At 41.1% G+C, this 71,907-nt stretch overlaps 3 protein-coding genes across 9 annotated transcripts in view; 2 read left to right on the forward strand and 1 right to left on the reverse strand.

The window, feature by feature from the left end:
• The first annotated feature begins 7,831 nt into the window (after positions 1–7,831).
• On the forward strand, positions 7,832–56,976 carry RBM39 (RNA binding motif protein 39). Of its 7 annotated transcripts, XM_075072336.1 has the most exons (19): positions 7,893–8,116; positions 14,546–14,662; positions 17,278–17,340; positions 17,565–17,637; positions 19,139–19,188; positions 28,383–28,577; positions 29,966–30,031; positions 30,138–30,191; positions 31,850–31,967; positions 32,677–32,829; positions 33,621–33,758; positions 36,772–36,837; positions 38,068–38,272; positions 38,432–38,509; positions 41,795–41,827; positions 43,761–43,836; positions 43,974–44,079; positions 55,805–55,883; positions 55,964–56,976. In XM_075072336.1, the coding sequence occupies exons 9-19, from the start codon at positions 31,905–31,907 to the stop codon at positions 56,062–56,064; spliced, it is 1,098 nt and encodes a 365-aa protein (XP_074928437.1). In that variant the 5' UTR covers positions 7,893–8,116; positions 14,546–14,662; positions 17,278–17,340; positions 17,565–17,637; positions 19,139–19,188; positions 28,383–28,577; positions 29,966–30,031; positions 30,138–30,191; positions 31,850–31,904; the 3' UTR covers positions 56,065–56,976. The 7 variants fall into 7 exon arrangements, with proteins under 7 accessions (XP_074928436.1, XP_032622420.1, XP_074928437.1 ...); XM_075072335.1 differs by lacking the exon at positions 14,546–14,662 and having other exon boundaries at positions 7,832–8,116; XM_075072338.1 differs by lacking the exon at positions 14,546–14,662 and having other exon boundaries at positions 17,565–17,678.
• Positions 56,977–59,974: 2,998 nt separating this feature from the next.
• The window catches only part of NFS1 (NFS1 cysteine desulfurase), a 45,864-nt gene continuing 33,931 nt past the window's right edge, over positions 59,975–71,907 (forward strand). The window contains exon 1 of the mRNA XM_075072341.1: positions 59,975–59,981. The gene's annotated coding sequence lies outside the window, so the exon portion shown is untranslated. The remainder of the gene's footprint in view (positions 59,982–71,907) is intronic.
• Positions 64,429–71,907, reverse strand: part of ROMO1 (reactive oxygen species modulator 1) — an 8,693-nt gene continuing 1,214 nt past the window's right edge. Inside the window, exons 2-3 of the mRNA XM_032766534.2 lie at positions 66,007–66,137; positions 64,429–64,629 (exon numbers count right to left, since the gene is read on the reverse strand). Of these exons, the coding sequence (XP_032622425.1) occupies positions 64,521–64,629; positions 66,007–66,137 (240 nt within the window). The 3' untranslated portion in view covers positions 64,429–64,520. The remainder of the gene's footprint in view (positions 64,630–66,006; positions 66,138–71,907) is intronic.

Below are 71,907 nucleotides of genomic sequence, written 5' to 3' on the forward strand. Positions count from 1 at the left end.
GAGGTTCTATTGTAGTACCACACACCATTCTAATGCTTAAAAAGAAGCACTATACAAAAATCAAAGTAGTACATATTAAAAGGATTAGAAACTAGCTGATAGATCTTAAAAATTAGTTATCAACAATTGGGGATCAACATCAACCGGGGACATTTCTAGTGAAATTCCGCAGGAAGTTGTTCTTGGTCCAAGGCTATTCAATTTTTTTAAAGCTCTGACCGGAAGAAAATGTTTAAAAGAGATGCTGGTAAGGATTGCAGATGAGCCAGGGAAGGTGGAATGATAAATTATGATAAGAAGAGGTCAGTTTGGCTCACTGAACCAAGCATTTTCATATAGCCAATTTCAAAATCATACATACATCTAGGAATGAAGACTGTAGGTCTTTATAAGATGGGGGGGGGGGCTGCATTTTGAAAGCAGTGCCTCAGAAAGGATGTAAGAGATTTTGATGTATAACTCGCTGAACAAGAGCTCCCAGTGCAATGCTGTGGCTAAGAGAGCAAGTGTGATCCTGGGATGTTGAGCAGGAGTAGGGTGGGGCCTAATGCAGATAGCCCCAACTGACGATGAGCTGAGTGAGGCTAGGCTACATTGGTAGCAACATGTCCAGTGGAGACCTGAGAGCTATATTGCTGAAATGATTACGGACGGAAGGTTACCAAGGGTGAAACCAAAGATGCGGTACATGAACTGGATATCAGCAGATGCTAGAGAGACCAATTCACATGACAGCCTGGAGTACAATCATGAATTATGGCAACTTTTATAGCCTTCTTCCAACTCCGAATAGGTAAGTGGTAATAAAGAGCAGCATAGGGAGGTATTACAACCACCACATATGGCATTAGTCTATCCAGTATGGTGACTACTTAGGGACCCATCATGAATACATTCGATTTGCCCAAACAAAAGACCATCCCAACCAGCAGTATATATAGTTGGGGCTTTAAAAGGGCTAACTTGCTAAAGCTGAGTGAAATTGACTGGGAGGAAGAATTTAGAGGAAAATGTGAGTGAAAAACCAGAAGTTCTTTAAGATGAGTTCTCAGATGCTCAAAAAGCCATAATTCCACAATTTACCAAAAAAGACAACTTTGGCTAAAACCAATCGTGGGTCAGTGGTAAAGTGCAGGCAGCAATTAGAAATTAAGAAGCAACATATGAGGGGAAGGGGAAACAAATAAATCAACATAAATAAGCTATGAAGTTTAGAAAATTTGATAAGGGAAACTAAAGACATCAGGGGAAAATCTCTAAATGTCAGGGGCTAAACACAATATAAGGGAGTTTTTAAAGTAAATTAGGAAAAAAAAGAAATCCTAGCAAAGGTACAGGCCCATTAGTAGATGGTAAAATTGTTAATGATGCAGAAAAGGCAGACATGTTCAATAATTCATGTTTTGTATTTGGAAAGAAGCAGTATAATTCCAGAAGACTGTAAAATTGCTAATGTGCTGACACTGGACAAATTCAGACTAGATATAACATGTAATTATTTTCTTTGAATAGAGAGGGTGTCATAGCTTTCCTACTCAGATCTGAACCTTAGCATTCATAAACTGAGAAGCTAGCATGAACCCTCTAAGCTTAATTACCAGCTTAGATTTGATATTGCTGCCACCAGACAGGAATCAGTGCCTGTCTCACTCTGGTCTCCCCAAAACCTTCCCTGGGGAACCCCCAAGACTTAGATACCCGAGTCTCACAACAAAGGGAATATAACCCACTTCCCTTCCTGCTCTTTACTTCCTCCCAGATTTTTCCACCCTGGGTATACTAGGAGATTTCCCTGCTTCATCCTTGAAACACAAAACTGAGGAGGACAATTACTTCCCCCTCGCTTCCTTTTCCCCCCTCCCAGTCTTTCCCTGAGAGAGACAGTAATCCTGGCACAGAGATTCCTATCCCTTGCCATAACTAGAAAAAGAAAAGTCAACAAGTTTTAAAAAAAGAAAGCTTTAATATAAAAAGAAAGAAAAGACAAAAAAATAATCTCTGTATCAAAGTGACAATACAGGATGAATTGCTTAAAAGAAAATATGAAAAACAGCTGTATTCAAAAGAAATACAATTTAAAACATTCCAGCAACTACACACATGTAAATACAAAAACCACAATAACAGCCTATTGTTTCTTCTACCTTTGTACTCACAACTTTGAAACTGAAGATTAGAAGCTTGAAGATAGAAGACCCCTCTCATAGCTGAGAGCCAGACAAAAGACACAGATCCAAACATTCTGTCCCTGAGCTTTTAAAAATCTGGTTTTCTGATTGGTCCTCTGGTCAGGTGTTTGGTTCCCTTTGTTAACCCTTTACAGGTGAAAGAAACATTAACCCTTAGCTATCTATTTATGACAGAGGGTTATTGTCTATTGGAACAACTTACCAAAGAAGTAGTGGATTCTTTGTACCTTGCAATCTTTAAATCTGTATTGGATGTCTTTCTAAATGAGAAGCTCTACTTCAACCACAAGCCGTAGGGCTTGATGCAGGAACCACTGGGAAACTCTACCCTGTGCTATATAGGAGATCAGGCTAGATGGCCTTAAAATTTATGAAAATGTGTTTTCTTGTGCATTACCTACTTTCTTTCTAGATCAGTGGCTCTCAAACTTTTGTACTGGTGACCCCTTTCACATAGCAAGTCTGAGTGTGACCCCCCCCCTTATAAATTAAAAACACTTTTTTATATTAAATACCATTTATAAATGCTGGAGGCACATTGAGGTTTGGGGTGGAGGTTGACAGCTCGTGACCCCAACCATGTAATAACCTCACAACCCCCTGAGGGGTCCTGACCCCCAGTTTGAGAACTCCTGTTCTAGATGCTTAATTTGCCAATCCTCAAAATACTGAGGAACTAGAATGCGTTTTAATATGCCTTGTCTATGAAAATATCTAAGTTTTAATTTTTCCTCAGTGGCTTCCTGCTATGGGTAAAATTACAAACTTATCTCCTGTTTTTTTTTTCAATAAATTTACATTTTTTTTACCCATATGACATAAGACACTTAATAATTTATTGTAAAAATGTCATTGTCGGAGCTCACTAATGTTCTGAGCACATTCCAGAGCATATAGATTTTGGCAAATTGTCTATAAAAATTTGATCCAAAAGAGGTTAACCTATCAATGGAATTATTGTTTCACAGAAATATCAGACATATCTGAACCTTGGGGACTTGTTTTTTTGCCCTTCTTGTCCAGAACAAGAAGTTATGCATGCATATGTGTCTTCAGGATTGTGACCATAACTTCTTATTTCACTGAAACTACTCATTCACTGAAATTTAAAACATATGTTGTTTGTAGGATCTGTATTTAATGTTCTTACAGTGTCATAGATTACAAACTCTGACTTGGCTCAGAATATTTGTACTACAGTGATCCTGGCTTTCTGATCAATTGTATGCGTATTTTAACAGAAGATATGTTAAACACTTTACATAGTATTCTGGGTCAGGTAAAACTAGCTGCTTTGGCCTGGTCTATACTTGAAAGCTTGGGCAGCAAACTTTTAATTCCGTCAGCACAGCTTACATGCATCCACGCTCAAAACTAAACTTCTGACAAACTCTGAACATTTACTGGCAAAACTGAACCATTTCCATGAGTGATGTAAGTCCTCTAGTAGGACAGTGTTGCTGACAAAATGCCTGTATGGAACACAGAAGTACCTGTACCAGCAAACAGTCTTCCAGCAACAAGCGCACAGTGCAACTGTCACTGCAGCAGGGACCATTGGTTAAATTTTTGAACCCTGCAGATAAGAAGCCTCATCTCTGGAAGTCCACTCCTTACTTAAAATCCTCAGTGTGTCCTGGAAACACTTGTCTCCTCATGAAGTGCATCTGTACAAGCACAGTTCCAGCTGAGCAGTGCCGGCAAAGCTGTGGAATTCCTGCAGGAACAAAGATGTATACACCGATATTGCAAAGGAGATGCAGAAGCCTGGATACAGCAAGGATGAGGGCCAAACCCAGGCAAATGGAAGGAACTGCGGCAGGTTTAGCAGAAGACAAACAAGGAGGGTAACAAAGTCTGGTGCTTCCCCCAAGGGCTGCTGTTATGTGCAGTGTGATGCCAAACTGAGCAGGGATCCCCTCACCAACTGACAGTGGCCAGACTTGCAAGCTCTGGAGGAGGGCACTCAGGACCTGTGGATTGGGGTGAGGGACATGGATTATGTCTGGCTGCTCAAAAGCCAGGACTTCTTGGAGGCTCAGCTAGACGTGGAGAATGAAGGGATTAGCGATTAGGGACTAAGGTACGTTGTAACTTCTTGCCCATTAATGCACGCCTTTATTTTACATTCTCCAGGGCCCTTTCCCCTTTCGAAATAACAGCTGACTGTGAATGGACAATGAACAAAGAAATTCTGTTTTTTAAAGTAGCCAATTTATTTTAAGAGCACGAACTGGCACCACTAGCCAAAATCAACAGAAAGAAAATAGGAAAAAGCAGCCAACAAGTATTCCCAAATGCATATGTTTGCCAATACTTTGCAAACAAGCATTCAAAGTACATACTTTTGCACGCCATGACTACCCTGTAACCAAACAAAATTCAATATTCTGCAAATAGTGCAAGTGCTTTTTTCTAACTGTAAGCTACACACAGAGCAGTGAGTATTCAACATGCATTTTCTGCAAATGCAATGTAAACTGACTGGATGCAGGCTTTCAAGTCCAAAACACATTACTTGCATGCTGTGGTTTGATTCAGGAAAGAGGCAGAAACAATGTGTGGTCAGCTTGCACAGGCAGTCACTTCTGCCAATAGTGCAGAAGAGCGTTTTATCTTGGCCCACACAGCTTTCCAGTCTTCTGGCATTTCACTGAACTTTTCAAGCAAATACTGTTTGATCTTTGCCTGGACATTTCTAGGCAAACCAGCCTTGTTTCTCCCACCAGGGTAGGGCACTGTCTTATTCCATTCTACAAGGACCTCTCAGGGTATCATTGCTGCAAAGAGGCCAGTACCATTCAGTCCTGGCTGAACAAAGGCTCTTGAGCAGTTGCAGTCTGCCATCATAAGTGATGTCTCCTAAGATCACTATTGCCTGTAATAAGTTTTGCAGTCTTTTTATTACACTATTCTTGAAGTTCCTCTGCCACTCACTGGGTTTGAAGAAGTACCCCTTGTGACGGGTTTGGTCACAGACTCCGTCAAGACTGTCACTAGATGTGCTGGGATACTACTGAGAACAAAGCCCCCTGCCAGAGAAGGCTTCCCTCCCCTTTCGTCTTGCTGAGTTAGACACTCCAGTAAGCTACAGCACAGCCCAAGAGGTTGGGCCATGCTCCACTGTAGTTCACAGAAACTAAAATTCACTTGGCCCAGGGGCTTCTCAGTTAACAGGGACTTTCCCAGCACCCAATAGTCAGTCTTTCTGGGAGCCTAAACCCCAAATGAATCCATTTTACTCTTATAAAGCTTACACAGGGTGGACAATTTATGAGTTTACCCTGTATAACACTGATAGGGGCTCTTCTGTTGTTGTAGTAAATCCACCTCTCCAAGAGACAATATTCTTCTGTTGATAAGCAGTGTCTACAATGGAACTCAGGTTAGCTTAATTATGTTGTACAGGGTGGAAAATTTTTCACAGCCCTGAGCAATGTAGTTAAGCCAACCTAACTCAGTAATGTAGACCAGCCCTTAAAAATCTAGCAATTGCACTCTGTCTGGGTGTATTCATCAGTGGCCTTGGCTGCAATAGCCTTAAGGATCATCCCTTCCACACATGCTGAGAAACTCACCTTTCAGAACTGGTCATTTCTTTTTCCTCCTCATTGAAGTATCTTCTCTTGCTTAAGACTGATAACCTAGAACCTGAGACCCAGGAACGGTAAGACCCCATACTGGATGAGACAGAAGAATTGAGAGGTGCACCAAGCCATCATACATCTCCTTACACAACAAACACATATGCTCAAACACTTTATGGAGCAAAGCATCCAGCAGCCACTACTCTCAGTAAACAAGTCCTTCTTTCTGCCCTCCCCACCCTTTTTCCAGACAGCAGCATTCCATGCAACTGTATTCCTTTCACTCAACTCTGTAATGAGAACTGCTTTGATTATACCTACCCTGAGCTGTGATGTAGCATAGAGGAGCCAGCACCATGCATTTTCTTTTTTAGTAGTGTCTTGTGCACTAATAACAAAGTTCTAGTTTGTGGAAAAACAATTTCTTTTCTTTGTCTTACAGACATACAACTGCTGAAGCAACAGCCTCCCTTGCAGCTACCAAACAATTCATAAACCAGCTCATTACACTACGTACAATCACATACCATAACACACTGGCTATGGCAAATTATCAAAGTGTGCCCTAGAAAACTTCCCTGAGCTGCACAGCACCTTGAGGGGCTCTAGTAACAGTCGGGCTATGTAAAGCCAGCCAGCTACCCACATCCTTCACCCTGGCAGTAGCATGTCCTCCTTGACCTCACAAATATTATGCAAAACACAACATGCAGCAATAATAAGAATATGTGGTTCACTGAGATGAAGCCCAGTCATAGACATCTTCATCTGTCCTTCAGTCTTCTAGCAGCATGCTGCCTGGTCATCCTGCATCTGCACAGGTGATATTAAATTTTTCCTTGCTGTTGTCCAGATGTATGGCTTCATGAGCCAAAAAAAGTAAAGGGTTGGCTTGGTCCCAGTGAATCACAATTGGCAGTGCAACCACAATAGGGGAATATGTCCCTGCTTCCAGCTTGTCAAAAAATTCCTTAAGTCCTAAAGATGCATCATGAACCATCTCTGACCAGCCAACGTTAATGTCATAAAACATCCACATTGATGCACCAACACTTACATAACCATGGAGAACTATCCCTTTCTGTTTAGGTACTCAAAGGCAAAGGGGGGGGGATGTTATAGTTGTCCTTTCTCTCTCTCCCTTCTGCCCTAACCCTCAAGGAAGTCATTCATTGCTTTGTCCTTAAAATAGGAAAGACAGTTCTGAGGGATGCTGCATAGATTCTGTCTCTGGTATCCCCCAAGAGGTAGTGAGGTGGAGATTCCCATATCCAAACTCCCTGCCAGAGCCTGCACCCCATACTCCTATGCCCAAACCCTGCCCCAGCCCTGAGCCCCCTCCTGCACTCCAAACTCATCTCCAGCCTCCTAATCCAAACCCAAGCCCTCTCCTGCACCCTAAACCCCTCATTTCTGGCCCCATCTAGAGTCCACACCCCCAGCCCAGAGCGCATTACCCTCTCCCCCACACCCTAATCCCTACCCCAGCCTGGTGAAAGTGAGTGACAGTGGGGGACAGCAGGTAATGGAGCAAGTGGCAGGGAGGCTTAGAGAACAGGGGTGTTTGGGTTTTGTGCTACTAAGAAAGTTGGCAACCCTTTACGCCAGTGCCATAGCAGAAAACGTTCCAGTGTAAACAAGGCCTTTATTAGAGCTGGGCAGAGAGAAGTGGGCATGACTGAGCGACAATCATGGCACTGGGGTGGGGACCTCCCAGCCCTGTGCTCCAGGAGGGAATGGGGATCCTTCTAGTCAGAACTGATTTCCCCCCTGCCCAGCACTCTCAGGGGTGTGAGGACCCCTCTGCCCCAGCACTGAAAACCCCTCTTCCTCCCCAACCTAGAGCTACTGGGGAGCAGAGCAGGGTAAGACATTTTACTTCTAGTTTAAATATCCAAATTTAACCTTTGATCTCTCTATTGCGGTTGCTGCTGACCCGAATCTCGCGAGACTTTGTGCATACGGGAAGGGAGCGTACTTTGGCGGGGCCTAGTCCTTATTCTCGCGATTGTTCTAGCTGCTTCCGGGTGTGGTGTCTCGCGAGATTATTGTGTCAAGGACGCTGCTCAGCCTTGTTTGTTTTGTCTCAGTGTCGCGAGAGCCCGTGCAATAGGCTCTGGGCGACCCCGTGCGTGAGTGCGCGGAGCTCCCGAGTAGCTAGACGCGGCGGGCGCCATTTCAGGGAGCAGTCGCTGCCGCCACCAGAGCTGGCCCGAAGCGGCCTTTAGTATCCGAGCCGCCCCCTTTTCTGAGGGACTTGCCGCCGCTGGGCCTATCCCCGTCCCTAGCGCCACCGGATCCCGGGCACCTGAGCCAGAAGCGTAACCCACAGCAGCGCAGGTAACCGCGCGGCCCCCGCCTGCTCATGGCCGTCCCGTTCTGCGGCCGTGTTCGGCCCAGGGGCCTTTCCCGCCGCCGCATGAGGGGGGCAGCGGGCAGAGCCTCCCCTTCTGGCCGGGCCCTTTTACCCAGTGTTCTCCGGGAGGCTTCTCGGCCGTCTTCCTAGCCGGGCCCGCCTTCCCGGGGAGGCCCTTGGCCCGAAATCCCGGGGGCATTGGGGCCTTACCGGTTGTTACCCCCCGCATTGGAGGTGGCGCTGGGGAGGCCGCAGCGGTTGGCCTGGCTGGCGGCCTGGCTGTTCCTATGGCCATGTAGTTGGCGAGTTGGGCCTCGGTCCAGACTGTCCCGGGTGCAGCTACTGCTGCCGCCAAGGCTGGGAGCGCACGGGGCACCCCCGCCTGACCGCTCCGCGCCTCCCGGTGGGGAGAAGCTGCGCGAAGGATCCTCCGGAAAGTTGTTTCTGTCCGATTGGGATTTTAAATCCGGGTCTGTGGGCTGGCGGCGGGAGGGCGAGTGCCGTGGGCGCCAAACCGGGCTAAGTTAGATGCTGGACAGTCTGAAATTAAATTGTTTTGTTACTACCTATTGAACTTAAGTAGCAACGTGTTGGGGAAAGGCAGGTTTGGCCTGGCCTTGGCCAGGAACTCGAGCACGAAGTGTGGTTGTATCCATTGTTAACTAATATTGCTAACACAAGGTACGTAAGGCAAGTGGGGCTTTGATCCCTTGAGGTAAACCCTGCACTCAACCCTAGTGGCTTTCTTGACATAGTAACGTGTGAAAACTAAAAACTGTTTTGCTTTGACTAGTGTCTTACCATGTTGACTAAACACATGGTAAGAAAATACATTTATTTCTTGGGGAATTTGGTGAAGGTATTGCAGCTCACAGTAAACACCCCAGAGACCTCCCAGAGGACTTCCAGCAAAACTGGGAAGGACTAGAGTTAATATTTCTGAAATTGCTTAAGTGAAAAGTGAAGGTAGGGAACATCATTTAGGCCTCCTTTGTACATCATGAAGAAGCAAAAAAAGGGTAGGAGGACAATACAGAAATTACTTTGAAGTTTATAATTAAAGATTATACTAACAGTATAAGCAGGGTTTGCACCCATTGCTGCGTTGTGATTAGGTGCCCTGAAAAGGTTTTAGGTTTTTTTGTGTATAGGAATATCAGTGGTTAAGAGTCTTTGTTCCCCTGTTTGGACATTTTGAGTTTCTGCAATTGAAGAGTGTGAGAATGTTGAGTCCTTACTATTCTTATCCCAGCATTAAATTAATAGGTGCCATTTAACATGGTTTATGGGAAAGAGGTATTGTGAAATAATGCTATTTTTCATGAGATTACAAATTTGGTAAAGGTAACTTTATAATTCTGTAATGCTTGACTTGGTACTGTATGTTGTATGCAGTGTTGTTGTTGCCATGTTGGTCCCAGGATATCGGAGATTCAAGATGGGTTAAGTAATAATTTTTATTGGACCAACTCCTGTTGATGAGAGAGATAAGCATTTGAGCTTACTCCGAGCTCATCTTCAGGTCTGTGAAACTGTTCCCCACCAATGGTCCATCTAGCCTAATATCCTATCTTCTGGCATTCACAAATGACAGGTGCTTCAGAGGGAATGAACAGAACAGGCAATCATCAAGTGATCCGTCCCGTCGTACACATCCAGCTTCTCGGGAACAGAGGCTAGAGATATGCAGATCATGGTGGTGTATCCCTGCCAGTCCTGGCTAATAGCCATTGCTGGATCTGTCGTCTAGGAACTTACTTAGTTCTTTTTTTAACCCTGTTATAGTTTTGGCCTTCACAACATCCCCTGGCAAAGAGTTCCACAGGTTGACCATGTGTTGTGTGAAGTACTTCTTTTTATTTGTTTTAAACCCGCTGTCTTAATTTCATTAGGTGACCCCTATTTCTTGTGTTATGAAAGGGAGTAAATAACATTTCCTTACTCACTTTCTTCACACCAGTCCAGATTTTATAGACCTCTGTCATATCCGCCCTTAATTGTCTCTCTTCCATGCTGAAGAGTCCCAGTCTCTTAATCTCTCCTCATATGGAAGCTATTCCATACCCTTCATCATTTGTTGTTGCCCTTTTCTGTACCTTTTCCAATTCCAGTATATCTTCTTTGAGATGGGGTGACCAGATCTGCATACAGTGTTCAAGGTGTGGGCGAACCATGGATTTATATACAGGCATTATGGTATTTTCTGTTCTATCTATCTCTTTCCTTTTCTCTTACTTTTTTTTGACTACCGCTGCACATTGAGCAGACCTCAGAGAACTATTCACAATGACTCCAAGATCTTTCTTGAGTGGTAACCGCTAATTTATATCCCATCACTTTGTATGTGTAGCTGGGATTATGTTTTCCAATGTGCATTACTTTGCATTTATCACCACTGAATTTCATCTGTTATTTTGTTGCTCAGTCATCCAGTTCGTGAACCCCCTTGGTAACTCTTCGCAGTCTGCTTTGGGCTTACCTATCTTGAGTAATTGCAAATTTTGTCATCTACTGTTTTTCTAGATCATTTATGTTGAACAGCACTGGTCTCCTGGGGGACACCACTATTTACCTCTCTCCATTCTGAAAGATGACCATTTATTCCTACCCTTTGCTTCCTGTCTTTTTAACCATTTCAGCCAACCATGGAATGACCTTCTCTTTCTGAAAATCTAAATACACTATCCATTGGATCATCCTTGTCCACATTTCATTGGGAATCATCATTGAAAGGAAGTGTTTCTAGTGGGGTCCCACGAGAATCTGCTCTTGGCTAAGTGCTAGTCAATTTCTTTGTCAATGACCTGGTTGAAAATATGAAATCATTGCAGATAAACTTTGCAGATAATACCAAAGATTGGTGAAGTGGAAATAAGGATAGGTTGCACTGACAGATTTGAATCTGTTGGGAAGTTGGATTTAAACAAATTTCTCTTAATACTGGTAAAAACACATAGGCCATATTTACAGGAGCGGGGACTGAAAAAGATAGACGGAATCATGGTGGATAACCAACTGAATATGAGCGGTTGAGGAAATGCTGTAGTTGGGAGCGAATGCTATCCTTGGCTGTACAAACAGAAGAATATGGCATAGGAATGGGGAGATAACTTTACTTCTGTATATGATGAGACTGCGATTGGTATACTATGTCCAGGTCTGATATCCTCACTTCAAAAAAGATATTGGAAAAATTGAGGAGGCTTCAGGGAAGACAGGAAGTATGAGGACTGGAACACTTGTGTTGCAGTGAGTAATTTAAGAAATTCAATTTATTTTAGCTTGCAGAAGAGCAAGTTTTTTAAGAGACAACTTGATCAGTTTAAAAGTATCGGGTGCTAAGGGCTCTTCAAGCTAACAAAAGCATAACAAGACCCAAGTGCTTGAAATTGAAAATCTAGACGACATTCAAACTGGAAATAAGGCACATGTTTTTTTTAACAGTGAGGGTAATTATCACTGAACAGCTTCTGAAGGGATGAAGTGAATTCTTCATCACTTGAAATCTGTATATCAAGATTGGATGTCTTTCAAAGAGAAACTCTAGATCATCTGCAAATTATTGGGCTTGATTCAGGAAACACATGGACACATTGTCTGGCTGTGCTATGCGTAATGGCACTTTCTGGCCTTGGAATCTATGAAACTTGAACATTTGCAAAAATCCAAGTTTTAAGTAGTTTGCCTACGTGTCCCTTCTCTGTTGCTTAGGTCTTGCTTCTTTTGGTAATGTGTATCAAACCTTTCTTCAGTTTGGTGTAAGACCTGAATTTCTAATAAATAAGGATATTTGGGTGTAGAGAGAATCTTTCTGATACTCGTTGTCATAAAGAAGTAGATGGCACACAGTTCTTTTCTTTGAACTTTTTTCCATTCATAGCCATGACTTAGCTGGTGCTTATATTGCATTCTGTACGGTCAGCATGCAGGTTGCATTCCCACTGCAAGCTCCTTCCTGATTCTTCTCCATATGTTTCTCACTCAGAATCATTTTAACAAGGTCCTTATTAGTATGTAGAGTTGGTCAGTTGACTGGTCCAAAAATAATTGGTCAAATATTTTAAAGTGCTAACTTATTAGAACGGTAGTAAGACTACGGTTTCCAGTAGGCTTAGCCTTTGATACATATACCTAATTACAAGAAACAGGTTATTTAATAATTATCTTAACTTGGAAAATGTGAAACAATGAAATGAAGTTCTTAAAAAATGAAATAATCATTGCTACTTTTTAAAGCAATGTTACCTTCATATTTAAATATGAAAAAGACTGAACAATTACAAAAGAAAATGAAATTAAACAGGAAACACACACATAACAACATGATGGATTGAATTTAAATCAAATTGATTTAAATCATGATTTCAATCACTAGTTAGGAAGACCTGTTTTAATCATGGGTTTCCACATAAAAGTGCATTATTGTTGGCTGTTATAACCTTAATACATATTCTTCACAACTCAGATGGATGTAGGTTTCATTTTTAGAAGGTACACACTATACCTTTTTAAATTGATTTTTTTGGAAAACATTTCAGATTAGTTTTACAGCTATATCAGAAAATGAATGACTATTTGAAGCGGATAGTTCACCTCCCAATGACTTCATAAATATCTCCTATTCAATATTTGGAGGATTTTCTTGCCATGCTGTATTAGGAGGAGAACATCACCAGACAGATATTTAAATTTTTATTTAATTAAAACGACGTTATATATTCTGGATTTTTTCCTTCAGCAGCAAGCATATAATTTAACACAAGCATATGAGTTTTTGAATTTAGTTACACGTTTTTTTAAAATCAGTTTTGTTTTTGTTAAAATTGTGTTAACTAAAATAGTTAAATGAAATATATATATATATTTAAAAAAAACTCACAAAAATTAAATCGACCATGTCAGCCAGGTCAACATGAGAAACTTGGTCATCTTCACCTTCATTTTCCTGTTTGTTTATAATCTGGAAAAGAAAAACAAGCTTTCCTGCTTTTTCAGGTTCCAAACAGTTTCTCAATTTGGAGTGAATTGGTCCAAAAGAAGAAAATATTCTTTCTACACCAACAGAAGAAGATACTGCTGTTAAAAGTGAGATTATCAGTTCAACAGTATTTTTGAATCCAAGTGCTTCAGTGACTTCCACCAGTTCACTGGGGTGACTTTCTTTAAAACATCTTCAGCAAACATATATTTCTTGAATGGTTCACCCTTAGCGCTGAAGTTTATTATAGTTGGTATTATGGCGGGGTGATTGCTGGATGTCCATGTCATAGCCAACTCCTCTTCTTCAGCAGTTAAAGTTTGACCCTGGTACTGAGTATTGAGAATATTTTGCAAGCAAAATGAGCTGCGAGACGTGCTTTCTCCAATTCATTTTTTTAATGGCTTGTAATTTAACTCTGTGATTGGCATATTTCCTTTTTAAGAATCTCACTTCGAAGTTTTTCCAAATTTCAGCAGAGTCAGCAATAAAATGGCTATAGCCCTGCATTTGCTCAAGGCCTACAAAAAATAGGCTTCAATGGTAACTCAGCATGCTGGTCAACATTTCTCTTAAGTCCAATGTTGAGAAAGCTTCGGGTGATAGTGCCATCTATTTTTTTTGACAATTTTGTTTCACAAACTGTCACTCAGATTAGGCCAGTTTCTTGATATAGTGCTCAATAAACAGTTCACTACGAGTTCCATCGCACGTCTCGTGGGAGAGTTAGCTTAGGTTCCTCCCACTTTTTTCAAAGAGCAAGCTGCTGCAAAGTGGTTGTTAGCGCAAGGTATTTTGCCCAAATTTCAACAAACACTAGCCTTTATTTCTGGTACATGACAGTATTTGCCTAAGAGATGCCATCAATGAAGCATTGCAACTGTATGTTATTAGCTCGAGACTCTTCTAAATACCTTCTTCTCATCTTGGATACATTTGCAGCATTATCTGTGACCAGGCTGCCTACTAGACATTTGAATTTTTTTTCACAGTTTGTTATAGCTTTTACTGCTGCTGCTTGTAAGTATTCTGCTGTGTGTGCATTTCCTGGTGTGTCAATTGTTTCTGTAAGGAAGACATTCCCTTCTTCTGTTGTCACACAGGCATATTGTGAACATTGCTCTACCCATCAAGACTCAGGTTAACAATTTCACCCTCTAGACCTTTTGCACACTGCTCAGTTTCTCTTTCATACATTGTATGCAGCAATTTGCCTGCGACATCTACTCTTTTGGGTGGACTGTATCCTGATCTTAATGACTGAACCATGTTAATGAAATGTGGGTTCTCAGTCATAAGGAAAGGAGCGTTTGTTGCATAAACAAACCGGGCAATGTTTTCATCAATTACCTCTTTTTGTAATCTGCTGGTTCTTATCACAAATTTATCTGTGGTTGTTTCTGGATGATGGAGATTTTTTTTCTTTTTGCTACAGGTGATATACTGTGGCTGTGTGACATACATGATGTGACTGAAACACTATAATTGGCAGAGAACTCTGAAATTATAGAAAATGATGGTGATCTTGAAGGTGGATAGTCTTCAGAATCCTGTATGTTGAGGATGGATTCTCCTAAACAAAATAAGTCAATGCAGTTATTTAATTATTACCCTACTGCTCATTTAGTATTACTCATTGCATTCACTGACACTCACTGCTACTTTAAAGGTGAAATTGTAAAAGGAAGATCTGCCTATTTCAGCTATTTATTTTTATCACAACTGCATCTAAAATGAAAGTACCATAGAGTAACAACTATATTTTTTGCTCAAACATGAGAATTCAAGAATAGTGCAGAAGGAAGACAGGCAGTCCTTAAGAAAGAAGTATGAAATAAAAGTTAACCAACCTGAAGATCCTGCATGTTCAGACATGTTCCTTTCATCATCTTCAGCGCAGCTTCCTCCTGAGAAGGAACACTTCTCATGACGTTGTTTCATTCGGGCAACCAGGCCTTGCATTTCTTTGTTACACTGTTTACATTTTGCATGCATGCCTGTCTTACCCACAAGTAGAGGAACTTCATTTAAAATATTCTCAAACTGAGTCTCTTATGGCCAGCTGCCATTGTAGGTTTTCCCTTCTAGTGAGAGAATGATATAATCTCAAATCTATGAAAGCTACACTCAGAAAGACCTCCAGACTTCTGGAATATGCTGCTAAAGAAGTTTCACATTTGTTTCTGCTCCCTGTCTCTGCCTTCTCACATTTATCTCCAGATGACCTCTCCTTATCCAGATCTATTCTGCCCCAACAATCTTCTATTAATTGAACTTTTTGAAACTTTGCACTTTTAGAGAGAGGTAAGGGATTGATTGGGTACACAAATCTGCAGAGGGACAATAGAGTTGAGGTCTGTTGTTTCTCACCTCTATATATTTCTTTATTTAAAAACATTTTTACTGTTAACAAACATGTTATCTCTGGAGATGCAAATCCAGTTTGAGAACTGCAAACCTAAGCATCTCTGATGGCGCCTTCTAGACTGAGCACTGAGTCCCATTGGGTAGATGGAAAGATTAGGAACTGCTGATTTAGGTTAAACTTTAACAACCTGTGAACCCCTTTTGCTAAAATGTCAAGTCTCAAGAATCCCCTCCTAAAAATGAATATTTCCGGGGGTTTTCTCCTTTACCTGAGTATAAATTGTAAAAGCAGTGATCTTGGAAATATAAAATTTGTTTTTATGACATGCTTATTACACACTATTATTTATCATTACAGTATTTTTATTATATTATGAAAATGGCAACACTCTTCCAAGATCTCATTTTCATAGCTTGTATCATTTTGAATAAGCCTCTTTATAAGACAAGAGACCTATATTTCATCACATATTGGATGTGAAACAGCATGAAGATATTTAAGAAGCCAACTCAAAAAGTTCCTCCTACACAAACCTTTAAGGTCTTGAGCAGTCCAGGCAAACAATGCACGTTACAATAGAGCTTAAACTTGTTCTTCATAATAATTTTACAAACAATACTAGCCGCCTATTTAATTTTGAAAAATGTATACTTTCGGTTTCTTATAAGAAGTCTTGAAGTTTAAATCTCAGTGTGATAGAGATCCTTGCTTTGATCTGCTTAACTCTTGGAAGTCCAAGGACTGCGGGTTGCTGGCCCTGTGCTGCCTACGGTCTCTAAGGACAGCTCTGTCCACCATTAGGGAGTTTTTCCCTGACAACCCCCCTGTAACATTTCACAAAACCATTTGGGAACCACTGACCTAAATAATTTATACAGAAGGCCCTGGAACTGCATAAGATTGGGTCCTTAATCCATGAGCTGTTGGAACTCATTTACAAAACTTTTCTTAAACATTACATGAATATGTTCTCATACTATAGAATTTATAATCCCTATTCCACGATGAGATATCTTTGAGCTCTAATGTATCTTAATTAAAACTATCTTTAGATAGGTTTTTTTCTCAAAGCATTTTATCAGAAAAATGCAATTTAAATCAAAACCTGATTTTTTTTTTATTAAAAAAAAAAATCATTGGTTTTCATCCACCCAGTATAGCAATTATAAAAGAAAAATTTTAAATGCACTTATGTTAGGTAGGCAGCTCAGTGGCAGTACGCCTTTTCTCTTTGCATTTGGAGAGGAGGTTTAAATATTGTGAGCCCTTCTCTACCTTTTTTCCTTTTGGTTAATTTCTGTATTTGTCTAGTCAGTTTAGCTTGTATGCCCTTTTAACTTGTTTAATGTGCTTTGTAAACTGCCATATGCAGTGATGGCCTTGCAGACAAATAAAGATAGTCATTCCTATGTATGCACAATGTTTGTTCTAGAAGATTCCAGCCAATCAAGATATTCAGCTTTCAGTTCACCTTTTTCCCCAATATGTGGCATTAGCATGTAGTAAAGTGATCAAAGACATTGATATAGGCTTGCTAACAGATAACAGACATCATGATGTAGTCAAAAAGGTTGTCCTCAGGGCATTCTTGATGGAATATTTAGCAGTATTTGACAGCAGTCAGTTGACCAGCTTGCTAAGCCTATTAGTATGTATTGTAACTAAAAATCATTTTGTGAATTTGGCATCTTCCCAACATTGGCCTTGTCACCAACAGTACAAGCACCTTAGGAGCTATTAGAGATTGATATAGTTTATGAGCTCTTTTCCTGTCTGATGGATTTTGCTCTTCCTTTCAGGTGTCCTGAAAAATGGCTGACGATATTGATATTGAAGCAATGCTTGAGGCTCCTTACAAGAAGGTGAGAAAAATGTGCCAGTGAGGTGTTGTACTTACCTTAATTTAGCCTTATTCATGAAACTACTGCTGAACTGTAAACTAACATCCCTGGAGCCCTCATGATTTATCTTATTGGAGATGCATTACATGTAACTTGCAAATAAATATATACTGTTAATGTAATTATATTGTGCAGTAGTTTCACTTCAGCGTGATGAATAAATGCCCATCTATCTCTCTTTGTAGACTTGCCTAACGATATCTCACCTCTACTCCCATGAATTCACCTTTGATTCCAGTGTGAACTGTCAATCATAAGGTAGTAATTGAGTGACGTATCGCTGTACCGTGGTCCCCTAGGTAAAAAAACAAACAAACAAAAAAAAACAATTACTCGCCTAAAATTGCCAGCTCCAGTTTGGTATAGCAACAAGGTGAATGCAGTGTTTGGGAAAATAGCAGGGTTCCAAGAATAACCTTTTCACCAGTCCATGGCAAGTAAATCTTTAAATAGTCTGCTCAGTGCAAGAGGCGTGTGACCATTATTTTTAACATAGAAGACTGGTGATGGTTAATCTTTTAACAGGGCAGAAGGAAATGAATTGCTGAGTGAAAGAACTTTCCAAAATTCTTGGATCCCTGAATAGTAACATTCTTAGCAAGTAAAAGACAGTATCACAGTCTGCAGTGTCATTCTAAAAATAGCCGTTGTACTCTTCTGTTTTAGTTGTTCAATTAGGAACTACCAATTTTGACACAAAATTCTGTTAACTTCTGAATGACTAGAATAGGGATGTACTTAGTCTTCTTAACAGGCAGCAAATGTATACTGTCTTTTTTTCGTTTTTTCACCAATTGGTGGTGAAAGTGTTAACATTTTGCATGCATTAGCACTGGTTTCACAAGAAATATGTATAAACGTGAAATAGTTTAGCAGTTGTACTCATGGTGTAGCTGGAGTGATTAAACTATAGAATAAATATAACAGCTACTGTTAGTTTATTTTGGAGTGTTTAGCACAACCATGTGGTATCAGTTTTGGATGAGCATTTGTAAGCTTTAAACACTGTATATTTAGTTTTATGTAATATTTAGCAGTTACGTAAAATCATGAAGAGATAGTCATAATTTATAATGTTAAGATTCTTGTGTCCTAGTTTAACATGGATATTTTCCATGTAAACAGGTATGGAAATAGGGAATGTTTAGGCTGGACTGGTGGATTTTTGATGACTTTCTTGGGAGTCGACGTTACTAAAGCAGTGTGAATCCCTGTTTGCTTCAGGGCGAGATGTGTGACAGAGGTGGCATCAAGCTCTTACAACCCTCCAACGAAAATGAGCGAAGATCTCAGGAATGGCATCGGTCACAAGAAATCGATAGTGGCTGGCTGCTAGCATGGCCACTTGGGGCTTAGGCAGAGATATAGCCTTGGTACTGATCAAAGGGATCATAGCACATGAAAAATGCTTAAACCTGAAACTTCCTCTTACATTTTGTAGAAATAACATTTAACCACTTGAGTGCTGAAATCTACAGGATAATTTACTATCTAAATCATGTAAGGAAGTATCTACAATTTAATATATTTTTAAAAACTGTAATTCTTGTATTTTATAATTGTATGTCTTAAATGTAAACAGCAAAGTGGTTAAACATGCCTACTTAAATTTTTATAGCTTTCCATATTAAACTATAAACACGTAATTTAGTATTAAAATTTTTGTTTTGTATTTTCTTATTCCTATTCCCATTACCCTTTGACCACTTGAAATGTTACCACTTCGTCCTCACGATGTTCTTCTATCAACCCTGCTTAGGATGAGAACAAATTGAGCAGTGCCAATGGCCATGAAGAGCGCAGCAAGAAGTAAGTGTACATCTGTATATTGACGCTTCTAGGGAACTCTTGTCAAGTAGTCTTTATTTTTACTTTTTAGTGTATGTAGTACTGTCCAAGACAATAAAATGGAAATCCTTCTGTGTTTGTCTTTTGCTGTTTATGCCATTCCAAACAAATATGACTACCTCTTACGCAGTTGATATCGGTGGTATAAATTTTCAATTAATTAGTGTCCTTTAAAAAAAAAAAAAAAGTAAACTAGAACAGTTTTGAGGGCTTAAAGATAATGACACTGTCCATATAAGACACTGTGCTATCTGTGAGTTTTTTATATATTTTAGGTTAATTTTTGAAATAATTGTAATTACATTTGTGCACTAATTATATGAATTTGAAAGACTTCTGGTTCAGAGAAATTCAGTGGCCTCAAGTTCTAACTGGGAAAGCTCATAGAAATGTGGTTGTGTGTGTTGGCCAGTGTCAGGCTAATACAGTTTTAACTCCTTTCAACACTTTATTCCTTGAATTAGTATTGTGTGTGTGTGTAAAAAAAAAAAAAGCTATTGTTTGAATGAATTTTCTCTCTTCTCCCTAATCCAAAATAACTAACAAACCTTGTTTAAAGTATAACAAATCTGGAGAGAATTAATTGTATTTATCTCCTCCAGGAGAGACTTACCAATGTGTTTTGTTTTATAATGTCTGCCTGGTCAGTATCCTGATTGATACTGTGATTTTTTTTTTTTTTTTCCTTTTTTTGAACCAGTTACTGTTGACCTGTGTAGGCAAGGACCATGCACTCTACAATGAGAGAAACCCAAAGAAAGCATCCCCTACAAAACAGTCAAGCATTTGGAGTTGAACAGAAAATACTTAAAAATTCAAATATGTAAAATAAGGTTACTTAAATTACACATATTTTGATTAAAATATTTGATATTTGCTGTACGAGAGAACTGAAGTCTGGCTCTATTCTGAAGAGAAATTTGGACATACATTTAAATATTTCTTTTAAAGGCTTCATTGGGTTCCATCTTTGTGTGTCAGACTCTGAGGTCAAATGTCCATAGGTCACAAGTGTAAAGATGGGTTTTCTAACTTCCAGCTGAGCCTGCGATCTGAAAGTTAAGCAACATTTTTTTTGTATTGCACATCTTTATTGCTAAAATATACATTGGTTTAAATCCAGCTACCTGTGTAACAGCAGAAATTGGCCTTGCATTAGAAATTTAATTGTGTGAGCTGGAACGGTCTCCAGCTTGCTGTCCCATAACTGCTGTGGCTAAGTCAAAGTGCCATTTTTACATAGATGCTCTTCGGACTAAGCCACACTTTAAGGGGTTCCAGTATAGCCCAAATTGACAGTGAACAGTATTTTGGGGCTTTGTACAGCCAGGCTTGAATCCCCAAGTGGTATGGGCATTTCTCAACTAGATATTTCTGGTGTGAGTCCAGGTCCTTTGGTGCTGAAGACTGAGATAAGGTAGAGAAATAAGAGGGGACTCAGAACCTGCCCCAGTACAACATGTGCAATCAGCAGGATGCTGATAACTGAGGAGTCTTATTATTCTGACTTGTGGCAAGGCTAGAGCAGGTTTAGGCCAATAGTCCTTTACGGTGATTGAATGTCCAACTTCCAGATGAACAAGCCTTCACTATCACTATCTGGAGCTTGGGCCAAAACTACAGTAATGATTTCCTTGTAAGCTAGGTGCCATTCTGTGGACAAAATATTTGTTATACTTATTGAAGGCTAGCTGCAAATATTGCTCAATGGTTCACATGTTTGGTGTGGACAAGTGTAACAGTCCTTTGGAAGCATAACAGTATTAATATACCACGGAGCTAAGGATTTGACATGAATGGAGCTTTGCCAACTGATTTAGCCGTAGGTGAAACATGTTTGTCTGATCTACCCACAATCTGCTGCCACTAACTGGTAAAATCACAGGTGTGAGTGAACTTCTGTGATTTGAGGCCACAGTGTGTTTGCTGATCAATGTTGCCTCATTGGACAGAGTAAGAGACTTCTCAACGTTCATTTTGTACATAAGATAGCATAACAGCAATTTGTCCATCCCTCTTTCTCAGTAGAGAAATTAAGGGACACTCAACTCAATCCAATTGATTTTTAAACAACTTCAGGTACAAAACTTGTCCCTGAGGCCCTCTGTCTATTTTGTGAGTATTACTGTCAGGTTTTTCTGTCTTAGAATGTTTCTGTTTCTTGTTGCAGTGTGAAAGACTCACCTGGACAAAAGAATAAAATCACTGATGGGATAGACTAATTTTCTCAGAACTGAAATCATGCCTTCTCTATCTGGAAAGTGCCATATGGATGTAGGCACTACTGCAAAAAAACAAACCCAACTATTAGAGCCTGGCAAATCTGCAGATATCCGCTTGATATCCGCATCCATGGGCTATGTTTGCTGATCACGGATCTGGTGCGGATATGAATTTTGTATCTGCACATGTTTCTACCAGCTATCACTCCACAATAGTGTTTATACCACAGTATTGTTAAATGCACAAAGTATATGGAAACATTTTTTTAGTCTGTTCTTGATTGTAACAATTTTGGGTATTTAAGTGATAAGTTTTTTAAAAAAATTGGAAAATAGTGTTAAGTTTTTCTGCTCCTGATGATATTCTCAATGAGCAAGCCTGTGGTCTTTATTTATTTATATATTTTTTTGGATTACTGAAACCAATTCCTCCTTTTTTAACAGAGAGATTGCTTTAATTATTGCCTCAGCAGTAGCTGGGTGGTGATGGAATGTGCTGCTTCTTTGTATTATGGTAGTGCCAAGAGGCCCATACTTAAAGCGGGGCCTCATTGCATTGTATCATAGCCAAATCATAGTAAGACATCCCTGCCCAATAAGAGCTTACAGTCATTCTAAATAGACAAGACTGTCAAAAGATGGGATGAGAAACATCACTGCAGAGAAGTAAAGTGACTAATGCTAAATGGATGGGATTTTCTGAAGTGCAGTAACATGGAGATATACCTATCTCGTAGAACTGATAGGGTCCCTGAAAGGTCAAGTCCAGCCCCCTTCCTTCACTAGCAGGACCAAGTACTGATTTTGCCCCAGATCCCTAAATGGCCCCTGCAAGGATTGAACTCACAACCCTGGGTTTAGCAGGCCAATGCTCAAACCACTGAGCTATCCCTTCTCCCAATGTTCTTGCTGTGTGCCATGTTCTACACACTTTTGAAGGACAGTATGGAGTTTCCCTACTGAGAGCTTTGGAAATAAACTCTTATACTATTTAACAGTCAAAAGCTGCTGTTGAGAGTGAAACACTGCAGTAGCTACTAGGAATGATAGCCATATTTTGTTAGTTGCAGAAAGATGAAGATGCTGCTTGATCATATGTGCTGAAAACAATGCCTAATGTGAGGCAATGTATTTGAGAGGAAGGGAAAGAGAGGATAGAAGTGATGGATGCATGGCCACTCAGTGTTCAGTACTATTCCTTGAGTAGTAGCATTTTCATCTGGGGGAAGAGGGAGGAAGGGGGGAGATTTGTTACATAGCTTTCTTATTGGTTTATTCTTAGCTTGAAAATTAAACAGGGAAATTTATTACTGTTTCATAGGGATTCTGTCTGAGTCAGAGTAATATGTTGAGCCAGAAAATGTAGGTAAAGGTGCTGATAGAGGAGAGGATGAAACAGTTGAGACAGTTTTGTAATTTCATACATTTTTGGATATGTTGCTAGTGGTTAGCAGTTCTGTTGCTGTGGTTGGTGACCACTTCTGACAGCAGCAGATGAGCTGTCCATACTTTGCAGTCTCTCCTGCTTCATGTTTGCACTTTTGATCCTGCTGCTATATACTATTTGAGAAAATTCCTCTTTTGCCTCCAACAGCTCCTGTGGGTTTTGCTCCTCTGAGGAATTCTTCTTGGTCCCTTTAACAAAGCACTTTCGAGTAAAGTTTTTACAACAATTTTTCACTCGATTTGATTAATTTAAAATAGACCATTATGGCTGATGTACCCTTCTGTTGAGCCTATAGCATTTCTGTTAAAGTAAAAAGAAACGGCTAGTTTCACCTAATAACATGAAAGAATGGAATGAGTAGTCAAGTTTCTTGATTAAATCCAAGATAGTGTCCTTTTAGTACAAATAACTATCAGCTTTAAAATAATCACACTTCCCTCTGATTTTATTTATAACACCTGAGATTACTGTAAATTAAAGATTAAAGCTGCTCTTCTTTCATTTTTCTTTGTGCATTTGGCAGTGTTTTGCATATAGCTAGCGTCACTGTTTCCTGGGGGTGTGGGAATGCATGGGTTAGTTGGTGTTTGTCTTTTTGGGGAAGGGTTAGTTGCTCTGTTGCTCCGTAGTTAAGATAGAAGTTAATTCACTGACCTTATTGGTAAAATATTTTGAGATCTACTGATGAAAAGTGGTAATTGAGAGGTGGGTATTATTCTAATCCACCTTTGTCTCTTTCTTTCTGTGTAAAATCATTTTATAGATAACTAGGTATGTCTGGTTGGCATTATTGAGAGAGTCCTTCTGTTTTGGAGTAGATTTGTTGCTTGGGAAGTGAAGGGAGGAAAAGGAAGGTAGGCGGGGAGGGGAGTTTTAATAAAGCGTGGTGTTCATGGTATAAATGTTTGTAAAAACAATCTGGTCTTTTTCTGAATCCTGTGCTGTGGTGGGTTCTAAGGATGCGGGGCTGGGGAGAGGACAGTGGTGAGAAACAAGTCTAGGAAGTTTTTAAAGATAATCTAGATGTAATAGGCATTGCAGAAACTTGGTGGAATGAGGACAATCAGTGGGACAGTAATACCAGGGTACAAAATAGTTAAGAAGGACAGAACAGGTTATGCTCGTTGGGGGAGTGGCACTATATGTTAATTAAAGTGTAGCATCAAATCTTAAATGAACCAAACTGTAGCCAATACTCTCAATGGGTAGTATTTCCATGCTCTAATAATAAGAATATAGCAGTAGGGAGATATTACCGACCACCTGATCAGGATGGTGTTTGTTGCAGCAGTCATGACTGTGAATCACAGTAGTTGAATCTTTGTGCAAATGGGGTTAATTTTCTGGCTGTAAATAGATAGACAGGACTGTTTTCAGGATGATTACTACTTAGCCATTCATTAGAACTGGAAGTAAGACACCCAAGCTCACGTAAGTATCTGAGGATGTGTGAACGTGATAGAGGAGGATGTTATAAGGGTGGAGTTCTTCAAAGTGCTTCCCTCTGACTGCCATCCTCACCTCAGTGTTGCCTGCATTCAGCTTTCGCCAGTTGGTCTTCATCCAGTTGCTGATTTTTGGCAAAGCGTGGAAAAAGATGGGAGACTACTTTTTGTCTGATGTAGAGCTGGCCGTTGTTACTTCAGCTGTGTTTTCTCATAGCTGTCAGTGGTTTCATGAAGATATTGGAGAGTGTGGATTGCAGGACAGTGTAATGACTGAGGTATAACTTAAGAGTAGTTTTAAAAGGACACAATGAACTTAAAATCTAGACAGTTCAAAAAAAATGTTCGTTTTGGATCTTGCTGTGAAATCGCTGCTCTTGGTTTTATTATTGTCCTGTCTCCCAATGGCTTTTCTCCTCTTTGTTGCTGCATGAAAGGTCTACAAAAGAGGAAAGGTTGAAACAGACTGCAATGTTTTGAAATGCTCAAACAGAAAGTAGGGCTGTCAAGGGATAAACAATCATGATTAATTGCACTGTTAATAGAATACCATTTATTTAAATATTTTTAGTTTTCTATATTTTCAAATATATGGATTTCAGTTATAACACAGAATACAAAGTGTACCGTGCTCACTTTATATTTATTTTTATTACAAGTATTTGCTCTGTAACAAAATAAAAATAAAAAATAGTATTTTAATTCACCTAATACAGGTACTGTAGTGCAATCTCTTCATCATGAAAGTTGAACTTACAAATGTAGAATTATATATCAAAAAAACTTCATTCAAAAATAAAACAGTGTAAAACTTTAGAGCCTACAAGTCCACTCACTCCTACTTCTTGTTCAGCCAATCATTCAGACAAACAAGTTTGCAGGATATAATGCTCCCCGCTTCTTGTTTACAATGTTACCTGAAAGTGAGAACAGGCATTCTCATGGCACTTTTGTAGCTGGCGATGCAAGATATTTACATGCCAGATGCTCTAAAGATTCATATGTCCCTTCATGCTTCAACCACCATTCCAGGGGACATGTGTCCAGGCTGATGATGGGTTCTGCTCGATAACAATCCAGAGCAGTGTGGACTGACGCATGTTCATTTTCATTATATGAGTCAGGTGCCACCAGCAGAGGGTTGATTTTCTTTTTTGGTGGTTCGGGTTTTGTAGTTTCCACATCGGAATGTTGCTCTGTTAAGACTTCTGAAAGCATGCACCACACCCTGTCTCGCTCAGATTTTGGACAGCACTTCAGATTCTTAAGCGTAGAATTGAGTGCTGTAGCTATTTTTAGAAATCTCACATCGGTACCTTCTTTGCGTTTTGTGAAATCTGCAGTGAAAGTGTTCTTAAAATGAACGCACATGCTGGGTCATCATCCAAGACTCCTATAACATGAAATATATGGCAAAATGTGGGTAAAACAGCAGGGACATACAGTTCTCCCTCAAGGAGTTCAGTCACAAAATTAACGCATTATTTTTTTTAAACAAATGTAATCTGCGTGGAAGCATGTCCTCTGGAATGATGGCCAAAGCATGAAGGAGCATATGAATGATCAGCATATCTGGCACGTAAATACCTTGCAATGCCAAGTATAAAAGTGCGATTCAAATGCCTGTTCTCACTTTCTGTAAATGTAAACAAACTTGTTTGGCTGAACAAGAAGTAGGACTAAGTGGACTTGTAGGCTCTGAAGTTTTACATTGCTTTACTTTTGAGTGCAGTTATGTAATAAAAAAAAAATCTGTTTGTAAATGTTACTTTCACGGCAGATTGCACTACAGTACTTGTATGAGGTGAATTGAAAAATACTGTTTTTTTCAGTGCAGATATTTGTAATAAAAATGACAGTTTGATTTTTGATTTCAGTTACAATACAGAATACAATATATATGAAAAGGAAGAAAAACATCCAAAATATTTACAATATATATTCGTTCATAAGCAGCAGAGAAGGGGGTCAGCTTATGAAGGGGTATAGAGAGGGAGAGTGGGACACAGCCCCTCCCCCCAACAGAGCCAGAAGGGAAGAGGTAGGGCCAAAGTACCCATCCCACCCCAGCCTCCGAAGCAGCTGCAGCTCCGGGGCTGGCAGGTTGTGGCCGTGCTGCCCGATCTGGCCCACCAGAGCAGACTGCGACCGTGCTGCTCGGTCTGACCCACTGGAGCAGGCTGTGGCCAGGCCAGAGACATCCTCCCCTGACCCGCCCCAGATAAGGTGGGAAGGAATGGGATGGGGAGAAAGTGGGGGTCCCGGGCTAGGGGTGGGGTCATCTGGGGGATGGTCATAGGGGTTACTCTCCTGATGCTCAGCTTCTCCCTCCCCCCCCCACAAATTTCCCTACCGGTTGCTGTCCTGGCCCATCAGGGTAAACAGCTGGCGGGACGGGACACTTAAACCATCTTGGGACGCTAGCAGCTTATCCTGATGGGCCTGGAGCCAAAGTTTGCTGACCCCTGAATTATAGGGTCGGCTTATGAACGGGTCATAAAAAATTTCCATTTTTATCCATCTTGGGGGGTTAGGCTTATAAACGAACTGGCTTGTGATGGAATATGTACAGTAATAAATTTCAATTGGTATTTCTTGTTAAACTGTGTGATTAAAACTGCGATTAATCACAATTAACTTTTTTGAGTTAACTGCGATTAATTAACAGCCCTAACAGAAAGCTCTTCAAAAATATTCTTTGTTATGGAAGTCTGATGTTACTTTTACTTTTACAAATTTAAAAAAAAAATAAAGCCAACGTTTGAGGTTTTTTTTGTTAAAGTTGATTGGTGTCCCTTAATTTACAGTGTTGTAGCTGTGTCGATCCCAGGTTGTTAAAGAGACAGGGTAGATGAGGTAATATCTTTTATTGGACCAACTTCTGTTGTTGAGTGAGAGAAGTTTACATAGATCTCTTTTTCATGCCAGGGAACCATAATCATAGTGTCATAGCTAAACACAAGGTGGGACAGATTGTTTTAGCGTCAGTAGTTAACCCATTTCAAGGGACCATTCACTGTGAAGCAGCCCATTAATCCCCGTTCAGTCTTAAGGGGAGGTTGTTAGTGGGTTATAGATTGTTGTAATAAGCCATAAATCCAGTGCGTCTATTCAGTCTGATTTTTTTATTGTCTAGCAAAGTTATGAATTTAACCTCCCACGCTCATCTCTGCAGGTTTCCTCTGAAGATGAGGACTGATAGGTCAGATATATAGAGTGAGCACTTTGTGAAGTGTTCTGTTTGTTGTGGAGACAGTAGGACAGTCTTCAGCTCCTGATGCCTCTTAAGTTTTTGTCTTTTGTGGGGGGGATCAAATTGTGTGGCGGACTTATTGTTTTGCTCCTTTCGGTCCAGCAGTATTTGTTTGGGGCTCTGTGTACAGTGATCGTCTTTTAGAAGAGTAACTACTATTTTAGTGTATAAGCAATGAACAGTTTTCTCCTTGTGAAATTTAAACAGTTCTTCTGGAATTCTGTAGCTAATAGGAACTGAAGACAGTTTGCATATTACTGCTGTTACAGTAATGCTGCAAAATTCCAAGATGTCTGTCAGGATTAATAAAAAAAATAAGTAATTGTCCTTTGTCTTTTACTGTGAAAAGTCAGCCCCAATTGACTCTCTTCATCTTAGCAGATGTTGAAAGCTTGGATGCTCATTGAAAATACTTTTACAACGTAGTAATTGACGTGTTGAATTTGATATGTACTATTTTACATTCAGCCCCACTACCATGCTTGGAGGCGTAGTATTTTTTAATATTTACAAAGCCAAAAGATGAGAGCGCTTGAAACCAGGGAGCATTCATGCTCAAATTTTAAGAGTTCTAATTGATCTTTTTTGCTAATGGCTGATCAAGCATATAAAAACTGATAATGTTATTGTTCCTATGTTAGTGTCTGTGGCATTACAGATTGTGGAAGTAAAATTAGTACATTGTTAGGGAGAAGACTGACCAGTTAGATGAGGAAAGTTAATGCATGATGACAGAAGCCAACATTGAAGTTTCTTTACATCTGTTACATAAGTTGTATTTTTTTTAGGAGAAAAAAGAGCAAGAGCAGAAGTCGCAGTCATGAGAGGAAGAGGAGCAAAAGTAAAGAGCGCAAACGAAGCCGTGATCGTGAGAGGAAAAAGAGCAAAAGTCGGGAAAGGAAACGCAGCAGAAGCAAAGAACGCAGACGTAGCCGCTCTAGAAGTAGAGAACGTAGATTCAGAGGCCGCTATAGAAGTCCATAGTAGGTTATTTTAGTGTACAATTGAGCATGTTTCACATCAATATGGTAGAGGTTTAAACTGAACTATGTACTTTCTAAACTAGTCCGTTTACTTTTTACTTTGAACACTTGTTCAAAGTAATGTTGCAATTTACAAGGCAGTAAGGAGAACAATGGAAATAATGCAATATGTTTCATCTACTACTTCAGTAGTTTTGTTTTTAATCCTTAACTACAAGCAAATAACCTATACTTTGATTAAATTGAACTAAAAATTGATGGAAAAACAAATAGCATAAAGTCAGAATATAAATTTAGTTAGGATTAGGATGAAAGGAAATTGTCTATTAAGATGCTTAGTAGTAGTTAAACCGGTCAAGTTGAAGGTTTAACACTTAAAAGACTGAAAGATAGTTTCCAGTAGGGTGTAGGTTCTTAAGTCTATTGCTATTGCTTCTAAAAAACTTCTATGGGACCCATAAAAAAAAAATGAACTACCCTCTTCCTGCTGGGCTTGCATCAGGCATTAACTAACAAACTTGCATCAGGCGTTAACTAACAAACTGTATTCCCAGAGCTTTGCTGACATCGCTGATGCTGGTGCACAAAGCAGGAAGTAAACAGAGGTATGTAGAAAAAAAATAGACAAAACTGTTCCAGAAGGAAGTTATCTAGTTGGTAGCTAAGGACTACTTGTTACATGAAAAAGCTGTTTGCAAGCAATGGAGGATATTTTTTTCAAAGTTTGTTTCTAATCAGTTTTTGAGTTTAGCTGTGATCTCTGTGAATGATGGCATTCTGCCTGAGCTGCATCATTGCCGCTTGGTGGCAAGGTGTAGCTAATGGTAGATGAAACGATCTTTAGTTAACAAGAGATGTTCATTAAAGAGGTTGACTCACAGTTGTGCTTAATGTGTGTTAAAGCCTCTGATTACATATATGTACAGGTCTGTCGCATCTTACGCGCATTTAACATATAAATTTCAGCTTTATGCGGTCGGCAAAAAAAAAAAAATCCCAAAAAAGAGATACAATTTTCATACTGTAACTGTAGTGTGGGCGATTCCGCCTGCCATTCAGCTCAATGTAATTTTGACTATACGCGGTTTTCGCTTTACGTGCTAACTGCAGAACGGAACCCCCGCGTAAGATGGGACTCGCCTGTATATGCAGAAATAGTATTAAAATAAGTATAAGAAAATAGAGGATCCCTGGAATGAACAAATAACCTTCTTATAATTTGTGTCAAACTAATATTCTTCAGGCAGCACTACTTGTCTTTGACTGTATTTTTGCCCATATAACAGTTAAAAATCAGGGACGTCAGTAAACGTTAGGTTGGGAGGATACTATGTTTTTCCGCATCATGTACTGTATTTATAACAAGTTCTTCTTTGTTTTTACCTTAGTTCTGGTCCAAAATTCAACAGTGCTATCAGAGGGAAGATTGGTCTGCCTCACAGCATCAAATTAAGGTTTCTGAGTTTTCTATTTTTGGTGGCTACTTAAGTGTCAGTACTAAAAATTAAGCTACTTTGTACTTTTTTTGATAATGTAATAAATATTTTTTAATGTTTACAGCAGACGGCGCTCCAGAAGCAAAAGTCCATTCAGAAAAGACAAGAGCCCTGTTAGGTAGCTATTTTCACATTACTATTTCTTAACTTGTAATTAGTCTTGTTATGCTGAATGTCATGTGAGATGCTGCTGCATCTTGAATTGCACAATTACTTTCTGTGCAAGCTAGTTTTAGTCTTGCTAGTTTCCAAACTGTCTGATCAATATAGGTATCCATGCTGCTTAGGATGGAAGGAGGGGAATCTATATTGTTTTTCTGGTGAAGGAATATCCATGACACAATAAATTCACTCTTACTGTAAACATCTTGTTCACTGTTACAAAATTATTATGCATCAATCCTGCCTTGCTTTTCATTTTTAAGACTATTTGAATTAGGTTATAGTTTACTCAGTTGAAATTGGCTCATTTTTTCTCATGAGTCTCATTTATAGAATTATGAAAGCTGAGATGGAAAAATACGACTTTGGTCATCCAGTCCATCACTTGCAAGTGTGATTTTTCTCTACAGTATCTTACATTGCATATAACACAATGAAACTGAGTGACTGTTTCCCAGTCTAACATCTCACTGTCAGGAAGGTTTTCCTCATACTTAACCTAAATATTTATTTTCTTATACCCTGTGATGTCAAATCCTAAATTCCACACCCTTAGTTTCACTGAATGTGTTACTGATAGTTCAGCTCCAGAGTGGAAAGTCAGATTAATACATGGGTGTCAAACACCCATGATCTGGGCTGGATCTGCCCCATATAATGTATATGAGGCCTATGTGGCATAGTCATAGTCTTCAAACTCCAAGTTTTTATTTTTAAATAAAGTGGTGCAGCCCTAATTCACACTACACTTTGATACATTCCCAGCTACTAAAACAGTCCTGCTAGGGCAAGAAACTACAGTAATTATTCAATTCTATAGTAATTATTCAGTTAGCAGTTGACTTGATTGTTTTGTTAGAACTTCTACTCTTTGTATCTTTTGGATTTTTTAAATTCTTGTTGGTAACAAATGCTGAAACTAAAATATCAAATGACCAAGTTTAAGCATTGGGGACTTTGTGCATATGGACATGTTGGCATTACTGACTGATACAATAGTGATAGTCAGTGTACTTGTGTAAAATGGCCACTCAGCCAGCTGGGACTCTTATTCTCTGGAATCTTGGCTGTAGTCTCTTGCGTGGGTTTAAAAATAATTGCCTAAAATTAGGTCCCTATATGATGATGTGATTATTGCTTCTACTGTCTTAAGTAATGAACAGTCTGTGATAAAATATCCTATTTTGTTACCTGTTTTTTCACTCCCCACAGTTATCTTCTGTCTTCTGCATATTGTCTTTTATATAGTAAAATGACAGACCCTGCCCCAAAGAGTTTATAGTGTTTATGCAGTACCTATCACAGTGGGGCCTTGATGTGGTTGAGTTTTCTAGGCAGTTCTGCAATATAAACTTAAACAAGTGGCTTTTTTTTTTTTGATTAACAAATTGGTAAGCACCTCCCTTTAAAGTTAGTGGGGATATTTGTGTGCTACTACTTGTGAATATCCATTTAAAGGACTGCCTTCAGGTTCTCTTTTTTTTAAATTTTGCATGTATCTTTTTAAAAAGTTATGTAGATGTTTTGACTTGTCAGGCTTAAATGACAAAATTCTGCATTTGCTCAAACTGTCAGTTGCCTTAAATCAGAACCAAGTTTCTCCTTGTTTTGCAGAGAGCCAATTGATAATTTGACCCCTGAAGAGAGAGATGCTCGAACAGTGTTCTGTATGCAGTTGGCTGCAAGAATTCGGCCAAGAGACTTGGAAGAATTTTTCTCTACTGTAGGAAAGGTAATTGAGAGTGGGTTAAATGAACATATAAATATTGTTTGTGTGCAGTATCAGTGGCTTTTCCAATATCGAAGCCCTCTGCAAAATTGTAAGTAGATAGCTCCTTGCAGCCTCCTATTGCAGGCCCTCTGCACATGGAATTCCTATTTAGTCAGGAGTTTTTGCGTCCAGACTGGTTTGCAAAATCAAAGCTTCAACTCATGGGACTTGCAGTTGTCATACATTTGTCCAGTGACCAATGCAATGGAAGTAATTCTGATTAGGTCCTCTGTGTATTGTTGCAATAAAAAGTAAGATGTTATCCTTGCATGTGGGTCTGCAGCATAAGATGGAATTCTAAGTTGAGGTCCCTTTTTAATATGGTAGTTGTTCTGGTGAGCTGTTAGAAAATTTGTAGCAATGCAACAATTTTGACAAACTGGAATCTACAGCCCTTTTTCCTTACTACCTTCAGTTTGATGTCAAAATTGTCAGTCAAAAAATGACGTTCATAAAGCCAACTTTTCTGGATGTGTTGGTTTAGAAGGTAGTGTGACTGTGTATCTAGTCTGTAGAGTTATTACACAGTTCAGAAACCATTAAGCATCTTGTATTGAGTCAAACAGTAGCTAACTTCCTGTACATATTCATGAAGTCCCTTAGTAACTATATAAAAGTTAATTGCACTAAATAGAGATTAATGATAAACCTGAGATCTTCATTCTTGTAGGTTCGTGATGTGCGGATGATCTCTGATAGAAATTCAAGACGTTCCAAGGGAATTGCTTATGTAGAATTTGTTGATGTTAGTTCAGTGCCTCTGGCAATAGGACTAACTGGACAGCGTGTTCTGGGAGTACCAATCATAGTACAAGCATCGCAAGTAAGTTTGTGGTTGGTTATATACTAGTACATAGAATTATGTAACATTTATACTGCAGCATATGATGCTTGACCAAGGTAATATACAAATTCTTGAAGCACCATTGATTTCAGTGAGACTTACTTAATTTGCAGAGAGACACATTCCATTTCATAATTGATTTCTCCGTATTTATGCAGATGTACTAATATTGTTACTGTTAATTACGTTAAGGAATAGCACAAATCACACAAAAGGCCAGAGAATTCAAAGGGATGGCTGAATGCCATTCTTGTTTCACCTGTTTTATGATTGAGTAGCTGAAAATTGAGTTACAACAGTTAAGGTTACAGAAATGTTTCAGAAGTGGCTGCTTCAGTTTTAATAAATATTGCCAGGCACAGAAAACTGAGTCTAAATAAAACTAGACAAATCAATAGACTGAAATGTAGAGGGTAGATGAGGGAATTAAGGCTAAGAAGGGGAATGTTGACTGACTTATACAGTAGTACATATCCTATATGTAGAAGTCACGCATATTTAACAAGCAAACTGCATTCTATTCACTAGAGAAACCAGTAATCTACATGAATTCATTCATTCCATTTGAAGCATATTTCTAGTTGCATAATTTTAATCAAGAGCATGGACTTTTCATAGCATTTAATAACTTAAATGCTGCATTCAAGCCATTTTTACTGAGAGTTATAGAGCTTCTACTTTTTAGTGAGTTTACTAGGTTTAGTAGTTTTTTTTTGTTTTGTTTTTTTTACTTAAGCTCTTACAGACAATGGAAATTTTGTTTTCCCTAGGCAGAGAAAAACAGAGCAGCAGCAATGGCCAATAACCTACAAAAAGGCAGTGCTGGGCCCATGAGACTGTATGTAGGATCATTACACTTCAACATAACTGAAGATATGCTTCGCGGAATCTTTGAACCATTTGGTCGGGTGAGTTCTTATTGATGGCAGAGGTGTTATGAAGTGCATGTTGCGATTACTCTTATTTTAGATCCTGTTTCCTATAATAAATGCAAAGGACTAAAAGGGCATCCTGATTGAATATAAATTCCACATCTACAAAAATTTTCTCTTCCTGTTCTCATATGTGTGTGGGTGTTTATGAATCCAGTTAGGGGTTAAATGTTCTGATTACATCTGTAAACAAATAAGGGATTTTGTATTAAAATTTAATATATTTTCAATAATACTCAAAAAAAAGCATTTTTATTGAACAGGTAGGTGTGATGTGGAGAGCTGAGAATTCAGGGACTAACCTCTCAAGCTAAGATTAGATGACATATTTTAATGTTTAAGGAATTCTGTGTACTTAAAAACTAGCTATAGTTTATCAGATCTTATGATTGCCTCCCCTTTTGAGGCAGATGTTTCCCTTTGTGACCTTTTGGATCATGAGGTTGAGGAGGTAGTCAGGAAGATCTTTTGATCTGTGGAATCTCAAATTGTTGCAACAATCTACCTCCTGTACATACTAAACAAGCCATTAAGTAGCTCACGAATATCCAGTCAGCCACCTACTCCAGAGTTTCTAAAAGCTGTATACATAAATTTCTTCTGATGCTTTCTGTGTTGCAGCTAACAGGTTGAATGATGTAATCTTGGTCTCCATTTGTATCCTTCATCCTGGCCCCAAGAGTTGTGTATTCTCCCCTAAAAGGAAAAGATACAACTTTTCACTATGTAAACCTCCAGTAAGATACATGTCCAACAAAATCAGATACCAGCACAAGTCATACTAAGCCCAAGCTTTATCTCAACCAGAGAATCTTATTTGTGACCAACAATCTATGACCCCCACACCCTGATCAGGCATCTGTCTGGGTAACCCTGGATGGCTTTTTGCCACTTTCCTGTCTCTCCTTAAACCCTCTTCTCCTCCACTTCCTGCTCTTTTCTACCTCTCTGCTCTGGATCTTGCTGACTTCTTCCAAAAGAAAATTTTAGAAATTTGATGGGACCTCCTCTCACTTCCATTTACTTGTCCTGCCTTTTCTGAGATCTCCTCCCATTACCGCTTCCAGCTCTCATCCTGTCTCCTGATCTTCCTTGCCGCCATTTTCATCCCTACTCTCACCTTTCTTCTCTGATCCTTCCTCTTGTAGTACAAACATGCTTTAGTCTCTCCCACCATAAACTCACCTTTGATCACATGTCTCACCAGCTATCAATCAATCTTCCTTTTATGTGATCCTAAAACAGACCATGGCAGAAATTCCAAGGCAGGTGTAATAAATGAGATTTCACACTCTTTTGAATTAACTGTTTCAAATTGAACATCTCTTCAGAGTAGTTTTTGTAATAGCAACCCTTATAACAAAATAACCCTTTATAGGAAAGGTTCTTGCTAATGCTGAGTAAATGAAATTTAAACAGATTATTGAAATTAACAAGTAAAATGTAGAATTTGAAATTATGGGTACTCTGGGCAAAAAAAGGCTTACTTTGATTGCATACTAGTTCATAACCATATCCTTATAGTTAAACTCCTTGTAATGTACACCTGTGGACTAAATCTTTGGATAACACTAAGCTTACTAGTGTATTTCATGAATTAATTATATAATGAAACTGTTAAAATGTGTCCCTTTGCGCACACACATTAAAGTTACAGATAGGCATGTGTATAATGATTCTTAGAGAAGTCTGCAGTAATGTAGTACAGTCTGAGTACTATATCTTTTAAAAAAAGACCAAATGAATGTAATTTGCAACCCACTTCCATCTCTGCTGATCTGGCTTCTCAAAAATCATTTTTGTGTACTGCCTGTATTTACTACTTGGTGGGACACTTTACCCCTTAACTTCTGTCATAACTAGTCAAATGCCTATTAAGTAAAATCTGAGTACATATATTCCTTTAAGTTACAGCCATGCTAAAAGAATATCCTTCAGAGAACTGCAAGAAATTGTTAATTGTGTTTGAAACCGTGCTGTTTTATCTCGATCAAGCTTTGGTAAGAGGAATAGTATAGGCCAGGAGGGGATAGAGATGAAGTCTTCAAGAAAGATTTGAGAAAATGGAATGTAGATTTAGATATAGTTTTTAAAGTCATCCTCCTTTATACTCTCCTCCCCTCCCCCACCCCTTATGTATGCATAACTATCTAATACTTTATGGTTACAGATTTTTTTCCTAGAAATTCAGTAACTTGTGAAATTCTGTTCGCTCTCCAAAATAGCAGCAGGCAAAGATACAAGACTTCCAATGTTTATACTTCTTTTTTTAGTTGGCTCGGACTAGACTCACATGATTTTTATAATTTGATATATTATACAATATTGCAATTGCTGGTATCTGAGTTGATGTAACAATCAGCAATTGATGATGGCTGTGCTATCATAGTATGTGCTAAGACAGTGGTTCTCAAACTTTTTTGTAGTGGTGACTCCTTTCGCATAGCAAACCCCAGAGGGTGACCCCACCCCCTTTATAAATTAAAAACACTTTTTTTTAAAAAAAATATTTAACACTGTTAAAAATGCTGAAAGTGAAGCAGGGCTTTGGATGGAGGCTGACAGTTTGCGACCCCCAGTTTGAGAACCCTTGTGCTTAAGAGGTCATATCTGAGTGGAAGTCATTAGCTGACTGAGGAGTCTAAAATAATCCATAAAGAATAAATTGAACATACCTGAGGCTGTTTGGTGCACTCAACAGAGGACCCTGCATGTCTCACTTTTAGTAAATTGCAAGTTACCTTTATGCTAATGTAGACACTTTTTTTTACTTAAACACAGAGCTGGTAAAACTTCCAGCAACAGTTTTTTAAGCTCCATTATGGACCATGTATTTATTCCAGCTGTTTTATGTTCTTGTATTGTTTGATATCTTGTGATGTATTTGAAAAACTTGTGTGGGAATAGGCTAATTTGAACTGCTCATTTGACTTTATGGGACGTAATGTGTGATAGTCTTTTTTTTTTTTTTCCCCCTTCCATTTTTTAGATTGAAAGCATTCAGCTGATGATGGATAGTGAAACTGGACGCTCCAAAGGATATGGATTTATTACGGTAAGATTTTAACTTGTAATAGTTAGCAGAGTTGTGGATTAGGTCAATGACCCAAAATCCAACTAATTGAACATGAGCATTTCAGAGCCCAGGCAGAAACAAACTGCTCAGAATCAGGGGTTTAAACTGAGATGAGACGACTTCTTCAGATGGCTTCTATGTGATTGGTTACACAGAGCTCTTTTTTGTTTGATTGCTTTTCTCCAAGGATGAGCTAGATCTTTGTGTTACAGCTCTTTAAAGCACTCTTACAGCAACACAGGTGACAGTTAGAAATACTTTATTCACTTTAGACAATCCCAGCACTTGGGGCATGCAGCTGTGTCTCTTTAGTCTGCTTGTCAATCCTGGATTGGTGGTCTCTGTGGTGATCACAGATGGATAATTAACAAATTAGAGATTAAGTACCCTATTTAAAAACAAAAAACCCTCACATATGACCAGTATTACCAAATAACCCAGTAAGCTATATCACCACCCCTTCAAGGAAAAGCTTTTGAGTGGAAATAGGCCATGCACAAAGTCCCGAAGGTCATCATTCTTGGGTTTTGTCAGAAGAATCAAATGGCAGGGGTTAGGACTTTTTGAGGAGAGCAGCTTCTAGCCAGGCCCAGATGTTGAAACCTGGAAACTAAGATCAAGCATTTAAAATGACAGCAGTATATGGTGGAAGGAAGAGCTTTCAGCTGTTAGTCGAGTTTATGGATTATTGTTCATGGAAACAAACGGGGGGGAATCACCACAACTCTGTCACTGTTATATGTGCATGCTGTGGCTAACACCTGACTAAGTAGACATGCATGTTGCACTGCCTGAAGCTTTGTTTGGCCCATAACTACATGTAAAGCATGCTACAGTAATTGAGATCTCAAGACAAGGGCAAGACCCAAGAAAAATGACATCATCGTAGTCTTGACAGCTTACTGGAGGAAAGCTGAAGCTATGGCCTTGATTTATGCTGGAATTTTTAATTTGTGGAATAGATGCCTAGAACACAAGATGAGCATTAAAAAATTGAATAGATATGCAGAAGTAAATATCCAGAGCTGAATATTATGCTGTTTAGTAATTAACAGAGCTTGCTGTGCTTCCTGACCTCTGTCCAACAAAAAACCCGGAAGTTGCTTCCTTAAAGTTAAAGGCATCTCACATATATATTCTTACAGATAATACATTTGATAGAAAGTACCTTGTGAACTTGCTAGACACTGACCATGTATAATTCTACAGTTCTCAGATTCAGAGTGTGCCAAAAAAGCATTGGAACAACTAAATGGATTTGAGCTAGCTGGCAGGCCAATGAAAGTAGGTCATGTAACAGAACGCACTGATGCTTCCAGTGCTAGTTCATTTTTGGACAGTGATGAACTGGAAAGGACTGGAATTGACTTGGGAACAACTGGTCGTCTACAGTTGATGGCAAGACTTGCAGAGGGTAAGTGTAGTAATATAGATTACATGTGAAAATATTGGCGTTAACTTAGTAGGAAGTATTTCACTTCCTTTAATGTTTGAGAACGCTAAGATTTCTCAAGCTTTCTACTCCTAGACCACTTACCAAGTGAAGAACTCAGACTAGTACTTTCTGTCACAGGTACTGGTTTGCAGATTCCCCCAGCTGCACAACAGGCTTTGCAGATGAGTGGATCTTTAGCATTTGGTGCTGTGGCAGGTAAGAATTTGATAATCCATTTATTTTGGCATGTTATTTTTAACTTGTTTATAGCTTCAGGGAGGTGAAAATATTTTATATCTTGTGACTTAACATGAAAACTGTAGTAGTTCACAGCAGGGATCCCAGTCATGGTGAATGACTGAACTCTGCAAATCTACAAGCAAACAGACATATCACAAAATATTCTTAACTTATTTTGATGTGGTTCAATTTGCGCTGTGTTTTGCAAATATACTGTAGCACGTTTACTAGTGCATTGTACAGATTAGCTCAGCGGTTCTCAAAGCCAGTCCTCCGCTTGTTCAGGGAAAGCCCCTGGCAGGCCAGGCCAGTTAGTTTACCTGCCGCGTTCACAGGTTGGGCCAATTGCAGCTCCCACTGGCCACGGTTCGCTGCTCCAGGCCAATGGGGGCTGCAGGAAGGGTGGCCAGCACATCCCTCGGCCTGCGCTGCTTCCTGCAGTCCCCATTGGCCTGGAGTGGCGAACTGTGGCCAGTGGGAGCCGCGATCGGCCGAACCTGTGCACGCAGCAGGTAAACAAACCGGCCCGGCCTGCCAGGGGCTTTCCCTGAACAAGTGGCAGCCCTAGTTTGAGAACCACTGGATTAGATAATTCTTAGCAATTACTGCTTTTCTCCAATACAAAATTCCTGAGTGGAGTGGAGAAACAACTTTTTTTGTGCTGTTAGGCACTGATCATTAGTATCCTGTTAATGTGGAATTACCATAGTCATGCTTTGACATTTCTTGTTCATGGATGTCAGTTGCAGAGTTTAAAGTCACCAAGTCCCAAAGTGAGCTATTGATCTCTCTCATGGTGTACAATCATACCATCGTGCCACCTTCTCACGTCTGTAACCTTGGATGTCTTCGACTGACCTCTAGGTTTGCACATGCAAGTCATGACTAAACCTAGTTTCTTGTGTGTTATGCTTCAAAGATCCAACCTTTCCTCTCCATTTGTGCATGTAAATCTCTCAACCACATGCTTCTTTCTTATGTCTGGACATTTGCAACCTCCTCTTGTCTGGCTTGACTGCTGCAACCTTACCCTTGAAAAATCCATGCAAAACGTTGCCAAAGTCATCTTTCTGACTCATTGCTCTGGCCACATCAGCCCTCTTTAGGGCCTTCCACTATCTTCCCCTTTCAACTCCACATTATACACACACTTTTTCTTTATCTTTAAGATTCTTCACAACTTAGTTTTGCCCTGCCTAACTGATCTAGCAACTTACTGCAGTGGTGACATCTGCCTTTATTTCATCTACATTCCTCCTTTTACGATCCAGTGAGTTTCTCCGTCAAACATCTGTGCTTTTTCCCAAGTAGCTCCTTGTTCATGGAGAAGACTCCCAGATAAGAGCTACTACTACATCACCCTTCAATTCTCCTCCTCCTCAATATGCACTTTGGCTGTGACACCAAGAAAACCCTGGCTGCTGATCGTGGCTAAGCAGATGAGGAACTGTGACTGTCTATTTCCCCCTTTACTTTTTTCTATTCCCCTACTCTTATCTCCATTCTAGTTTTCCCCCCACCCAATCTGTCACCATTAAAATAGTTGTATTAAAAAAGCAAAAAAATAACAAAACTGCCCAATTGCCATGTTCACTTATTTGCATAATACTCTATCCCTCAATCCTTTGTCTGTTTGTGTCCTTTGGATGGTCTCATAAGTGGGGTGTGTACAGCTTCCAGCACCAACGAGGACCTAATCATCTTTGGGCTTTGGGCAATTAACTGGTTTGTGCATCAGGGGACATTGTGAAGGGATGCCAGTGCAGTGAGAAGCTGTGCGAGGGATCACAAAGGGATTGGGACTTTGCAGTGAACACTGGGTCATGGAAAGGAATAGTACAGATCAATCCTGATAGTTGTCATGTGAGTATCTTCACTGATCTGTATTTATTTAGAAACCTGGGAATTTCTTGGTTTCTTTTCTTTCTTAAAAAAAAAAAAAAAAAATGATTCCATTGCGTTTACAATGAATGAAATCGCTAAAACTCAGGTAAAACAACCTTCGTTCACACAAGTGTCATCATAAAGCCAGCTACAATATACATGCATTCTCAAATCTACTTACAGTCTAACTCTAACTCTAATGCATTTTTGTACATAAAAATGAGACTAATCGGTACATGGGCCTATAGTGAATATCTCTATCGATGAGGGCAGACTTTAGAGGAAATGAGTGCACTGTCTGGTTATAGGTTGAAAGAGCAAATTTAATCCAGAAAATGTGAGTCATCTAAATCCCTCTCCTAGACCACTGTGAGTTCTGGTCACCTATTCCCAGACACCTATCACAATTGACCAGTTTCAGATACTGGACAAAAATAATTAGAGGTGTACAAAAACTGTCCCATGAGGAGATAATGAAGTGTCTGATTAGTCAACAAAATAAAATAAAATCTGAGATTTCATGCACCCTTCTCTGAAATGTTCATTCTCACGCACTTAAAGTATGACAATTCCCTGTGTGTGTGTTGTGTGAATTAATGGAAGATCTGGGCACGAGGAAAAAAGCTGGAAGTTATATTTACGTCACTTGCAGCCCACAGTTTACCATTCCTGCTGATTTAAAGAGGTGTACGTTGAACATCAGATTTAATCCTGGCAATGGCATTGTGCTCCTTAGTGATGCTTAAAGTCATGTTGTTGTTTCCCCCATTTGTAAAATGCCTTGACGCTTACTTAGATATTTGCAAACTATTTTGAACTTGGAAAGCACTAAAGTAATATTTCAGCATTGACTTCTGTTACAGGAAAAGGTTGCTAGCTGAAACTTCAGTCTGTTTGTATTTTTTTAAATGAAAATTGATAACCTCTATTGTTAAACTACATTGAAGATTTCAGCTAGTGAAGATAAAACTATTAGTACAGAAATAGTTTGTATATAATGCTTGTTAAAGCTGCTCTCTCGTACAATTTGGACACCAAAATAGTATTTATCAAGAACAGATTATGGTAAAGCAAGAGTGTGGATCAAAGAGAAGTTTCGTGTTCGTCTTCCTCTCCATTAATTGAATATTACTTCTTTGGAGAATATTTATCTAGATAGTTATAGGCCCTCCCTGTCATTAGTATCTGAGCACCTCCCATGTGATAAATTAGAAGAAACAAAGCTATCTTTATTCTCCTATCTGAAGAAGTGTAAAGAAGTAGAGTGAGTGTGTTGTGTATCTGCATGAAGATCTTGCCCTACCTAGGTTTAGGTGGGCAGTTAAGATCTAGTGTTTAGTGTTCTTTATTTAATTTTCTGTACATTCTTTTCTTTAGATTTGCAAACCAGACTTACCCAGCAGAATGAAGGTACGGTTGGATTTAATGTGAACTGTTGGCAAATGGGTTTGAAAGTGTGGGTTCTTTGCACCAGAAGCACTTTACATCTGTGTATAAAGTTCTTCCAGCACCCCAGAAATGCTGTTTTGTTGGTATCTATAGGGCATTTAGAAAGCTAAAACTTAACCGTAGTATTCTGGACACTCCCTAAATCTTGCACTATTAAGAAAGACAACTCTTGCTAAACTGTATTTAATTACTAATTTTTTTTTCTAGCTATATATCTTACAGGGAGTGGTTGAAAAAGGAAACTGGGAGTTAGGATTCCTGGGTTCTATTCCCAGATTAGTCATGAATGTGTTATGATTTTGGGCAAGTCACAAAACCCCACTATTCATCTGAAAACTTCCACAGACCTAGAAAGGAAGTTGTGCCTCAGAATGATAACCTGAACTTCTTATTCTTTTTTATGTTGAATAAAATGTAAATTTCAATTAACTTAAAATAGCAACTTGTAATGGGGCAATTATTTAATTGGCTGTTATAAGTCAGCCACACTAAGTCTACTGATCACTGGGTTTTATTCAAGCTGTGACGTAACCATTCCTAGCACAGTACTGTAACATTCAGTAACTTACAGGTTAAATGTTAATATCATCCCTTTTCGCTATTCAGAAAAGCTTTCTAAACTCCTGTTTAACCCTGTCTATCATACTGCAAATTTTGTATTTTTGCTACAGTATAACTAGTTCAATATATTAATGAATTTTCAGAGTATTTTATTGCCTGTCCATGGTTCCATTATCACCATAAGTGTGAATGGTGCTGTTGTCTCTATATGGAGCTGCTTTTTGGTTTAGACATTAGAGTGTCTCTTCTACTTAAAATTGAGCTGCAGGATTTGCAGTTCCCTGTTGGAATGCTTGGGACAGGCAAAGCTTTTCAGAGATGTAAGGTTACTTGTGCTTTTTGTGTAAATTGGTTAATATAATCATGAATAACTGAATTTAGGCATAGATTTAATAGTTCTAAACTGCACTGGTTTTTAAATGGGATATTTCTGAGATTCTGTCTTCAGCATGCATTTCAGTGGCATGCTGCATTTTCTATGTTCTAACATACATCAAATGTCAGTGAATTCCAATTTGTTTTTAGAGAGACATAATCAGGTTAAAAAAAAAAAATCTTATTGCTATCTAAGCTTTTTACTTGCTGTTTCCTGTAATACCTCAGAGGAGTAGATTAATTAAATACAGGAAAATGCTTGATTGTGAAACAAGAAATTATCTGGGAAGGCTTGAAAGTATAGTGCAAGAATCTACTTTAACTCAGGTTTTGAAATTGATTGGTTTCGAGTTAACTGCATCTCCTTCAGACACTTTGTTTTGATTTCTTGTGAGTTGGTGTAGTAATTACAATTATATTCAGAAATGTTGGTTTTTTAGTTAGAGCATAAGGCTGGGAGTAGATATGTCTGGGTTCCACGTTTGTCTGGGTACATTAATCAGAGTGGCTCCCAAGAATTATTTTAACAAATCTCATACCATCAGGTAAAAGTAAGTTGGTTTTGATTTTGTGGGGGGGAGTTTATCAAGAACTGTGATTCTGAACACAGTGAATTCTATTTCCAGTTCTGCCGTAGATTTCTTGTCTAATCTTAGGCATGTAACTTCACTTCTCTATGCCTTTGATTTCTGCATCTGATTAAAAATATTATTGTTGTAACTGAATATGATAAAAACAGATTGGACAAACATCTGTCAGGGATGTTCTGTGTTTAGTTGGTCCTGCCAAAGCGCAGGGGACTGGACTGGATTTGGAGACTTTTGGAGATCGCTTCCAGTCCTGTGGTTCTATGATTTTGAAGTACAGACAGAAAAAGCCTTACTTATAAACTTAATTTCATGTAAAAGACTTTTTTTTCTTCCATGACAGAAAAACTTGTCGCTTTCTCTTTAAATAGTTCTGGCTGCAGCTGCTTCTGTACAACCACTTGCAACACAATGCTTCCAGCTTTCCAATATGTTTAACCCTCAAACGTAAGTTACCTGCTGTCTATTTCCATTTATTACACATTTGTTTCTGACTTTAGTGGGATTAGTGTGAAAATTAGTTTTTTATAGGTGTGGTCTTGTTTTTGTTCCGGGTTCTCACTTCTGAATTTTTCCTTTTGCAGTGAAGAAGAAGCTGGCTGGGATACAGAAATTAAGGATGATGTTATTGAGGAATGTAACAAACATGGAGGAGTTATCCACATTTATGTAGACAAAAATTCAGCTCAGGTACGTCTTGTGAGAGGTATTAAACAAATTTTAGAACCTCTTTTCAAGTTGTCACTGTCAGAGCTGTTTTGCAAGTGTTAGAATTGTGTTGACATGAGTAGAAATGTCTTAATTTAAAAAAATCTTCTGAGTTGCTGAATGCAGCTGAGCAAGAGTCACTCCAGCAATTATTTTAATGATCTACTTTTGTAAGTTGATGGGCAATTTTCTGTAGCTACAAGACTTCTCACTCAGTTTACCATGTTCTTGTGGATCTACAAAACAGTCAAAATATTGCAGAAATGCATATTTGGGCTGTAATGAGAACCCCTCTACCACGTAGCTTTAGTTTGTTTCAGACTGGTGATATTTATTGTGAGTTCATTGAATAGCATACTCCAGTCTGTAATCTACCTGAAAAATACACTAACACAACGGGGTAAAATTCTTTAGCAATACAGAAACTATTGTCTCCTTTGTGGACTGTGGGGTGCCCTGGCTGGTGAAGATCAGTGGGGATGATGTACCTTCTGTATGGAAACGGTGGGCTAATGCCTTCTCCTTGAGGACGGATGTTTCTTTACGTAAGTGCTCAGGGGTTCATCTGTTGCTTGAAAAACCCTTCCCTTGATATGGGGATGTTGGCTGACTATTCAACCAATCTCTGCTCCTTTTAGGAGGAGGAGAAATGTTATTGAAGATAGTGACTGAACAGCTCTAAGCATAACTTAATCTAGTTGGATTCTAACAACGTAATTTAAAGCTGAACTGAATTATGTCAATGAAACAGCCTGGGTTAATGTAGCTGATTAGTGCAGAACACTCCACAATTTTTGTACCCTTATATGCCAGTGAAGCTGCTGTCCGGTAGGGTGAGAGGAAGTCTACTCAGATGTAACTGAATAACTTTGGAGGAGGGGGGTTAAAAGGCAGTAGTGTGCACTTTATCCCTAAACACAACAATTTTGTCATCGATGATTGTTTCAGTAGAGTTGAGGAAAAGCTCTTGGGAGGTACGGGGAAACAAAATTCTGCAGCCTCACCAAAAAAAAAAAAAAAAAAAGACAGGAGGGTTGGATCCTGCAACCAATTTGTCGTTAATTACTGTCACCTCACCAGATTTATACTTCCTACCAAATCTTACTATTTCCTGTTCATGGGATCTGTTTCATGCGTGTGTTGCTACCATGAACTCCAGAATGCCTTGGAATTGAACCTCACCCTTATCATAGTTTGAATTCTGGAATATAATTCCATCACCTTCAGAAAAAACTTGCCCGTACCACTGTGAAGAGAATATTCCAAAGTGAACAGAACGTGAACTGATGCAGTGGGGTCTGCCTGACTTTGCAAACAGCTTAAAACAAAGACTTTTAGGGAAATGTGAACTGAGTATTCATCACAGGTTCCTGTTCTTGCAGATATTACTGCACAGATCACAATCTAGAACCCTCTGAGGAAGGCCAACCTTAGGAGGACCTCCGTCCTCCATTGCCTCAAGCTACTCGGCATGCTATGTGAGACTACGTAAAGGGATGTGGACACCTGCATCTTACTTCCAGTTGCAGAAACAGGAAGGCTTTTACCATTTAGTTTAGTCACTAATTTAGGTTACTTAATGGTGTGGGATTCAAAGATTGTCCTGTTTCAGATCCTCCATGGCCCATGCTTGAATTCTCTGGGTGAAGGTCATCACCTGGGCTGCTTTTCTCTCTCCATTTGGGATTCAGGCTCTGAGAAAAAAGCATGAGTTTAGATTCCATTCCGTCCTGACGGCGGAAGCCCTGAAATCTTTCAGAATGGGTCTGGAGTCTGGCCCAATTCCATAGCTTCACTTTCAAATGCAAGGAAGATGGACTACAGTGTTGAGAAGGCCTTGATAGCTTGGGCCAAATACAGTCTCGGATTTGATTCTGAGGCACTCTTTCCCCCTCTCAGTATAGAGGAAAAGAAAATAGCACCATTGTTCCCCAGGACCTCTGCCTCCCAAACCAGAGGTAGCAACATTACATCCTCGGGTTTCAAGATCACAAACTCCATGATGCCAAGAAGAAAGCATTGTGGCCAGCACTGAGAGAAATCCCACATGCTGAAGCCCAAGTTGATATATAGCTCACGCTCCCCAGCACACGGGATAACCACCTATGTGCTTATTTGTCTTGGTTCTGGCACATGAGCGTATTAAATTGAGGCTGTTCTGTCTTTGTGCCAGCCTATGTGCAACGCCCCAGGGTCAAGACTCAATCCAATCCCCTCATGCTCCACAGCAGGCACTAAGTCTAGTCCCATTCCGAAACTATTGGTCTTTGGTGACAGTGTTGCAGATGAGTCCTGTGCCTTGCCATGGGTAATCTGCATATGCCCAAAGTCATAGCCCTTCCTGTCTGTCAGTAACAGAACTAAAACATGTGGTTCCACTGGTACCACAGGTTAACATTTGGTATTCTTTGTGCTGACTTTCCGTGTAGTTGGAGTGAGTCATTCTGAAGTGCTTGAGACCTCATCTGCTATAATTAAGGCTGTGAGTCTGTCACGGAAGTCATGGATTTCGTGATTTTTCTGGGACCTCCGTGACTTCTGCGGCAGCTGTTGCGGCTGGCCAGGAGGCTGCCAGAGCAGCTTGGGCAGCTCTCAGGCCAGCTGTGCTGACGGCTGCTGGGGCAGCCTTGGGCTACCGTGCCCCTCCCCCACCATCAGCAGCAGGAGTTTGGGTGCGGGAGGGGGCTCAGTGCTGAGGCAGCGGGTTGGTGTGTGGGAGGGGTGAGGACTCTGGGCAGAGCTTACCTAGGTGGAGGCCTGGTCAGGTGGCTCTGCATGTTCCTTTCGCATGCAGGCACCACCCCCACAACTCCCATTGGCGGCTGTTCCCAGCCAGTGGGAGCTGCGGAGCAGGTGTGTAGGGCGGGGGCAGTGTGCAGAGCTCCTCTGCCTGCGCCTCCACCTAGGGCCCGCAGGGACATACTGGCTGCTTCCGAGAGCCAGGTAGGGAGCCTGCAAGCCCTGCCTGCCCCCCAGAAGCAGCGGGGGTGCTGGGCCACATGCTGTTCTCACCCATAGTGCCCCCCAGAGCACCCTCTTCCCCCTTCCCCCAAAAGTTTTAGTAAGGGGTGTATAGTACAAGTCATGGACAGGTCAAGGGCCATAAATTTTTGTTTATGGCCCATGACCTATCCATGTATTTTACTAAAAATACCTGAGATTAAAATGTAGACTTAGTTATAATCCAAACCTGACAATCAAGTCAGAATCTCTGAAGTTTCACATGGCCTGGCAACTTCCTTGGCAAGACTAAAATGCCTTCCTACGTGTGCTAGGAAAAGTAGTGCAAATATAGAGACAGGCTACACTACAGCCATGCAGTAACTTCACCTCACTGACCAGGTCTCACAGTGTTCATGAAATTATTACATCTCTTTATTCTCGATTATTACATGGCATTTCTGTGTCCATCACATTCCTTTTCTTGTGCTCTGCAGCAGAACAGGACCAAATTCCATTACAGTGCTAATTTATTCTGTCACTGTGAAATACCCTTCATAACCATCCTTGCTCAGCTATGGCACATATATGAAAACTCCATATACTCCAACGTAAAATCTGTTGCTTGTTTTTTGAGGATGAGTTTTCCCTAGGTTCTCAAGATGGCCCAGCTCTTCTTCCTAGGTTTTGGCTCCTGTCATTGTCTAGCCCCACTCAGAATATTCTTTCCTGGCTTCTGGCCTTGGACTGCTGCATTGTTCTCCAGGCAGCCTAGTTTACCAGACTCTGTCTCTGATTCCTGTGGCTTGGCTCCAGTGCATCCCTCTTGTGGGAAAAGCTTGGAAGCAAGAAGCAGCTATAGGCAAATCATTAACCATTGAAACAAACTGCCCAGGAAGATGGTGGATTCTCTATCCTTTGAAATTTCCCTGTAGAATATGCTGTAGTTCCACATGTGGTGGTTAGACTTTAATTACTAGATGAGATTCTCTGGCTTGTGTTATGCAGGTGATCAGATTATCATGATGATCTCTTCTGGTGTTTAATATATATGCATTATGCAGTCAAGGAATAAACACGGCCTTGATTCCTCACTCAGATACTATGGTGAGGAGCATGGTATAAACATACATGTAGCAGGAATGGGCAGTTTTAAATCCACTAAAACCCTTTGGCAGGCCATACGTCATTTTAAGAGGCTAATTTGCATAACAAATATTCCATTTGGTACAATACAGCATGTTAACCTACAATAAACCATATATTAAGAGTGTAAAACTGAAGTGTTCTTAAATATAACAGCCCCTTACAGCACTTTTAAATCCAAAAAGTTTAAACATAAATATTTCACTAACATTTCTTCCAGTGTGCAGAAAAGTTGGAGTTTAATAAATGAAAATAATGGGAAATAAACTTTTTTTTTTCTCTGCTGCTCCCAGACTTTGCATCCACTCTGTAGTAGTTACGGGCTCCACTATGTGAGGCAGAGCCCACATGCTGTGTCACATGTGAGGAGGGATAGCTCAGTGGTTTGAGCATTGGCCTGCTAAACTCAGGGTTGTGAGTTCAATCCTTGAGGGGGCCATTTAGGGATCTGGGGCAAAAATCTGTTTGGGGATTTGTGTCCTGCTTTGAGCAGAGGGTTGGACTAGATGACTTCCTGAGGTCACTTTCAACCCTGATATTCTGTTTTTATGGTACTCAAATTTGGCCTGTCCATCATGCCAGCAGTGAAGGCACTCTGCCACCAAGCCACCCAGCTCTGGTTATTAACTCTCTACTGGCAGAGCTGTGCCTGCCCAAGGCTGGGGTGGAGGGGGATTGTTCACAATTTGACTGTGGGAGCTGGGAGCCAATGGCAAGGCAGTAACCAGAGCTGGGTGAGATAGGGTTGTGCTCTTCCCCTATGTGAATGGCAGAGATGGTTAGGCCAATGAGTGTCATTGCCACTGAGCTTATGGGCTCCTGGTCTGTTCCCCATTGACGCAGGCTCTGGTTTCGTGCCATGCCACCCAGTTTTGGTTTCTTCCTCCCGTTGGTGGAGGTGTGCCCTGTCACTGCTGGGGTGGAGGTTTGGCCAGAAGCTGATTGGCTGTCAGCTCCCAAATAATCAGCTGATGGGAGTGCAGTAGCTGGAGCTAGGTGGGCTGGGGTGGAGTTGGAGTCTGTGTTAGGAAAGTGGAGCCAAGTAGAACAGTCTGAGGCATTAGCAGCTTCACTAAAACTGTGTCTTCAGTAACCAGCTCTTAAAACAAAATAATAATTCTGGGACTGTGACCCTGCCTATGGACAGGCCAAATAAAATATTCTGGCAAGCTGGCTGTGGCCCCGAGGCCACATTGATGATCTCAACTATGTAGAATAGATTATATGGCAGCAGATAACTGATTGGAAACAGATAAGGGATCCCAGACTTCCCGGCCCTGGGTTTTTTGAAGTTGTGTTTTTTTTTAAAGTATTGTACTTTTTTTTGATATTAGCTGGACTAGTGTGTAATTTTATAAGTAGAAAACTTCATCCATGGTTAATGCAAATAAAACTCTAGTCTACCCTGTTCACCCCACCTCCAAAGCCTTCCTGGGACCCTTGCAGTTCTCCCTAGTCTCTTTCATCCCCATTTTTTGCCAGTCTAAAATTATGCACCTACATCTATGAAGAAGTGCTTATATTAGCAGCCTCACTTTTCGAATCACTGAGCTCCCATGAAGCTCTGATGTGATTAGGAGCTGTGGGTGAAAATCCAACCTTGTACTTATATAAGAACACAGTGGCCATACTGGGTCAGACTAATGGTCCATCTAGCCCAGCATCCTGTCTTCTGACAGCAGCTGGTGCCAGATTTATCAGAGGGAATGAATAGAACAGGGCAATTGAATGATCCATCCCCTTTTGTCCATGCCCAGCTTCAGAGGTTTAGGGACACCCAGAGCGTAGGATTGTGTCCCTGACAACTTTAGTCCATCAGTGGCTATTAGCCAATCCTCCATGAACTTACCATTTTTTTTAAACCAACAGAACGTCCTCACAGGTTAACTTAAAGCATTATCCTTGAAATGTTGGCAGTAATTTGTAGAACTTAGTGATTATCCTGAAGCAGCGGTTGTCTGGCTCTTAAACTGTATACTGTGAGAAGTAACTGAAAAGGGGTTAGGCAACTTCTTAAAAATTGAAGTAAAAAGCTTTATGCAAAGGCCACAGCTAGTGTATTGTTATATGCTACTTCCTGTTGCTTTGAGAACTGCCTGGTCTCAATCCTTCCTTAGGAGTTACTGTATCTTCATGGTGAAGAGGTGTTATAATCTGGTAGTGCATGTCTACAATGAACTGTGTCAGGTATTTTAGCTTTCATTTTGTGCTAGTTCTGAATTAGCAGTTAACATTCTTCAAGTGCTTACTCATGTCAGTTCCATTTTAGGTGTATGCGCGCCCACGTGCACAGTTGTCGGAGACTTTTGCCTTAGTGGTATCCGTAGGGTCGGCTGTGGCACCTTCTGGAGTGCCACACTCATGCATTGGTATATCAGGCACCGCTGGCCCTATGCCCTCTCTGTTCCTTCTTACCGCCCAAGGGGTGCCTCTTTCCCTTGCTTTGCAAGAGGTCATTGAGTTGATCTCTGCACTATAGCTGTAAATAGTTTAGTTTAGTAAGTAGTTAAGTGTTTTTCTTTAGTTAGGAGCCCGGCAGGGACTTTGACCCACGCGGAACATACCCAGGTCTGGGTTTTAAGCCCTGCTCTGACCTGCATGGCAACTGTTTGAAGTGCCATAGCGAATCTCACTTAAAAGAGAAGTGTTGCATCTGTAAGAACTTTTGTCCCAAGACACAGAAAGAACGCAACATTCACTTGAGGGTCCTCTTCATGGAGGCTGATCTTTGCACAGCCTTGAAGCTGGCATGGCTGGACGCAGCACCCATTACTTTGGCTATGGCATGTAGCGCACCTGCGTCACCAGGCTCTTCCCGGCACTCTTCCCCTTTGCCGGTGCCTGGGAAGAAGGCAAAGAAGAGGGACTTGACACTGAACAAGCCGGATTATGGGGCACTGGGCAAAGAACCCTGCTTGGGCTGCCTGCCCACCCACACTGGAGCCACAAGGGGGCTTTGCCCTGGTGAGTACTACCCTCGTAAGGGACCTGCCACCAACTCCAGGGAGTGGTAGGGGACCTAGGCTGATGGCTCAGTCAATGCCCGCTCAGCTCCTGGTGCCTGGAGAGCAACAGGCACTCTCGCTGTTGCCACATGCGACGATGGACCTGGCTAAGGCTCCCTACAAGGGCAGGCTTATTGTGAGGGCCTCCCAGAAGGCAAGTGAGCGCTGCAGAGCCCTGTGTTGCAATACCATTGGTCTCCACGTCAGCCCAAGTCATCAGTTCGCTTCTACAGGTCTCTGGCACCGTGTTCCTGGTCTCCGCTCTCACACTGGGACTCACCTAGAGAGAGACATTGGTCGTCTTAGCGTCGACCCTCACCAAGACCTCGAGGATGCTCCCCAACTTGGCACTGCTCCCCTTACTCCTAACACTGGCTGGACCATTCCAGGCACTGGTCACCCGTGGTGGTAGTTAGCCGCCAGACCCTGGCCTTGACGGCTTCACTCTGGTCTCTGGAGGAAGAAGACTTCTCTGGCACAGAGAGGGAGTTCAGCCCCTCACCTACACAGCATTGTGACTGGGCTCTGGAAGGAGCATCTGATGTGGTGATGCAGACCTGGCAGCAGGGCCAGTGGCCGACACAATGGCCCTGTTGGAACCTCTTGGGCATATCCATTATACCGATGTCCCAGTCCCACCGTCCTCAGTCGCTGCATCTGACAAACCACAGTCAGCAGCAGGCTTGGTGCAGGATGCACCAGTGGGCGCTGCGGTGGAGGAACGGATGCCCACCCTGAGACCTCTTTTCCTAGCAGGTATGGACTACCGGGGGAGGACCTGAGGAGTCTTGTCATCATCCTCTCCAGACATGGTCGGGCCTTCCTGGGCCAAGCCCTCCGGATGACTTCAGAGAGCATCAAGTGCTGCTCTCCCAACTTGGGCCTTAAAGGCGGAGGAAATGGTGGAACAATTGTACGAGTTATTCAGTGTGCTCTTTGCGTCCACCCCTGGTGCACAAAAGGGTCCTGAATATTGCCAAGACCATCTGGTAAACCCTGTCCTCCATCCCGCCCACTTCCAAGAGGGCGGAAAAGAAGTATTTTGCCCCACAAAAGGATTTTGAATACTTAAACACCCACCCGTGGTCATGTCAGCAGCCAACAAAAAGAACAACCAAGGGATTGGCCAGTTCCACCCCCAAAAATAAGGAGGCCAAGAAACTGGACCTTTTTGGATGCAAAATTTATTCCACGGCCAATCTCCAGTTCCGAGTGGAAAACTGTCAGGCCCTTTTGAGACATTATAATTTTAACTTGTGGAACTCCCTTTTCAAGTTTAAGGACTTCATGTCCCAGGAGGCAACCCAAGAGTTAGAGGCTCTGGTGGACTGTCCCAGGAGATGCAGGCCTCTATTCAGTACCTCCCGTTTCATGGACTTGGGCTGTTCTCTGACCAAACAGACACAAGGCTGCGCAGTCTGAAGGACATTTGGGCCACTCCCGTTGCCAGGGCAGTGGTAGCCTCAGCAGGGACCTGCAAGGAGAAGGGATGCTGGTTTTGGTTGCTGCCACCCTTCATCCTCCCACTCACCAGCACAGCCTGGCCCAGCAAGACATCACAGGGGCCAGAAGCGGTTGTTTTGAGGGAGCGCTCAAGAGTGACGTACCAGTCAGCTCCCCAGATCTCCTGCCTTTATCTCAACTATCTCCAGCCCTTCCGTTCAGCCTAGTCAAGGGTCACTTCGGACTGTTGGGTGTTAGACTTCACGTCATCAGTCTACACCCTCCAATTTTTGGTCTCCCCTCCCTTCCCTGTCTCTCTTCAGCAACACTTCTCTTGAGCAGCTCCTCATTCAGGAGGTAAACAACCTACTGCAATTGGGGGTGGTATAGGAGGTTCCTCAGGAACTGAGGGGGAAGGGGGTCTACTCCCACTATTTCCTGATCCAGATGGCTAAGGTGGGGGGGGGGGGTCTCATTCTGGATCTGCGATAGCTTAATACCTCAAGAAGTTGAAATTTCACATGGTATCCCTGGCCTCCATCATTCCTTCCCTAGATTTGGGAGACAGGGACGCTCATTTCCATATCTCTTATCTTCCCAGGATGCAGGCAGTTCCTTCGCTTCATGGTGGGCCAGCACCATTTCCAATTGCGGTGCTCCCCTTTGGCCTATCCTTTACAAAATGCATGGTCCCAGTAGCCGCTTACCTGAGGTGCCAGAAGATCCAGGTCTATCCTTATCTTGATGCTTGACTCATTAAGGGCAGATCACATGCAGAGCAGCCTCGGTCTGGTGCGAGCCACATGCCGCAGCTTGGGCCTGTTAGTGAATTAAAGAAGTCAACTCTTGTACCAGTGCAACGGCTAGAGTTTATCGGGGTGGTTCTTGACTCCACGTGGGCAAGGGCATTCCTTCCAGAGTCCCACTTGTGAGCCATGTCAGATGTAATCTCCCATGTGAGGGGATAATATGTTCATCACTGCTTGCACCTGCCTATGGTTGTTAGGTCATATGGCAGCTTGTAGTTATGTGGTGCCCTGCCTGGCTCTATCTGCGCCTGCTGCAGGCATGGTTGGCATCGGTCTACATCCCCAACAGGCATAACCTGGACCTGGTAATCAAGGTGCTGGACCACATTCGGGCATCTCTGGTGTGGAGGCTGGACCCTGCATCAGTCTTGTAGAGAGTTCCCTTCGTGGCCCCATCCCCATCATTGACTCTGGTGTCTGATGCCTCGGACCTAGGATGGGGAGCCCACTTGGGAGGGCTCAATACACAAGTCTACTAGTCGAGGGGGGGCCTACCGTTCAATCTACAAATGTCAGGGAGTTCAGGGTGGTTCGTCAGGCTTTTCGGTCCCAGTTGCAAGGCAAAGTGGTTCAAGTCCTGACTGAAAACACCTCCAAAATGTTTTATATCAACAAACAAGGCAGAGCCAGGTCGTCAGCCCTTTGCCAGGAAGCCCTCCGGCCCTGGGACTTCTGTGTGCAGCATGCCATTCATCTTGAAGTGCACCTGAACCAGGAACTTTTTGGCAGATTGCTTCTGCAGAATCATCTCATCTCGCTACGAGTTCTCTCTCCATCCCAGTGTGGTCAATCAGATCTTCCAGAAGTGGAGGTTTTCCCAGGTGTGGACCTGTTTGTGACTTGCCAGAACAGGAATTGCCACCTGTTCTGCTTGTTCCAGGGGATCAACGGGGTCTCCCTGTCAGATGCCTTTCTACTCTTGTGGTCTGGAGCTCTGATGTATACTTTCCCACTGGTGCCGGTGCTCCACAAGGTCCTCATTAAGGTCAAGCAGGACAAGACCAAGGTTATCCTGATTGCCCCGGCTTGGCGTCACCAGTACTGGTTCAGCACACTTATGGACCTGTTGGTGTAGTCTCCGATGGCGCTGGCTGGATCTTATGAGTCTGAGGAGGAGCGTATGTTGCACTCCCTGGATGTCAGGAGTACGCTAGCCTTCTTACAGTTTGGTCCTTTCAATGTAGAACATAAGAATGGCCATACTAGGTCAGACCAAAGGTCCATCTAGCCCAGTATTCTGTCTTCTGACAGTGGCCAATGCCAGGTGCCCCAGAGGGAATGAACAAGTAATCATCAAGTGAACCATTCCCTGTTGCTCATTCCCAGCTTCTGGCAGACAGAGGCTAGGGACACCATCCCTGCCCATCCTGGCTTATAGCCATTAATGGACCTATCCTCTATGAATTTATCTAGTTATTTTTAACCCTGTTATAGATTTGGCCTTCACAACATCCTCTGGCAAGGAGTTCCATAGGTTGACTGTTGTGTGAAGAAATACTTCCTTTTGTTTGTTTCCGTTTTGCAAGACGACGCAGTTTGTCGTGGTGGCAGATAGGAAGAGAGGTCGTCTGGTGTTCACCCAGAGAATTTTATCTTGGATCACCGCTTGCATCCATTTCTGCTATGATCAGGCGAAGGCGCCTCTGCCGGCGATTCGCTGTTCACTCAACTAGAGTGCGAGCCTTGTCAGCGGCCTTCCTGGCCCAAGTGCCCATGCAAGATATCTACAGAGCTGCTACCTGGTCGTCCATTCACACATTCACATCTCACTACACGCTTACCTAACAAGCTCGAGATGATGCTGGCTTCACTAGAGCAGTACTGAAAGCCACAAGACTGTGAACTCCAAGCCCACTTCCATGTATACTGCTTGAGTCACCTAGAATGGAATCGACATGAGCAAGCACTTTGAAGAAGAAAAAACGGCCACCTACCTTGTTCGTAACTGTTGTTCTTTGAGATGTTGCTCATGTCCATTCTATTCCCCGCCCTCCTACCCTGCCCCTCTGTTGGAGTTGCCTGCAAGAAGAAATTGAGAGGGCATATCAGCGCGTGAACGCAGCACAGCTGACCCTGAGGATACCGGTAAGGCCGAAGTGTCCTACAACTGTACACGTGGGCACGCACCCACCTAGAATGGAATGCACATGAGCAATTCATGTCAAAGAACAGTTAAAAAAGGTGAGTAACCGTTTTTCCCAAGAATTAAGAATATCCCTGCTGACATTGATGTTGCTAGTTCTCCAGTAGGTGTGTGGGAGGTTCCTTTAAACATACATGGTGAAAAACCAATGTAATTGGGGGGTGGAGGAGGAGTTGTCATGCACCTCAGAGACTAACTCTGTTTTTTTTATTTTATTTTAGGGCAATGTGTATGTCAAATGCCCTTCAATCGCTGCTGCCATTGCAGCTGTCAATGCATTGCATGGAAGGTGGTTTGCAGGTGAGTAAAGGCTGCTAAAAGACCTGAGTTCTCGTTATAGACTCACGACATTAAAAACATCTGTTTTATCTTTTGATTAGGTAAAATGATTACAGCAGCATATGTTCCTCTTCCAACATACCACAATCTTTTCCCTGATTCCATGACTGCAACTCAGCTCCTGGTTCCTGTTCGACGATGAAGGTGGATTTCGTCAGTTTTGTATATAACTATTTTTTGGAGGAAGATTGAGTTATCTTTTATTTAGATAAAACTAAAGGAAAGGTTTTAATGTCATTTTGTGTACACTTCCCGTTACCTTTAAAAAATAAAAACTGAGTAAGCAGGAATGCAGTGTGCTCATTCTCCCTGACTAGCATTCCCACTGTGTACAAAGCTGTTGACTTCCTGTTCTGCCTTGTAATTCTTGTACATTTACTAAGGTGTTCTGTAGGAACTGAGAAGTAGCTCATAGAAACGAATTTTGTGTAAAAGGCAGATGGGACATAATGACATTTTTAATGTTTCACACAAGCCTTTCTTTTAATGCAGTAATTACATTTTACATTTCACTAAATATAGGTGCTCTGTTAAAGGTCAATATCTGATAGAATTAATGAAGGGGCATATTTAGTGTTTTGTATAAATGGAGAATTCAAAAGGCTACTGAAGGAGCTGGTTTTGGTCAGCTGCACAGCTTGTTTTATGCCGAACAGTTGGTGAGAATGGGAGGATTCAAGCGTTTTATTTCTTGATGGCAACTTTTGATTGATGTATCTGTAAAAGTTTCTTTGTAAATACTGTGTGAGGTGTGTCTAGGGTTCCAAACAAAACACTCTCTGCATTTCCAGAGAAAAGTTGAATTGAATACAGGTAGTGTGCACAGTTTAATGATACTCAGCAAAGCCTAAGAATAAGTAGAAAATGCAGAAAGATGTTTTGTCTGGTTGCATATAATCTTTGCTCTTTTTAAGCTCTGTGAGCTCTGAAATATATTTTTGGGTTACTTCAGTGTGTTTGACAAGACAGCTTGATATTTCTATCAAACAAATGACTTTCATATTGCAACAATCTTTGTAAGAACCACTCAAAAATAAAATTCTCTTAAAAAGGCCTCCAGAAGCTTTATTTTTCAGCTCAATCTGATTTAGAGCTACAAGCAGCATACATTGAAAAACTGGAGTGAGGATGGTGACATTCTCTTTCAAAATGCTAGGAAATTAGCATTACTCTAAAAGTATTTTCTCCCTGGGTGTAAGTTGGTATGTCAACAACTAGTGTGTGTTAATTACGCAACCACCCTATAGTTGAGGAGGCTTCAAGGTTTTGTAGACTGGGGCAAGGTCTGGGAGTCAAGATCTTTTGCACTCCTATCTCAGCTCTGCCACTGACACAGTGTGTGGATTTAGGCAAGTCACTAACATTTCTCTTCTCCGAGAGTAACTAGTTGTCAGAGTGTTGAGGATTGTTTATAAAGTACAGCGAAGAGCATGCTATAAGTGTAGGGATGAATACAGTCGACCTTGGTAACCAAACACACCTCTCATGTGCGGAGTTGAAGGCACCACGAGTGTCTAACAACATGGTAGTTTTTCTTGGTTTTGACTGATCCATACTTTAATATGCTGCAGTACTGCATAGGGAAATGGAGTAGCATTTCAAATCTCCAAAAGTAGCAGTGTCACTGGACTTTTTTTTGTAACTTAGGTACCTATTACACGCAGTAAAAATAAATTTGGGCTCTGGTCTGCTGGAGCATGTGGAGAGTTGGCTTGTTATGTAGTAGAGGTGCTCCTCATTTCCAGCTAAGGGCTCGTCTATGCAAGGCAAGAGGTGCAAAAGGCTGTGTGGATGCTATTTTTAGTTTCTAGCAGGCTTGCTTGATTAGGAATCTGTTTAAGCTGTACGACAGTAAGCCACTGTTAACCTGTGTGGACAGTCATTTTAGTTTAGGGACTGATTTAACCAAATCAGTTTAAAAAGAAACCACAGCCTTAAGTTTAATGGATGCAAACTCATTTGGATGAAACGAAAGAGAAACTGAACTGATGGGAGGGAAAGATGAGGAAGAGCAAAGGAGGACCGTTTTCGGGTTTTTTTGAGTGATAGTTCCTATTGTACTCCATTGTGGTTTACGCATGCACACCGTGCACCCGGGGTTATAGAATTTGAAAGTGTTGGTTGATCTGTGCATGCACCCTGACTTGCTTTGTGCTTCAGTCAGGGCAATTATGGGGGACAGGGACCCACATCTCCAGTCCCTTCTCATCACCACAGGTCTGGGTCAGAACCTTCAGTGTCCTTATCTCTGATTACAGTTATAAATGGTTTTAACTGTAGCTTTAGTAGCATTATTTTTTCCCCCTTGTTTTAGGAGTTACTAGTTTTTAACAGGTTTCAGAGTGGTAGACGTGTTAGTCTGTATTAGCAAAAAGAACGAGGAGCCCTTGTGGCACCTTAAAAACTAACAAATTTATTTGGGCATAAGCTTTCGTGGGCTAAAACCCACTTCATCGGATGCATGCAGTGGAAATACAGTAGGAAGAAATATATACACAGAGAACATCAAAAAATGAGTGTTGCCATACAAACTCTGAGACTAATCAGTTAAGGTGGGCTGTTATCAGCAAGAGGAAAAAAAACTTTTGTAGTTATAATCAAGATGGCCCATTTGAAGAAAGCAGTTTGAAGGATTTGAAGCAGAGTAGTTTGGTGTTGGAGCAGAGAGCAGTTTGGAGAAGTGCTGTGGCGGACCAGAAGACCAAGACCCTAGGTAAAGGGAAACCTGGCTTGTGCAGAGCAGAGAGACTCTACAGACACAAGGGGTTGGGAGAAACTTGGCCCAAGCGGAGAGAGGGCAGGAAGCCCCACAAGCTGAAGGGCCGGAGAGGGAAGTAACCCACGGGAAGGAATCGCTAGTTCAAGTGGTTTACCGCTATCCCTGGGCTGGGGCCCAGAGTAGAAGGCGAGCCCAGGTCCCTCCCTCTCGACTCCCCTTTTCTGGGATGCTAGACGGACAGCTGATAGCCTAGTTCAGGGGTGAGAAATGGCACCCTGAACCCCCCCCCCCCACAAGAGGAGAAAGTGTGGGACTCATCATAATAGTGCTGGCAATTTGCCACAGGTCAGATCCTCAGTGGAGCCCTGTCCCATGGAGGTAATATCCAGATCCTGCTGGAAAAACTGCAGGCTACTGGCAATGGAGCAAACAGATGGGAGGCTGGGACCAGTGCTGTTAAAGGATCTGGAAAAAGGGTAAACAGTGAGGTGGCAAAGTTTGCAGACAATATAAAATTACTCAAGATAGTTAAGTCTAAAGCTGACGGCGAAGAGTTACAAAGGGATCTCACAAAACTGGGTGACGGAAACAAAATGGCAGATGAAATTCAATGGTGATAAATGCAAAGTAATGTACATTGGAAAATATAGTCCCAGCTATACGTACAAAATAATAGGGTCTAAATTAGCGGTTACCACTCAAGAAAGAGATCTTGGAGTCACTGGATAATTCTCTGAAAACATCCACTCAATGTGCAGCAGCAGTCAAAAAAGGTAAGTGTTAAGAACCATTAGGAAAGGGGTAGATAATAAGAAAATATCATAATGCCTCTATTTGGGCTGTCAGTAGTGCTGTTAATAGAATACTCTTTATTACGTATTTTTGGACATTTTCTACATTTCCAAATACTGATTTCAGTTAAAACAATACAAAGTGTAAAGTGCTCAGCTGATTTTTTTATTACGAATATTTGCACTGTAAAAAAACAAATGGTATTTTACAATTCCCCCATTGCAAATACTATAGTACAACCGCTTTATCATGAAAGTTGAATTTAGAAATGTAGAATTATGTAACAAAAAAAAACCTGCATTCAAATGTAAAACTTCAGAGCCTACAAAATTCACTCAGTCCTTCAGCCAATCGCTCAGACAAACAAGTTTGCTTACATTTGTAGGAGATAATGCTGCTTGCTTTTTGTTTCGGACAACGAGGAGTCCGATGGCACCTTAAAGACTAACAGATTTATTTGGGCATAAGCTTTTGTGGGGTTTTCTACCCATGAAAGCTTATGCCCAAATTAATGTTAGTCTTTAAGGTGCCATCGGACGACTCCTATTGTTTTTGTGGATACAGACTAACATGGCTCCCCCTTTGATTCTTGTTTAGTGTCACCTGAAAGTGAGAACAGGTGTTTGCACTTTTGTAACTGGCCATGCCAGATATGCCAAACATTCATATACCCCTTCATCTGGCATGCAGTGCTGGCTACAAAAGTGCAGATACCTGTTCTCACTTTCAGGTGATGTAAATAATCAAGCAGCATTATGTCCTTGTGATACAGGAGGGCTAGGGAGCAGTGGGAAAATATATAAGCCTTAGGCTAATTAAAGTATGGTTCCTGTAGACTAGGGAGGGTGACTACTAATTGGAGAACCTGCAGTCAATTAAGGCCGTGTCAGGAATCTAATAAAACCCCCTGCTTCGGGCAGTCAGGGAGGAGGAGGAAGGATAGAGAACTGGAGCTTGGAGGTATGCTGTGAGATTTGAAAGACCAGAGAACTGAAGTAAGAGAGACCCTCTCCCAGTGTCTAAGGACTGAAGATATCCCATCCAAGGGGGAAGAAGGTAAGAAACCGCAGGGGTTGAGAGGGGCTGGGGCTCAGAGTGAGGAGCAGACCCCTCCCCCGTTTCCCTCCTTTAACCACCTTCCTAGGCCACTAGCGGAGCGCTTAGTGCCCAAAGAGCAGGGGCAAGGGGTGGCATTTCAGCCCGCACCAAGAAAAGCGCAGGACTCACCATACTAACATTGGTCATCTTTTTACAGTCCCATAAATGTCTTCAAACTTGTTTTTCTTAGCAATTGGCTGAACAAGAAGTAGAACTGAGTGGACTTGGTAGGCTCTAAAGTTTTATATTGTTTTGAGTGCAGGTAATAACAAAAAAAAATCTACATTTGTAAGCTGGACTTTCATGATAGATTGCACTACAGTACTTGTATGAGGTGAATTGAAAGACCATCTTTTATCACTGAGTGTAAATATTAGTAATCAAAAAAAGTAAAGTGAGCACTGTACTCTGTGTTGTAATTGAAATCAATATATTTGAAAATGTAGAAAAACATCCAAAAATATTTAATGCTTAATAGTGTGACTAAAACTGCAATTAATCATTAAAATTGTTAATTGTGATTTTTTTGTTAGTGAGAATTGCAATTAATCGACAGCCCTATTCTGTATAAACCCATGGTACACTCACATCTTGTATACTGCGTGCAGGTCTAGTTGCCACATCTGAAAAAAGATATATTGGAATTGGGAAAGGTACAGGAAGAGCGACAAAAATTGAGGGTATGGAACAGCTTTTGTCAGAAGAGAGATTAAAAGGACTGGGACTATTCAGCTTGGAAAAGAGATGACAGTGGGGCGTGGATTTGATAGAGGTCTATTAAAATCTTGACGGGTGTGGAGAAAGTGAAGAAGGAAATGTTGTTTACTCCTTCGTGTAACACAAGAACTAGGGGTCACCCAATGAAATTAACAGACAAAGTTTAAAACAAAAGGAAGTACTACACACTCTTTGCCAGGGGCTGTTGTGAAGGCCAAATCTATAACAGATACCAAAAAAAATTAAATTCCTGGAGGATAGGTCCATCAATGGCTATTAGCCAGGATGGGTAGGGATGCAACACCATGATCTGAGTATCCCTAGACTCTTTGACAGAAGCTGGGACCAGATGATGGATCATTTGATAACTGACTGTGCTGTTCATTCCTTCTGAAGCATCTGTCATTGGCCACTGTCAAAAGTCATGATACTGGGCTGGATGGACCATTGGTTTGACCCAATATGGCTGTTCTTAGGTAAGACTTTGATACTGTGTTCTCCATGAGTGTGGGGAGAACATATGTTATACATCAGCTGGAGAGTGCACCAGGACAACTGATTAGGAAAAATTCTCAGTCCTTGCCCAAAAGGACGTGGGACATGGTCTAAGCAGAGGTGCAGGCAATACTGAGAATGAAGGTCATCGAGGAGTCCAAAAGTGACTGGAGGAGCCCTATAGTCCTGGTCCCCAAAGCAGATGGCACATTCCAATTCTCTATCAACTTTCTTAAGGTCAATTCACCACAGAGTTTGATGCTTACGTAATGCCACAAATGGATGAGCTGTTAAGAGCGGCTAGGCCTGACTTGATAGATTTACAAAAGGCTATTGGCAGATCCCTGTCCTCATCCCTCTCTACCTCCTTTGGCCATTTGCAACTTTAAAATCATTTGGCCTGTAAGGGGTTGCAGCAACTTTCCAGCACCTGATTAATTGAATCCTTCAACCCTGACAGCAATACACTGCAGCTTACCTTGATTACATTGTAATTTATAACCACACAACAGAATATTGGGAATCATTAAGAAAGGGATAGATAATCAGAGAAAATATATTGTCTCTATATAAATCCATGGTACACCAACATCTTGAATACTTCGTGCAGATGTGGTCTCCCATCTCAAAAATATACATTGGATTTAGAATAGGTTCAGAAAAGGTCAACAAAAATGATTAGGGGTATGCAACAGGGGAGATTAATAAGACAGACTTTTTAGCTTGGAAAGGAGATGACTATGGGGATATGATAGGTCTATAAAATCATGAGTGGTGTGGAGAAAGGAAATAAGGAAGTTTTATTTACTCATAATGCATGAACTAGGGGTTACCAAATGAAATTAATAAGCAGCAACTTTAAAACAAAAGGAAGTTGTTTTTTTCCACACAACAGTCAACTTGCGGAACTCCTTGCCAGAGGATGTTGTGAAAGTCAAGACTAACAGGGTTCACAAAAGAACTAGATAAGTTCATCAATGGCTATTAGCCAGGATGGGCAGGGATGGTGTCCCTAGGCTCTTGTTTACCAGAACCTGGGAAATGGGCAACAGGAGATGGATCACTTGATGATTACCTGTTCTGTTCATTCTCTCTGGTGCACCTGGCATAGGCCACTGTTGGAAGACAGGATGCTTGGCTAGATGGACCTTTGGTCTGACCTAGTATGACCCTTCTTATGTTCACACGTGGAAAGATCACCTTAGTCACCTACGAGTAGTATTCACTTCCTTGCCAAGTGTAAGTAGACCATGATAGAAGTGACTTATTTAGGATATTGGGTTGCAGGAAGCCTTATGAAACTGATAAAAGTCCATGTGGTAAACTCATGTCCTGCACCACAGACCAGAAGAGAAGAGATGCTACTTCCTTGGCCTGGAGGGACACTATCACTGGTTCATCCCCTACATTGAATTGACTGAACTGCTGCTAAAGGGCAAAGTCACCAAAAAGATTGGCTGGGATGACTATTGCAGTGGAGCTTTAACACCCTGGAGGTGGAGCTGAGCTGGGAGCTTGTCCTTGCCAACCCAGACTTCACCAGATGTTCATTCTCTGTACAGGTGCAGGTTGGCCCAGGCAGTGGTGCTCTCCCAGACCTTTGAAGGCAAATAGTTCCCCATCCTACATTTAAGCAAAAAGTTGTTCCCCAGGGAGAAATCATATTCTACGACTGAGGAGGCAGCTCAGGCAACAAAATGTACTATGGAAGCCCTCAGGTATTACCTGTGGAGTAGTCCCTTCTCCCTAGTCACAAACTATGTATCTTATGGTGGCTACACTCTCCGAAGGACTCGCACCTCCAGGTTATGTGCTGGTATCTGGCACTCCAGCCCTACAGCTTCTAGGTGCAGCACTGTACTGGGAAAGAACATGCAAATACAGATTCTTTTCACTAGAAGACTGGGAGCTGCTTGAACAAGAAAGTTTTCTGGACTTGACGCAAGTGTGTGATGGGACGCACCCCCATTCCACTGCCAGCAACCCTAAGCAGCATCCCATGCTCCAGCCATGCCATTAGGCATATGTGCAGAGCATGCTCTTCCTGGAGAAGGGAAACTTACAAAGGTGAAACTGGCCACGGAGCAGGGGGAAAGCTTGCCCAAGAAGAGAGGCTACTGGAGACCGCTAGGGAGCCCAGTAGCCAGGGAACCCAGCCCAAGGCAGTGATTAGCTTTCCCTTTCCCACCCACTTGTTCAGGGCAGACACCCTGCAGCCCTGAGAGAGATTCTGGACACCTGCTCTCCCATCAGTGCCTCAGAGCTGGACCTGAACAGCAGTGCCAAGGACTGGAGATAATTAGACTCAGGAAGGATCTTGAAAATAAGCCCTACTCCTGCTGGGAACAGTGAGCTTGCCGAAGAGTGGGGGTTCCAGAGGGGACCCAGAGGCAAGAGACCTAAAGGTACAACGGCCAAGCCCAGGCTGAGAGCCAGCTGACTCAGAGAATGTAACAGGGTGGCTCTCTCTTTGGTCAGGTTTGCCTTATTCCTATAGAATTCTCTCTTCTCCACATGTGGAAAGAAAGGGGCACTGAGTTTTGTCTCTGCTGTGGGCTGTTGTGTCTTCATAAACACAGGCAGTGTGGAGTTCAGTAGAAAACAGTGCCGTTACAATTTGTTGAGAGCGCATTAGCAGAGTCTTATATTGCACTTTGTGATCTCAGTAGGATTGAGCATTCAACATTTTAGATACCCAAAGATTTTATTATATTACATAGGTGGAATGACTGAACAGGGGCATTAGTCTTCAGGTTAAAAAAATCCCATGCTCCAGGTTAGCAGCGGATTCCCATGCCAATGGCCATGAATGTCCCAAACGTGCCACCACTTTGCATCATGGTTTTGCCAACTCCACCCATCAGTTCTCGTCCTCTCATGCCAATCCTGAAAGAGAGAAAACAGTGCAAGATTCCACACAGGCTGACCAAGGCCATTCTACTGCTGAAGTGACAATCCATCCCTGACAGATTGGAAAGCGTATTGGATTTTATCATTGGACATTCTTGTATCAGGTGATTGGCAGGAGAGTTGGCTTAATTCACTTCTAGATACAGACAACATGCTTTTTAGGTTTTAGAGCAAGTGAGGTCAGGGTGCATTGGATGAGTGGGAGAACGGATGCACTCCCTTGTGTCTGTGATCCATTGGAAGGACGGGGAGGGGCAGTTTGCTCCTTTGTGTCTGTGACATGTCAGTTATACAGGCCCAGGAGGAGAATTCACCACTCTATGTATGGAGTGCCAGAAGTGGAGAGACTCTGGACCCTGTCTAGCTGCACGTGCTTGAGGCAGTGAGATTTACTACATTTACAGGGACACTATCAACTGAAAATGAAGTGGGAACTTTTAAAGCCCAACTGAATCTTTGCTATAGCTGCATTTTTTTTTTTTCCTGTTTGCAGGAGGCTGGACAATAAAAATAAGCAAAGTGATTTTCTCTCTCAGGTTCCTCCTGCTACAATATCTGCATGGAAAGTTTAATTGTTTATAACCACTTGTGTGCATTTGGACTTTTAGAATGTGCTGGTTTACTTGCCATGAGTTTTATAAACATTTGATTTTACATGAGTTAAATTTTGAGGCAAACTGAAGCAGCTAATATCCCTTTAACCAAGCCAGATATAAAGCAATCTCTTACTGCTCCTTCACATCATCACAACTGCATTTCCTGCCAATATTGTGGTGCCTCTGAACAACATTCACCAGGATTTGAAAGGATCAATGGGAGGGATACGTGGGACTGTGTTGTGGTTTTGTTTTTTTTTAAAACACAACTTTTAGAACAACTCATGGTTCTTGTTTCTCCTATTCAGTGTTGTCATTGCCATATATCAGTGATGGTAGCTGAAGAGAATTTTTGGTGTAATATACTAAAGAGCCCATCGGTCTACCAGTTCTTTATAATATTGCATGTCCAGAGAAACACTGAACACCTCAGGATAACTGTTCTCAACGAATGAGTCATTGATATGCAATGAAAACAGGATGGAACAGGATGTAAAGACAACAGAAGACGCTGCCGGAGACCACGTACAACCTCCAGTGCTAAGAAAAGAGCTCTTTGTATGTTTGTACATGGCAAGCAAAGGCAGCTTGTCCAATTTCTAATTCTACACCTTGGATGCTCCAAATCTTCAATCTAATTTAGAGGCACAGGTAGCATTCCATCTATGTTACGCAATGGAACAAGGTCTTTAGATCCCCTCCCTCTGACCCAGTTTCTTCTAGGACTGACATTTACAATTAACTGAGTCCAACATACCTGAGGCAGGAAAATGTGCCAAACAGTGCCCCTGCCGCCATGCCAACAGCAAAGCCCATCATGAAGCCCATTTTCACTCTGTCAAAGCAGTTGGGCTGGGACTGTCCATATGGCCCCACAGTCACAGGCATCTGGAAAAGAAGCAAGACACTTAAAAAAGAATCCCCCCCTGCCACCACCACCACCGACCTACCACCTCCTCCTGCGGATGACAAGCTTCCTGCTGCCCAACTGGATTGGACAGCAGCACTGTGAAGACACTACGTGCCTGAGGCCATGTCTACACTAGAGAGTTTACAGTGGCACAGCAGTACCAGTACAGCTAAGCTGCTGTAAGACCACTTGTGTAGCCACCCTATGCCAACAGAAGGGAGCGCTCCTGTTGGCATAGCGCTGTCCACAGCAGCGCTTCTGTCGGTGTAACCTGTGTCACCCAGAGGTGTGGCTTTTCCACATCTCTGAGCGACAGAAGTTACACCAACTAAAGCGGTAGGGTAGACTTAGGCTATGTCTACACTGCACTTCCATTGAGTGACAAAGGTTTTAAGAGAGGTGTGAAAAAACCACATCCCTAAATGACAAACGTTTTAATGATGAAATGCGCCGGCGTGGACAGTGCTTCGTCAGGGGAGAAGCTATCGTCTCTTGTTGGGTGTGCTTTTATTTTGTCATCAGGAGAGCTCTCTCCTGGCAACAAAGGGCAGCTACGCTGCGCGCCTTACAAGGGCAAGGCTTTGGCGGCCTGGCTGTGCTGCTGGAAGCTGTGCAATGTAGACATAGCCATGGCCTGAGTCTCATACAATTTAGGAGAGGGCATGTGCAAATTGAGTATTTGAATGCAAATGTGACTAGCTAGTTCTCTGTGCAGCCGCAGTAACTACTCATTCAGCTACCACTTATTAGCACCTAAAAAGACTTTTCTGTAGGAATTTGCTAGCAAAACACTGAGCAACCTGATTCCAGAGCCTCAGCTTTACTTTGTCGCTCCACCTTAGGACACACTGTCAGGGAACAGAGAAGGTTTGCACACCCTTGCATCTTGGCTCAATACTGGGAACAGACAGGAGCAAAAGAAGGACTGTCCTGATGATAGACTTGTTCTGCTCTCACACAAACCTTCACACCCCCATTAACAGTCACTATGGGTACGTCTGCACCGGAAACTTCAAAGTGCTGCGGGAATGCTCCCGAGGCAGCGCTTTGAAGTGCGAGTGTGGCGTGTGCTCTCTCAGCGCTCGTGGTAATTCACCTCCACGAGGGGATTAGCTCCGAGCGCTGGGAGCCTGTCTACACTAGTGCTTTAAAGCACTCAGACTTGCTGCACTCAGGGGGGTGATTTTTCACCCCCCTGAGCCAGCAAGGTACAGTGCTATAAAATGTAAGTGCAGACATGCCCTATATTTCTGACAAAGGACTTGAAGGGACTCCATTCAGTCTGAGAGAGAGCCTCTCCTTGATAAGCATTGCCTGGAGGGGTTGTTGAAAGCAAAAATCCTTCCCTCCCTGAATACACTGTATCCAAGGCACTCCCATACACCTACTGGCTGATGCATGAAACAGCCGACTCCCAAATTCCTAGCCCCTAGGCTATTTGTATTATGTTGATTTTTTCCCCCCATGAAAAGATGGTCACCCATTCAGAAGAGGAGGGAAAAAATCTGAGAGGACTTCACTTTCTGTAACAAAGATTCACATTAAAATCTCACTGGGCTCAATGCTGTATGCGAACTTCAGTAGTTGCAAAAGGTGCTGTTGACAGCTCTGATGATTGTGGTTCTTTTTATCCCCAGAACACAGTTTGGCAATTGCAGTCAGGGTGGATAAAAAAATTTTTTTAATTTAAATTGGATTTTTTGATAGGTTTTTTCCTCAAAAAGCATTCTATCTAAAGATAATTTTAATCAAGATACATTATAGCTCAAAGATATCTCATAATGGAATAGGGATTATAAATTCTAATTTTATAGTATGAGACAATATATTCATGCAATGTTTAAGAAAAGTTTTGTAAATGAGTTCCAATAGTTCATGGATTAGGGACCCAATCTTATGGGGTTCCAAGGGCTTCTGAATAGATTATTTAGGTTAATCTTTCTATCTACCCAATGGGACTCCGTGCTTAGTCTAGAACAAACCATCAAAGATGCTTAGTTTTGCCATTCTCAAACTGTGGATTTGTGTCTCCAGAGGGTAACATGCTTCTAACAGCAAAAATGTTTTTAGATAAATAATATACAGAGGTGAGAAATAACAGACCTCAACCCTATTGTCCCTCTGCAAATTTGTGTACACAGAGTCAATCCCTTACCTCTCTCTAAAAGTACAAAGTTTCAAGAAGTTCAACGAACAGAAGATTGTTGGGGCAGAATAGATCTGGACAAGAAGTCTGGAGATTCAGTGTCAGAAGGGAGGGACAGGCAGTAGAAACAAAAGGGAAACTGTTTGAGCAGCATATTCCAGAAGTCTTGAGGACTTTCTGAGCATAGCCTTCATTGATTTGAGATCTACCATACCATTCTTTCACTAGAAGGGAAAATCTATAATGGCAGCAGGCTGTAAGAGAGAGCTAGTTTGGGAATATTTTAATGAAGTTCTTCTACCTGTGGGTAAGACAGGCATGCGTGCAAAATGCAAACTGCAACACAGAAATGCAAGGCCAAATGAAACAACATCATGAGAAGTGTTCCTTCTCAGGAGGAAGCTGCGTTGAAGATGATGAAAGGAACATGTCTGAACATGCAGGATCTTCAAGTTGGTAAACTTTTTTATTTCATACTTCTTTCTTAAGGACTGCCTGTCTTCCTTCTGGGCTATTCTTGAATTCTCATGTTTGAGCAAAAAATATAGTAGTTACTCTGTGGTACTATCATTTTAGATGCAGCTGTGATTAAAAAAATAGCTGAAATAGGTAGATATTTATTTTACAATTTCACCTTTCAAGTAGTTCTGAGTGTCAGTGAATGCAATGAGTAATATGAAGTAAGCAGTATGGTAATAATAATTAAATAACAGCATTGACTTATTTTGTTTAGGAGAATTCATCCTCAACATACAGGATTCTGAAGACTATCCATCTTCAAGATCACTATCATTTTCTATAGTTCCAGAGTTATCTGCCAATGGTAGCATTTGTCACATCATATATGTCACATAGCCACAGTATATCACCTGTAGCAAAAAGAAAAAAATCTCCATCCTCCAGAACCATAGATAAATTTGTGATAAAAACCAGCAGATTACAAAAAGAGGTCATCGATGGGAAAATTGCCCTGTTTGTTTATGCAACAAACTCTCCTTTCCCTATGATTGAGAAACCACACTTCATTAACATGAGTCAGTCATTAAGACCAGTATACAGTCCACTCAACAGAGCAGATGTAGCAGGCAAATTGCTGGATAAAGTGTATGAAAGAGAAATTGAGCAGTGTGCAAAAGGTTTAGAGGGTAAAATTGTTAACCCGAGTCTTGATGGGTGGAGCAATGTCCACAATGATCCTGTTGTATGTGCTTGTGTGACAACAGAAGAAGGGAATGTCTTCCTTACAGAAACAATTGATACATCAGGAAATGCACACACAGCAGAATACTTACAAGCAGCAGCAGTAAAAGCTATAACAAACTGTGAAAAAAAATTCAAATGTCTAGTAGGCAGCCTGGTCACAGATAATGCTGCAAATGTATCCAAGATGAGAAGAAGGTATTTAGAAGAGTCTCGAGCTAATAACATACAGTTGCAGTGCTCATTTGATGCATCTCCTAGGCAAATACTTCAATGTACCAGAAATAAAGGCTAGTGTTGTTGAAATTGCAAAATACTTGCATAACAACCACTTTGCAGCAGCTGCTCTGAAAAAAGTGGGAGGAACCAAGCTAACTCTCCCACATGACGTGCGATGGAACTCAGTAGTGAACTGTTTTGAGCACTATATCAAGAACGGGCCTAATCTGATGACAGTTTGTGAACAAAATTGTCAAAAAATAGATGGCACTATCACAAAGTTCTCAACATTGGACTTAAGAGAAATGTTGGACACATGCTGAGTACCTTGAAGCCTATTTCTGTAGCTTTGAGCAAAATGCAGGGCAATAGCCGTTTTATTGCTGACTCTGCTGAAATTTGGAAGAAACTGAGTGAGATCTTAAAAAGAGAAATATGCAATCACAGAGTTAAATTACAAGCATTAAAAAAATGAATTGGAGAAGCACTGTCTGCAGCTCATTTTCTTGCAAATATTCTCAATACTCGGTACCAGAGTCAAACTTCAACTGCTGAAGAAGAGGAATTGGCTATGGCATGGACATCCAGTAATAATCCCTCAATAATGCCAACTATAATAAACTTCAGTGCTAAGGGTGAACCATTCAAGAAATATATGTTTGCTGATGATGTTTTAAAGAAAGTCACCCAGTGAACTGGTGGAAGTCACTTAAGCACTTGGATTCAAAGACTATTGAAGTGATAATCTCACTTTTAACAGCAGTAGCTTCTTCTGCCGGTGTAGAAAGAATATTTTCTTCCTTTGGACTAATTCATTCCAAACTGAGAAATTGTTTGGGACCTGAACAAGCAGGAAAGCTTGTTTTTCTTTTCCAGATTATGAACAAACAGGAAAATGAAGGTGAAGATGACAGAGTTAGCTGCAGAAGCAATATTTTAAGTTTCTCATGTTGACATGGCTGACAAAGTCGATTTAATTTTGGTTTTTTTAATATTTTGTTTAAATATTTTAGTTAAAAACAATTTTAACAAAAACAAACCTGATTTTAAAACTACTTGAATGTTTAACTAAATTCAAAAATTCATATACTTGTTTTGTTAAAATATTATGTTTGCTGCTGAAGAAAAAAAATCCTGAATACATAGTGTTGTTGTTTTAGTTAAATAAAATAACTTAAATGTCTGTCTGGTGATGTTCTCCTCCTAATATAGCATGGCAAGAAAATCCTCCAAATCTTAATGATTAACCTGTTGTACTGGAGATCGTTCACCTCCCACTGACTTCATAAATATCTGCTTCAATTACCTTTGGTAAGTGAAATAACCAAACAATCATTCATTTTCTGATATAGCTTTAAAACTCACCTGAAAAGTTTTCAAAATGAATCACTTTAAAAATGTACAGTGTGTACCTTCTAAAATGAAACCTGCATCAATTTCTGAGTTGTGAAGAATAAGTATTAAGGTTATAACAACCAACAAGAACACACTTTTATGTAGAAATCCATGATTATATGGAGTCTTCCTGAGTAGTGATTTAAATCAAATCCACCCTGATTGCAGTGCAACATTCTCCACACTGCCCCACTGATATGTCGCTGCCTGCTGGAGAGACCACTTTTCAGAATTAGAACTGGGTTCAGTTGCCATGCCTGTTCAATCTGTGGTGGTAGTGCATGTCCAGTACAAACTGGACTAAGACTAATAACTCATTTCAAATATGGCACTGGTCAGTCATCTGATGGTAGTAACCAACCTGAGGTGAAACTGAATGATGACTTGTGATTGAAAGGTTCTGTATCCCTTTTCTAATCTGCCAATGAGCCATCCAGTCTCTCTAATACCTACATTTAATAGGTACTCAATTAAACATGCATTTATTGGATTAGAGAGAATTTCTAATAGCTTGGACTTCCCTTGTCCAATACAGTGCAGACAAATGACATTTTGAAAAGGAGTGATAGGAAGGATTAAATAAAAGGCAGACTTTACAATGGGTTAGGATGTGCCAATGCACTGGAGCGGTCCAGCATGATAAATGCAAAAACAAACACCTATTGCATATTTCTGGACTATTAATGATAAATAATAGTATTACTTAGCTCATATATTTAACAGGATGGTGAACAGCATAACAGATGTCTGGCATTAAAGACCCGTCCAGACAACAAATTACAGTGCTT

This window comes from Chelonoidis abingdonii, chromosome 14, assembly GCF_003597395.2.
Source record: "Chelonoidis abingdonii isolate Lonesome George chromosome 14, CheloAbing_2.0, whole genome shotgun sequence".
NCBI lineage: Eukaryota > Metazoa > Chordata > Testudines > Testudinidae > Chelonoidis > Chelonoidis abingdonii.

Coding starts and splice junctions, on each gene's coding strand:
- RBM39 (XM_032766529.2), top strand. CDS start 17,290: ATGGCTGACGATATTGATATTGAAGCAATGCTTGAGGCTCCTTACAAG. Junction 38,273..38,431: donor GATGGCAAGACTTGCAGAGG/GTAAGTGTAGTA, acceptor TTTCTGTCACAG/GTACTGGTTTGCAGATTCCC. Junction 55,884..55,963: donor GCATGGAAGGTGGTTTGCAG/GTGAGTAAAGGC, acceptor TCTTTTGATTAG/GTAAAATGATTACAGCAGCA.